The sequence below is a fragment of the Marmota flaviventris genome, chromosome X, assembly GCF_047511675.1.
Source record: "Marmota flaviventris isolate mMarFla1 chromosome X, mMarFla1.hap1, whole genome shotgun sequence".
NCBI lineage: Eukaryota > Metazoa > Chordata > Mammalia > Rodentia > Sciuridae > Marmota > Marmota flaviventris.
In genome coordinates, this window is record NC_092518.1 from 40,788,859 (window position 1) to 40,860,947 (window position 72,089).

At 37.0% G+C, this 72,089-nt stretch overlaps 1 protein-coding gene across 1 annotated transcript; it reads right to left on the bottom strand.

Moving 5' to 3' along the window:
• Positions 1 to 4,716: 4,716 nt before the first annotated feature.
• LOC114084584 (G2/mitotic-specific cyclin-B3-like) lies at positions 4,717 to 52,645 on the bottom strand. Its single transcript, XM_071606504.1, has 12 exons — positions 52,575 to 52,645; positions 48,061 to 48,172; positions 45,589 to 45,675; positions 39,722 to 39,852; positions 25,852 to 28,858; positions 24,503 to 24,598; positions 23,036 to 23,128; positions 11,944 to 12,081; positions 9,444 to 9,599; positions 8,543 to 8,692; positions 5,266 to 5,396; positions 4,717 to 5,037 (listed from the first exon to the last, which is right to left on the bottom strand). The coding sequence occupies exons 2-12, from the start codon at positions 48,154 to 48,156 to the stop codon at positions 4,968 to 4,970; spliced, it is 4,155 nt and encodes a 1,384-aa protein (XP_071462605.1). The 5' UTR covers positions 48,157 to 48,172; positions 52,575 to 52,645; the 3' UTR covers positions 4,717 to 4,967.
• Between the last annotated feature and the right edge of the window lie 19,444 nt (positions 52,646 to 72,089).

The window sequence follows — 72,089 nt, forward strand, 5'->3', positions numbered from 1 at the left end:
CTGGAAGACATCATGCTAAGTTAAATAGGCCAGACTAACAAAGTCAATGGTCAAATATTTTCTCTCATATGTGGAAGGTAGAGAGAGGAAAAAATAAAGGAATAAAAAGGTATCTCACAAAAGCAGAAGGAAGACCAACAGAGTAGAGGAAAGGGATCTAGAGGGAGGGAAGAGGGGAAGGCAAGGAGAGATATTGGGAAACTAAATCAACCAAATTATGCTATATCCATGTACAAATATACCAAAAATGAATCCCACTTTGTGTATAATTATAATGAACTAATTAAAAGAATAATGGAATGGAGCCCAGTAGAGTAGTAGGAGGCATGGGGGAGGGAAGAAAGAAGAGAAGGGGGAAGTTACAGGGAATGAAATTGATCAAATAATGTTGTGTGCATGTATGAATATGTCACAATGAATCCCACTATTATTTACAATTATAATGCATCAATAAAAACATAAAAAGATAGTTTTGCTTTTCATTGTGTATGTGTGTACAGAGATTATAATTAAGCTAGGCGAGGAAACTAGAAAAAGAGAATGAAAGTACAGAAAATGGTGGCAGAAAAAAGCAGGAAGAAGGCTGAGAAAAGTGAGGAAAATTGATGTAGAAAAGTCCCAAGATAAATAGGATGCCTTGAACAGGAGGTGAGTCAACCCAAGACAGAAAATGAAGATACTTCAAATAGGTTCAGAGGTAAATATGTTTGGGGGGAATGAAGTAAGAAATTAAAAATGACATGAGACCGATGGCTCTATCACAAAACAAAATACTTAGGAATAAATGTAGTATAAAACTTATATTTTGAAAACCACAAAGCGTTGCTGAAAAGAATTAAAGACGACCTAAACAGAAGGAAAGATAGATAGGCAATATTCTTAGATTATAAAATTTAATATGGTTAAGATGATAATACTTTTCAATGACCTACACATTTCATGAAATCCTTAACACAATCACTATTGACTTCTTTTCAGAAATTGACAAGATGATACTAAAATTCAGAAGAAAACATAAAGTACCCAGAATAGTCAAAATTATCTTGAGAGGGAGAAAAAAATAGAGGACTCACATTTCCCAATTTCAGAACTTTCTACAAAGCTAGAGTAATGCAAATTTATATACCAATTTAAAAAATCTTTCTAAAAACATGTGGTACTGGCAAAAGGATAGGTGTTAGGAGTAGTGATTTGAATTACGGTCTCTTACTGTCCTATGGCAGGAGCTGAGTACCTGTGCTAGGTACTTCTTGTGCAAAGGCACAGGTCAAGACTGCCCAGTCGCTATGGTAACACCCTACTTAAAGGAGGTTCTGTGTTAGGTACAACACTATCAGTCTTGACCCTAAGTTCAGACACTAGCTCCTGGGGGTAGAGAATTATGAGTGCAAAAAAGACAATTATAATTGACTGTCCATTACTTTGTCCTTCAGCCTGCCTGCTTTGAAGAGATTTTCTCACAGAAAACACTTTTGATGATAATATCTATATAATAAACATGCTGAGCTAGCTCTGGGTCATTGTTCTCTATATGGGTATGATGTCCCACCTGGTCTCAGCTTTCTCTCTCTCTCTTTGTCTGTCTTTTCTAATCTCCCCTGACTCCTCACCTGTCGGTTGTGGCAGACAGGCATAACACAGGTAAAAGATACAGAATTGAGAATCCAAAAATCTCATATTTATAGTTAATTTTCTACACAGATGCCAAAACAAGTAAGTGGGGGGAAATATACTTTTTTTCAACAAATGCTGCTTGGCCAAACAACTGAATATCCACATGCAAAAGAATGAAGTTGGGCCCCTTACCTCATACCACATACCAAAATCAACCCAAAATGGATTTGAAATTAAATATAAGACCAAAAAAATCTTTGAAGAAAACATTAAAAATTTCAAAGATAGTGTCTATGTTGCCATATAGAGAATGTGTGGGCTCAAGTGATCCACCCACGTCAGCCTCCTGAGTAGCTGAAACTACAGACATGTGTAACCATGTCTAGCTTCTGCATAAATTATTATAAACTTGGATTGTGTGATGGTGTCTCAGCTATGGCATCAAAATAAAAATGTCAAAAAACAGGTAAAATTGGGCCTTATCAAAATGAAAAACTTTATGTTTCAAAAAACACTATGAGGAAAGAGAAAAGATAATCTATATTATCAGGAAAATATTTATAAATCATATGTATGATCTAGAATATCTAAAGAACTCTTACCATTCAATAATAAAGAGATAAATTACCCACTTAAAATATGCCAAAAATTGGAATATACATTTCTCCAAAGAGGATACACAAAAGGCCAATGAGCATATGAAAACAGATTCAACATCATTATCCATCAGGGAAATGCAAACCAAAACCACAATAAGACTCCACTTCAGGGCTGCAGGTATAGCTCAGTTGGTAGAGTGCTTGCCTCACATGCACAAGGCCCTGGGTTCAATCCCCAGCACCACACACATAAAAAAGATCCCACTTCATACCTACTAGGATGGCTATAATCAAAATTAATAAGTGTTGGAGAGGATGTGGAGAAATTGGAACCTGAATTGTACAGTCTGTAAATTTTATCTTGATAAAACTGTTAAAAACACACACAGCTACAAAGAAAATCAGTTATATTGAACTAGAGTCATCAAAATATGGAAACAATTACTTGATAAAGAAATATATGTGCTTCTTTAATAAGACAAAAAATAACAAGATACAGTTCTAATAGCTATCTTAATTTTGAAGTAGTGATGAGTGTAAAATAAATTTTGATGCATTTGCAATAACAACAAAAATGACTGATGTTTTCCAACCTCTAAAGAACAGGGATGGAAGGCATGGTAACATACACTTATAATCTCAGCAGGTTGGGAGGCTGAGGCAGGAGGATCACAGGTTTGAAGCCAGCCTCAGCAACTTTGCAAAGCTCTAAGCAACTTAGCGAGACGCTGTCTCAAAATATAAAATTAAAATGGCTGGGGAAGTGGCTGAGTGGTGGTTAAGCACCACTGGGGTCAATCCCTGGTACTAAAAATAAATAGATAGATAGATAGATAGATAGACAGATAGATAGATAGATAGCAGGGTTGGAAAAGGGGGGGGAGTAATTCAATTAGTTAATTGTTTCCCTGATATGAAGCTCCAGAATTAAAAATCAAGTAAAAGATACCTTCTTTTTAGTGAGGATGGAGATGTTCAAGTTGGCTTATAGTCCAGTGCTTTTGGGACATTTACGCAAAATTAATTATGTTAGCAGACTGAACTACCAAATGGCTTGGTCCTATCTGAATAAACCCTTTAGTCATCCTGAAATGTAGTGAAATTTGGCAGGAGGGAAATAATTGATGCCTGGTTTCTAAGGCAAAGCAAGTTGGGAGGGGGAATGGGAAACAGATTCAAAGGGGGGAAAAAAGGCAGGGAGATACCTAAGGGCTTGTCATGCTCACACTCCTGTCCCCAATCCATCAGAAAAGGTGATGTGATCAGAATAGCACAGGAAGTCTCAGATCAGAATCGAGGAAGCATTTTCCCCATAACATCTTCATTGATTGTCCCTTCCATCAAATGTCTACCCCAGGACTGATATTCAAAATATCTGACAAGTGGTAACAAATGGCCACAGATCATTTAGGGCAGTTGCCTGCCACAATACTAAAATAGAGTTCTGGATGTCTGCTAATGTAGCAGACATTACTTGTAAGATTACAGGGAGGCCCTAGACGTGGAATTCAACAAAAGTTCTTGGACAATTGTCTCAGAAGATGCTCAACAACTCTAATAACACATGAAACAACTTCCCAGTACACATTACCCCAAAGATAGGATACAGAGAGGAAGAGAACAAAAGTTAGTAAGGTTTGATGAATGAAACATTGGGCAAGTGGTTGATACTGCATTCATCTTACTGATTTTGCAGCTAGAAATTTCTTCTCTTGGCAGATTAGAGTCAAAAAAGATTTCAATGGGGGCTGGGGTTAGAGCTCAGTGGTAGTGCACTTGCCTGACCTGTGTGGGGCACTGGGTTCTATTCTCAGCATTGCACATAAAATAAATAAAATCAAGGTCTATTAACAACTAAGAAAAAAATATTTAAAACAAAAGATTTCAATGTACCACTTCAAGCAGTATCTTTTCATGTTTACACTCTGAAGAGCTACCTTACTATGAAAATAGGGCTATATTTGGGTTAAAAGTCTTATCCCTACCTTTTCATCATTTAAGAAGCAGCAAATATTGGGCTGGGGATGTGGCTCAAGCGGTAGCGTGCTCACTTAGCATGCGTGGGGCGCTGAGTTTGATCCTCAGCACCACATAAAAGTAAAATAAAGATGCTGTGTCCACCAAAAACTAAAAAATAAATATTAAAAAAATTCTCTCTCTCTCTCTCTCTAAAAAAAAAAAAAAAAAAGCAGCAAATAAAGCAAGGAATTTGAGATTGGGACCAAAGGCTATTAGCCTGCACTATCGGCTGCCCCAGCTCTGAATATTGAGGTCTGCCTGGGGGATAAGGGACTTTCTCATTCATGTGGGCACCACTCCCCAGTTTCTTCCTTCCTATACACCCATCCCATCAGTTCACAATTCCTTTTCACATGAGGAGAAAACCTTCTAAGAGAGGAAGAAACTGATTAAGCTAGATGCTGAGACACAGCCTTTACTAGGCAGGAAAGAAAATGTCTTGGGCTCTGCATGGAGCTTCTGAGAGAAGAAGGGAGGTAAGCCATTTGAACAACAACCATTAATTTTTTATTAAGTTTCTTGTTAAATATAACAATAATTTCTTCTCTTTCATAAAAACAACTTAAATTTTTACAACATTATCAGTTTGGAAAAAGACGAACAAAGAGAAGTAAAGAATGAAGAAAAGTAACCAAAAGACAAATTCAAGCACAGAATAAATACAGCCTATTTTCTTTTCATGCTTTCTTAGCCCTTGTGGCTACTGCCAGAGTGCCAGACCCCTCAGCCTCATAATTAAGAGCCCAAAATCTCCTCCAGCTTCGACGTGTCCAAGGGTGGAATTTTGGCGACTTCAAAGAAGATCCTGCAAAAGGAAGAGTGGGTCTGCTCAGTGTAAAATAGGTCAAAGCCAAACAGACTCCATGGAACAAATAGGACTTAAGGCCCTTAGTTTTCTCTTACTTTTTAACCATAGAGTAGAAAGGAATATGAAATGTGTCTGAATTCTTTTTTCTTTTAAGTGAGACTAGTCTGGGCCTGGCATTTTAATGTGTCCCCATGAATGAACACGAGCCCAATATCAGTTACTTACTGGTGAGAATACTTGGAATACACAGTCTTGAGCCTATTGTAAGAACTGAAAGTCAGCATGAAGTTCAGCCGCCTAACCAGGGGGTGGAGCTCAGAGGACTCGTAGCCACTGTAATACTCCAAGATAGGAATCTAGAAGAAGAAGCACGAACAGTTGACTTTTACCACAAGAAGCATAACCTTCCTCCATCCCTCCTACCCTAAATCCAAACTCTCCATCTATCATTTAGGCAGGAATAATATTCAAAGATTTATACAGTACAGTCACCAACCAATAATTATAGGGTACTATCTAGAAGAAAAGTTTTCATACACAAAGTTCTAGGATGGCCATATTTACATGTACCTCTTAGATGTTAGCCCTGGTCACAGGCATTCACATAAGCTGAAAACCTCCAAAGTCATAAGGAATAAGACTGATTTTGTAATTTACTATGAGGCCCAGAGCCAATGGCCAAGTAAAACCCCAAACAAAATCTGACTCCCAACCCACCAGCCAACAGGAACATAACATTGTTTCTCATCTCTGGCTCTAATAACTGTCATTCCATATATTCATTTTCTCACTTGACTTTAAGAATCCTCTGGCCAAAGCAATATGGCAATGTTTAAGAGCAAAGGTACTGGAGACAGTACCTGTTTAAATTCCAGCTCCATTAACAGCATGGCCTAGAGAGTTCTTTAACTTCATCATGGCTCAGTTTCTCAGTCTGTCAAATGGAGATTTTTATAGTACTTTTATTACAGGATTAAATGAATGTGTAAACACAAAGAGGGAGGGAAGGAAGAAAGGAGGGGGAGGGAGAGGGAAAGGGAGTGAGGGAGAGAGAGAGAAAATAGAGTCTAACACATAGGAGATGCCCATATAATGCTAGCTAGGATTAATATTATCAAGCCCCATGTAAGATGCTGGTAATACCAAGATGAATAAGGGACCCATCTCCCTTGATGAGTTTAGTTTAGAGAAAGAGACAAACATGCAAACAGAGAGTTGCAAAATGTATGCTAAGTGCTATGATGGAAGTGAGTACAGGACACTGGAGGAACAGAGCAGCAGAACCCATGAACTCCAACTCAGAGAGTCACAGAAAACTTCACAGAGGAGGGCACATCTGCAGTGCATGCTGAAAGTCAAGCAAGAGCTCAACAGGCAGAGAAAGGAAGAGGATTTATCTGTAAGCTGGTGGTTTTCTAAAAATATCTTCAAGTATTTGACATGAACTCCTTTGTTCCACAAATAGCTTACCTGGAAGCCCATATTTGGGGTTACCAGGAAGTCAGGGTGGGGTTAAGAAACCTATCAATTTAGAACCCTTTACCATTTACATGGTCCCTTAGATACTTCTGCTAGAAACCCAGGAGTCCCCTGAGTACTATCTGGAAACCACTGCCACAGACAAAAGGTAATCACGAAAGGTGCCAATCAAGGGACTAACACAATATTTGGGCATGTTAAATAAGATTAGAAAGTTGGACTTGGGTTGTGGCTCAGTGGCACAGCACTTGCCTGGCACATATGAAGCACTGTGTTCAATCCTCAGCACATAAAAATAAATTAAAAAATAAAGGTTTTGTGTCCATCTACAACTAAAAAATATTTTTAAAAATTACATAGTGCCACTGCCACTGTCAGTTCAGGCCCTGGATTCTTCCCCTTGACTATTACAACACCCTACTCACTGGTATTCCCACCTTTATAGTCTCCCTCACTAGTATTCCTTCTATACTGCCATACAAGGATTGTTTCCAAAACACACAAACAAGAGTATGTTATTTCCCTAAAAAATCCTTCAATGCCTTAATAAGAATTGGGTCTCTTAGGCTGGAGATATAGCTCAGTGGTAGTGCATTTGCTTATCATGCCCAAGGTCCAGGGTTCAATACCCAGTACTACACACACACACGTCAAGTGGGTTCCCTGAGCATGGCATTTATGACCACAACTTACCAACCTACCATTCTGGTCTCACCTTTCACCATTCCCTTTTAACACACCCTTTGCTGTATTCACAGGGGATGTCTTATTCAGACCTAAACATATCACACTCCTTCCTTAGCACCTTCACATTTTTTCCATTATTTCTCCCTCCACCTTGAATGTCTCCTATCACAAGTTTCCACTCATCTTTCAAGACACAACTCAAAAGTCACCTCTTCTGTACTGCATTCCTTTTCTGTAGGAGAGGCAGTGTATATAAAACAGGATTATGAAGATTGTAGTCCTCAGCTGATGCTCATTGGTTTAGCCACCAAGTATGAAAACACCAAAATATTTCTAGCCTAGTTGGTACACAGTTTGCTACCCTGAAACCCCTCAATTGCCCCCTTTAAGAACTATGAACTTCAGCAGGATCCATGGATCAAAGTCTGGCTCAACAGGGGCCTCCAGGACCACAGTTCCAGAGCTATGGCTAATACCCATGCTGATTATATAGTAGATTTAGATTTTTAACCCCCTGCTAGACATTATTATTGCTTATTATTTTTCATCATGATCACTTTATTAAATACATTCTCTGTCCTCCCAAAATGTCCCCCATTTCATTATGACTTATCTGGGATTACACAATTGTTGTGCAGTTCTTTCTCAGCACTCAGAAGTTTCCCCATCAGTCGTGGCTCAGGATTTCTACATAAGAGGGACTTAGAGGTGACTGAACTGACAGTGGGTGCTTTATTTGTAAGCATAATCTCTCTATGAATTGCATGTAACACAGCAGTAAGAATTTAAAGCTCTCTAAAGCTGTCTTTATCTACAACATTTTATAATATTGAAAAAGCATCAATTATGAGTTTTACTTGTATGGGGGTAGATGGCTTTGAGGGCCTTCCTCTTTTGAAGACCACACTGCTGATATGCCTCTGAGTACCCTGTTATACACACAGTTACTTTCACTACTCTATATTCTCTGGGCCAGGGCTTTTCAAGTCCTATTCTAACAAATTCCCTCAGGGGCCAGCTTTGCTGAGGGGACTGCAAAGAACAGGGTTGGAATAGGGTCAGGGATAAGAAGTGGGCCCACCCCAACCCCTACGACAACCTGAATAACTTCTCATTACTCTGTTTTGTAATACCAGAATTTTAAGGAAGCTTTCTTTGTAATAAGGGGTACTATGACTAAGAAAAAGGAAACAAGTATTTCAAAACCCATGTCCCTAGGTTGTACAGGTATGAAATAAATCAAAACTATGGATACATGGCAGCTTTGTCACCAAGAGTTTCCCACAGCCCTAATTTTCACTCCCCCCTACCCCCAACCCCCATCACAAATATTTACACAGTGTTCAAGCTTCTTCATGTAGAGGGCCAGGAGGAAGGAGCCAGCTGCTAGTTTGGAAGCTCTCTCTTGGACATAGTCATATTCCTGCAGGGTCATCTCACAGATGAAGCGAGACAAGGTCAGTGTCTTCATGCTGGCATGGACACACTAAAGACAGCAAGAAGACTGGTTCAACAATCAATTCAGAAAACAGTACCAGGTGGAAGACCTCCTTTCCAGTTATCCTATCCCCAGTCCAAATAGCTTTCTGCTTGAGCAATGTATCTCTCCTGCCATCATGGCTCACCCTAAAGTTGTACACTTACAAAAGCACAGGGCCAGCAGTCTGTGTCTGCAAAAGCAGACTTTTTACAGGGAAATTCTGAAATTGGCAGTGCAATTTGCTACCTTTAGGATTTTAAATGAAATTATCAATTGTGGGTTCTCCCTCCTCCCCTTTCTGTGGGAGTCATCCTCCAAAGAGTCAGTCTCACAACTACAACTATGCACCTGGTTCTACCCTAGAAGATGTCCCACTCTCCCAAATAGCCCCTTCCCTTTTTTTATTTGAAAAAAACCCAATAATCTATAACACAGAGATAAAAGTGCAGAACACACACTTGTAGGATACAATGAATAATTATAAAATGGCCTCCTCTGTAACCAAAACTCAAGAAAGAAAACATTGCCCACATTCCCCCAAAATGTCTCAGGTGTCCCTTTCTGATCAAATCCCCTGATTCTATCCTCATTTCAAATCTTATAGGTACATTGGGTTAATCTGCAACTTGCCCCCCACCCCAACTCCCTCATAAAGATTACCAAACTTTAAGCCAAGAAGTTGTCAGCCAGCCACTCTGCTTATAGAGTGGCTATAACCCAGAAGTGGAGGAACAAAGATGTTCCTCCTCCCTCTTACCCTAGCATATCTGCGCAGAAAATGATAAGCAATGGGAATGTTGATGTCAAAGTTGAGGGCTTGCAGGATACTGATTTCCATGGCAAGCAGTTCATCTCGCTTGTAAATATCATCACAGATGTACAGGAAGTCATCTACACAAGGAGGGATGGGTTCCTGTGGGTGGAGAGGACAGTCAGTCACAACCAGACAGATATCCCTCTCCTCTCTGCTTATAAATGAAGGCAAAGGGGAAGAAGGGTGAAGGGTAGGAGGCAACCTATCCTTCATGTTAGTCTTTTTAAATTTTGTTTATTCGAATTTATTAGTTTTATGAAACCTTAGGGTTTGGGAGCAGAGAAGTAGCAACTTTCATTAAGGAGTTCAAAGAACTTTATAACTATGGATTGCTACAAAAATCACACAGCACAATGCTGGCTCCCTCACTCCCTTCCCAGTTCCTGTCTCCTGGCAGAGTTCTTACTACCTCCTTCTCTTCTTGCTCCCTTCCCTCTCCTCCCTTCTCTCTCACTTCCCCTCCTTCTCTGGTCATGCCCCTTTCCTGCTTACCCTCAGAGATACCCTACACCTTAGCTTCATTTGGGCCCTGGCCAACAAAGAGGAAGGGAGAGCAGAGGAGGAAAAGAGGAGGAACGGGAAAGGGAGGGGCACCTCTTAGCAAATCTTAGAGCCAAGAACACCCATCCTCTGGTGGCCAGGACAGAGAGTCCCTACTAAGTGCTATGGAGGAGGGATATCTTTTCCTCACAGAATTGAAAAGTACAAAAGGACTTTTGTGAGGAGACCTGTGGAGATGGGATGATGAGAGAAGAAAGAAAGCAGCAGTGTGAGAACCTGAACAAGTCACTTCCACTCTCTGGGTCTTAGCTTCCTTTTCTCTAATACTATAGGATTGGTCCAATCTGTGATCTGCAAACAGGGAAGGGGAGGGAGGGAGGGAGGGAAGAAGAGGAAAGAGAGACAAAGAGAGCGAGAGTTGTAGGAAGAAGGCTGGGGTAGGCAGTAACTGCCTGGTAAGAAAAAGAGTTAAGAGCCTTTCTGCCTCCTCCTGATCTTCCTATGATCAAGTTCAGGCTCCAGAGGATAGGGGATAATAGGGAGCACCCAGGACAGTAGTTCTTCTAATCCTTAGCCCCTTTGTCCAGCTTCATCCAGTACATTCTCCTCACCTCTATCTCCCCTTTCTGTGGCCTCCTTCCCTCCCTTACCCTGACAAGGCCTTAGATTTCCTATGCCTGGTTCTCACTCATCAGGACAGTAGATCACTGCTCTCAGTCCCTATGCCTTGTGATGGTGCTTCTGGCACTGTAAAAATCCACCCCAAAAGGTCCTATCTTCCTTCTGGTGGTAATACACTTTTGTAAATAGGCCTCTCTCCTCTCAGCTCTCTGGTTTTGTTTTTCTGTGGAGGAACTCAAATCAAACAGAATCTGGTGGCTCTCAGAGCAACTCTGAAGGTCTGTGCCAGGAAGTACCCCTTTTATTCCACTACCATCCCTTTTTCTTTTAGCCAAGGCCCAAACAGAAGCTAAGGTGTAAGGTATCTCTTGGGGTAAGCAGGAAAGGAGGGGGCATGACCAAAGTAGGAGGGGAAGAGATAGAGAAGGGAGGGAGCAGGTAGAAAGGGAAGTAGTGAGGATTCTGATAGGAAGTAGGAACTGGGGAGGGAGTAAGGGAGCCAGCATAAAAACAAATCCATATTTCTAAAGTTCTTTGAATTTCTTAATAAAAGTTACTTCCTCTCTGCTGCCAAACCTTAAGGTATTATATAATTAAGATGACTGCTAGCATAAATAAAGGAGAAATAACAGTTAAACAAGTTCAGTTGGCACCCAGGAAAGGAGAAAGCATCAGAGATGTAGCTAGGAGGATTACAGTCAGTCAGTCTCTCTCTCTCTCTCTCTCTCTCTCTCACACACACACACACACACACACACACACACACACAAAGACCAGAAACTCACTTCAGTGCAACTTCAAAAATGACTACTTTACTTGGAGCATTTAGACTCACTACCTTCTATATCAAGCCATTTTCTCTTAAATAGCTCCAAGCATCCTGGTTTGGAAAAATTTTGTTCTATATGCAGATCAAGACTCTAGTAGATGGGGATAGAGTTGGAAGAACAGAAAAGGCTGGAAAGCAGAGAATCATGGACCAGAAAGAAGTTTTAAAAAGAACCACCCATTTAATTAGGCACATGCATACATAACATCTTCAAAGAGGAAATGGAAGAACCTTGCTGATTCCAGGAAACCAATAGAGCACCATAGCCAATAAGCATCAGTTTTCCTGCTTTAGGAAGACAGATAAAAAATTGATGGGAAAAATTATTTGTATGCAAGTATGTAATTGGGAACACATGGATAGATACACGCACACAAGTGTATGCATAAGTTTGTGTACATATGTGTGTATGCATGCCTAACTACACATACGTGTTCATTCACTATTTTAGGTAGAAATCAGATTAGTTCTCTCTTAGGGACTCATGCTCACCTCAAATTTTGCTGCAATCAGAAAGGCAGTTGAACCAAGGAGTTGTAGCTTGTCTTTCTGGCATACTACCTTCATCAGGTAGTGATCCACCAGCTTTACTGCCAAGTACAAGGTCTCATGACAAATCTCAAAGGTCATCTGGAGGAATACACAAACAGGACAAGAATCAACACATCTTACAGATCCATAAAAATCTCCATACTGATCTAGATTCCTGGACTATCTGTAACATCATGGATAGTCCTGGCCAGTTGGGACTGTGCTAGGAATGCAGAAAACTACTTCAGTAAGGTACCTGCATAAATCTCCCATGCCTTTAAGGACCCCGGTATTATCTGCCCTCACATATTTGAATAGGTAAATAGTCTTTCAAGCCAGAGAGAGAGAGAGAGATAAGCTGTTTTGCCTTCTCTGGGGGCACCTTGAGTGGATATACACTCTCTCTCTCTCTTTGATCTCTGATACTGAGGTTCTTGCTTTCCGCATTTGTTACCAACTTGTAAACTACATGAAGAGATCACGTTTATTTAGTTGAAATACAGAGTCTATTAACTGATTTATTATTAGTTTCTTTTCTCAACTAGCTATGCTATTAGAATATATTGATTGGGAGCAAGTATCAATAGCACAATTTGGAAGAGAACTAAGAGATACGGGGAGCCAGAGTGAAATTAAATCATTAGCAGTATAACTCCCCTTCCTTTCTTTTTCTTAGTTATCATTATCTTTCCTTCACCAACTCCAAGAAATCTTCTCCTATAACCCCAGTCTCAGAATGTATGCTGGCCCATGCAGTACCTTTGTGGAAATTAGAAGAAAAAAAAGAGGTGGCTTCTTTGGGCAAATAAAGCCCTTCAGATAGAAATCAATTACATAATATCTTTATATGAATCAGCAAAGGTACACAGCAGCCCTATAGCCAGAATGCATGGCTTGGCAAGCAGTATGAATTCAATTTCACTGGCTGCTTTTGCCTTGGCTAAAGCCCTTGTATAAACACAATTTACACAACTGTACACAGAGGGCCCACCAACCATCAGTGATACTTCTTCTCCATAACTCCCAGGTTCCAAGGATTCAAGAACAACAAAAATCTTTCCTAGCATAACACCTAACTAATAGCCCCCTCCCAACATCTCCACAAGATAGCTATTCAGTTCCTGCCTTCCAAATCTTCAAATACAGACTAATCCCTCTTTGAATGGTTTTAACAGAAAATTCTCCCTTATCTTAAGTGAAATCACCCTCCCTGTAAGCTTCACTTCCTTGGGCCTTCTTTTGTACAGGCTAATCTTGTGGCCAGGAACCCAGATGACCAAAAAGCAGGCGAATGAGAAGCATTGGAGAAATGGATGTATATATTACATAAGCAAATGATTATCAGAAAATGGCTGAATACAACAATTCAGCAATACACATAGTAAGTTATGATCATGGAAATACCAAGAAGCAGTTCTAAACTGTTCCATGAATATGGCTTTGAATTTTCTCAGAAATCTGTATTGGTTTCCTATTACTGCTGTAATTAAATTGCCAACAACTCAATAACTTAAACAACACAAATTCATTATATTAGGGATCTGAATGTCAGAAGTCCAAAATAGGTCCTCTTGAACTAAAATTCAAGGTGTCAGCAGGTATGTGTTCCTTTCTGGAGGTTCTACTACAGAATCCATCGTCTTGCTTTTTCTAGCATCTAGAGGAAGCCCATATTCCTTGGTTTATGGCTCCTTCCTCATTCAAAATCAGCTAAGTCTCACATTAAATCACAATCCACTTCCCTCTCCCACATTTAAGGACTTTTGTGATTACAATGGACCCACTCACTCAGACAACCCAGGATAATTCCTCTTTCTTGAGTCTATTTTGTTTTTGTTGTTGTTGTCGTTGTTGTTTGGGGGCACTCGACCACTGAGCCACATCCCCAGCCCTATTTTGTATTTTATTTAGACAGAAGGTCTCACTGAGTCGCTTAGGGCCTCACTTTTGCTGAGGCTGGTTTTGAACTTAGATCCTCTTGCCTCAGCCTCCCAAGTTGTTGGGATTACAAGTGTGCGCCACAGCTACAGGCAATATTTCCCCTTTCTTAAATTCCGTTCATTAGTGATTTTAATTCAACTTTACTGTGTAAGGTAATGTATTCACAGGTTCTGGGGATTAGGACATGAATATTTTATTCTGTCTACCACACTGCCCAAAGAAATAAGATGGGAAGAAAAGGATGGGAAGAGTTTATGTAGATGAAAGATAATGACTATCACCATAAATATCAAGAAATCAAGGTTCAGGTAATTATAAAAAATAAAGATAAAAGAGGGTAGGAATGGAAAGCAGCAGTCATCTGAGGATAATGCTTGTGAACAAACACAGCCATTATTTACATAAATTCCTTCTAGTCCCTTACATAGGCCCTTAGCTGCCCATATATACATGTGGGTATCAGATGGTAGCATCTAAGTGTGTGGGTAATATCTGAATGAATGGTCAAAATTTAGAGACAATAAGTATTTAACTTTGCTGGTTGTGGTGGTGCATTCCTGTAATCTCTGCAGCTCAGGAAGCTGAGGCAGAGGGATTGTGAGTTCAGTGCCAGCATCAGGAATTTAGCAAGGCCCTGAGCAACTTAAGCAAGACCCTGTCTCAAAATAAAACATGAGGATGTGGCTCAATGGTCAAGCACCCTTGGGTTCAATCCCCTGTATCAAAAAAGTTTAAATTAGCTGTGTCCATTATAGTAATACCTCTTCTTGAATGTTAGGCAATATCTTTCTAATGTTATTCTACCACTTGAAACTATGTGAAAGAAGTCTAATCCTTCTTGTGACAGCTCTTCAGCTATTGAAGACGGTTATCATAACTCCCATAAATCTTCCCCATTCAAGACCAAGCAACTTGACTTCCTTTATTCTTTACATTATATGGTTTTCTGTTCCCTCAGTGTCAGGTTCCAAATGAAAGTCTTTGTGCTGGTTAGAGAAGAAGGGGTGATATTCTAGGTAATTTCAAGCAGCTCCAACAAATGTGACAAGAAGCCCTTCAACACAGTACTAATATTCTCTCCCTCACTTTACAACAGCCTCTGGCTAGAGTACTCTTCCAATTCTCAATAAATAACTATTATTCTTAGTGGAAATAGGTAAGAGAAAATGAAAAGGAAGCAATAGATAAATCAAAACTAGTAATAAAAGATACACTATGTCATGAACTAGAAGACAAATTGGTCAAAATCCATCTCAAATTCCAAAACTCAAAGAACTTCTTCTATAAAGAGGAATAAACAGAAAAACATCAACCAGACATATGAAAAGGAACAAGTAATTTTAAAAAGAGAAACATTTTTAGGAATCAGCAAGCATCTACCTAAAAAACCTTTTCATTCTCAAGAACAGAATGAAATTTTAAAAAGTAATATTCTTAACAAGATCTGAAAGGACCCTGAACCTATGAAAATAGAAATTCTGGGACCAAGGAAGACTATAGTTTATGGTGCTGGTATTGTGACTCAGTGGTAGAGCATTCGCCTAGCACGTGTGAGGCATGGGGTTTGATCCTCAGCACCACATAAAACATAAATAAGTAAAATAAAGGTATTGTGTCCATTTACAACTAAATTTTTTTAAAAGACTGGTTTATGATATAACATGGTTACTTAGTTTTAAAAAAATTTGTAACAGTAAACAGGATGTTAGATAATGCCAAAAAAACAAATCAACATTCCAAAGACTACTTTAAGAAATTCTCTTGAAACTGAGAGATAAAAGATAATAAATGAAAACTTCAGAGACATAGAGAATAGATCCTGGAGATACATACAAACTATCTCCTATGCTCTCTTCAAAAGGAAGGGCAAAGATCAGAATTCTTCCAGGCAAAATACAGAGCAACAGGGCTAGGACTGTAGCTCAGTGTTAGAGCGCTTGCCTAGCACATGTGAGGCACTAGGTTTGATCCTTAGCACCACATAAAAATAAATAAATAAAAGAAAGGTATTGTGTGTATCTACAAATAAAAATATTTTTTAAAAAAACAAAGTACAGGGTAGGACCAACGGAGGTTCAGTTAGCCTGGGGCAGTGGGCCCTGCGTGTGTTTACGTGAGCCATGTTCCTAGGGAATATGGTGGTAAACCACTTATAGACAACCTGCTTCTGGGTCAAGATTTCATAGGTGGCAAAGCAGCTCCCACTCTGCTAACTATTGAAAGTCAGCCACAGGCACAAAGTTTGTAAAAAAAAAAAAAAAAAAAAAATAGAAAAAGAAAAAATGAGAGAAAAAGAAGAAGGGTAAAATTATCAAAGAAAGTGTAGATACAAATTTCTTTCTTGGGCAAAGAAAGACTGGACCTTTAGGTTAAAAGAACTTACAATATAACAGAAAAAAATAAGAGAAAAAAGGCCCACATCTAGAAATGTCAAAATAATTATTCATAGGGAACATAATGTATTAAACATTGATGATTTGTATTTAAAAGTCTAGCTTATTTTAAAAAGCAGATAAAGAAATGAACTAAAATGTGCAAATTATTTCATCTTGCTCGAGGGGAAATTAATAAATTCTATCAAAGGGGTTGCTTAAATAAAGATCATAGCCATTTAAGAGAATTATAAAGCAGCTTAAGAGAATGTAGTGTAACTACACTTATATTGAAAGACTACTAAGATTTATTATTAAAACAGCAAGTTGCAGATCAATGAATACAGCATGATCTATTCATATAACAAAAATATTGTGAAATACATACCGATTTAAAAAGCTATATCTCTATAAGGTCATACATGAGTATATACGTATGTATTAATATATTACTCATATAATTTAAGATTTTTAAAGAAAGGACAGTTAAAACTTTATGATAAGACACACAAAAAATGAACTGGATGGATACACTCTAAATGTTTATATTATTATCCCCAGAGAGTAAGAAAAGGAGTGTTGAAGCAAAATAAATTTGGCCTAAACTAGCCTCTGTATTTGAGGGATAATTTTGGCCTAAAGCATGCTTTTGTGAATTACAACCTAGCTTGATATGCAAGCAGGTGGTAACCTAAACAAGAGTATATCCCTGTAACTAAGCAACTGAGTCTTAGCCAATCACAGAGGCTGAACTTCCAGCCAATCTGAGATTGAAAACTGACAAAACATGACCACATAAAGCAAATGCAAGTGCAGTCAATCAGGCTGCTTGTGTATGTCACTTACTTGTCTCCAGCTATAGGTATAACCTGCTTATGTAGTGGTCTGAACACCTTTGGTCTAGAATGTTCTAGGAACATTTTCATGATCAAGTAAACTGTTAAATTGAACTTGTATGATGTTCCTTTACATAGGAGGAAAGGGTGGTTGATTTTATGCATACATACAAAAATATACACGAATACATATCCATATACATATTATAAACATATATTAATTGTGCACTTTTAAAAAATGTAAGAGGCAGGGAAGCTAAGGTGGTATGAAAGAGTTGAGTGAATGCCAGTAGAAATTAAGAAAATAACAATTGTGGGTAATTATCACAATGTTCTCAGACTTCAGTATATTAAGAAAAACATAAATTGGCATATAAATTATATAATTATTAGGCCTCTGTACCCTATGGAAAATACAGTTCTTCAGTGAGTTATTCATAAAAAAACTTGTTATATCTGAAGAAAACCTCATTAGCTTTTAAAAAGCAGAAATTATAATTTGGGTCACATTGTTTATGCACAATATAACAAATCTAGACACTGATAGTAAACCAAACAAAATAAAGAAAAGGAAAGTATTTGAAACAAAAAGGTAAGCAGTGGTTTAAAGAAAACAATGACAGGTTGGAGATATAGCTCAGTTGGTAGAGTGCTTGCCTCGCATACATAAGGCCCTGGGTTCAATCCCTAGCACCACAAAAAAAAAAAAAAAAAAAAAAGAAAACAATGACAACAGAAACTAAACCTGGGTCAAAAATTAAATAAAAACTATAATTTCAGATAATTGAGAAAAATCAAAACAGGTTATCTTTCAAAACTAATGGGGTAAGGGCTGGGGATACAGCTCAGTTGGTAAAGTGCTTGCCTCACATGCATAAGGATCCTGAGCTCAATCCCAGCACCACCAAAAAAAAAAACTAATGGGGTAAGTTAGAACCATATGTAGAAGAAAATGTGTAGCAAAGTCAGAAATAACTAAAATAGACTAAGTATTTAATTTAAGAAGCTAGGGAAATGAAATACAATTTCATAAGAAAAAAATAATATTGATGATGAACTTAAAAACCAGAAAAAGTTATATATTTTTCCCCGAAATTGTTTTCTGAAAATGACTAGAGGACTGGAAAAAAATCTCTTCTAAGGAAAAGACACAACGTACATTGTACACAGCACCTGGGAGAAGGATAACATAGCACATTCATTATGAATGTGAAAAACAATCATTTCAAGGATTATGCAAGAATGCCATGAATAATCTATGATAACTGTGAAAATATCCTTGAAATAGATAGTTTAAGAAAAGAAAACCTACAAAAATGAGTCTAGGAGAGTAGGCCAATAATCATTGATGTTATCAGAAAAAATTCTCAAAGAATCACACACATAAATGGTACCATGAATTAGTGAGATCATAGGCAAGCTCTTCAAGGAAAATATAACTCTTGCATTAAATTAATATTATGGGAACTTTTCCCTAATTGTATTAACTTGCTAAAGCACTAAACACGGGCTGGGGATGTGGCTCAAGCGGTAGCGCGCTCGCCTGGCATGCGTGCGGCCCGGGTTCGATCCTCAGCACCACATACAAACAAAGATGTTTGTCCACCGAAAACTAAAAAACAATAAATATTATTTTAATAAAAAAAAAGCACTAAACACAGTTTAGAAGTGATAGTACCCTTCACCAAAAACTTACAAAAGAATCTTATTTATGAATAGAGATGCAGAAATTCCAAATAAGGTATAAGAGTAAATTAAATAAATTATTACTAAATTCAGCAAAGTGGATGAGCACACAATAAATATAAAAAAATATTAATTGCTTTCTTAATATACAAGCAATACATTTAAAAGAAAAAAGGATGATATTCATAACATTCTAAAAATGTTCAATACCCAGAAAAAACATTTTTAAGTCAGTAGGACCAATATTAAGATGATTTTTTAAATTAAAATGGTAAAAAAAAAGATCTAATAACTAAACAGATATGGCATAATTGGCTTGGAAATTTCAGTATTGTAAATATGTGAATTTTCCCTGAATTAATCCCAGTGGACTATTTTTGAAAACTTGACAAAAGTATTCTACCTGAAAGAAATAATATATAAAGAACAACAAGGGATATTTTGTAAAAGAAAAGTAAAGAGGCAATAAAATGTATTACAGAGCCATAATAATAAAAACAATATATTACTGGTGTTAGAACAGGCAATCAGAGCAACAGAATGGAATTGGAAATACCATAAATAAACTCAAGCATATAGGCTAAAGATAGCATTTCAAAGCAGTGCACAATGAAACCAATAAATGGGGTTAGGATAAATGGATAATCACTGGGTATATGTATTTAGAGGCTGACATAAAACCAAAATAAATTCCAGACTAAGGGTTTAAAGTGAAGATGAAATTATAAATGTTCTAGAAAAAATTCAGAGAAATATTTATGTAATTTTGAACTGAAAAAGACCTTTCTAAACCAAAAAGGAAAAGAACTGATATAGAATTGATTACTTAAAATGCCAATACAGGGCTGAGGCAGTAGCTCAGTGGCAGAGCACTTGCCTAGCATGTGTGAGGCACTGGGTTTGATCCTTAGCACCATATAAAAATAAAACAAATAAAATAAAGGCATTCTGTCCATCTACTACTACAATTTTTTTAAAATGCCAATACATCTGTGCATCAAACTAAAATACACAGGAAGGTATAAAACTCACAGGTAAGAGTAAATATGCAAAAAATTTCAGAATATATATATATATATATATATATATATATATATATATAAAATATGTAAACCATTCATATCTTTAATATTAAGAAACAATTAAAAATAATAGCTACCTTAATATATGTTAAGAGATAGGCAACATAGAAAAATATAAAATGGAAAATCAAATTTTCAAAATATGGGGAGGAATGAAACACAACTGTAGAGTTTTCTTATTAACATATTTTCTGCCTTTGTTTCTGTTCTTTATGATCATGTTAAACAAATATTATTTCACAATAGCTTGTTATGATCAAAAGATGGGTTTTTAAGCCTCGTGGTAAGCATAAAGCAAAAATCTATAATAGACAAACTAAAAATAATAAGCAAGGAATCAAAACATAGTACTAGAGTAATTCACTTAAGCACCAAGGAAGACTGTTAAGAGGAGGAGAAAAAAGGAACTACACAAAATTAGAAAATAAGTTACATAATGGCTGAAATTAAGACCTTATCTATCAACAATCACATCAAATTTAAATGGATTGAATTCTCCAATGAAAAGACACAGTGACTGAAAAGAGTTTAAAAAAAAGCAAGACCCACCTATATGTTGCTTACAAGAAACTCACTTCACCCCTAAGGAAACACATAGAATGAAAGTAAAAAGTAAGGAATAAAATATTCCATGCAAAATGGAATAAAAAAGAGAGTATAAGTGCCCATTCTTCCTTCAAATAAAATAGACTTTAAATGAAAAACAGTAAAAAAGAGACTAGAGGCTATTATATAATGATTGATAAAAAAATTCTAAATATATATGCACCCAAATATTGGAACAATATACAAGATAATATTAGTAGACTTAAAGTGAAAGAGAGACTTCAATACAAAAATGGTTGAGGAATCGGGCACAGTGGTGCATGCCTGTAACCCCAGCTGCTCTGGAGACTGATACAGGAGGATTGTGAGTTCAAAGCCAGCCTCAGCAACTGAGAGGCACTAAGCAACTCATTGAGTCCCTGTCTCTAAATAAAATACAAAATAGGGCTGGGGATGTGGCTCAGTGGCAGTGGTTAAGCACCCCTGGGTTCAACCCCCAGTATGAAAACAAAAAAGAAGAAAAAAATGAAGGAAAGAAGAAAGATCTCAAACTTATCATTATACCTAGGGGCTGTGGCTCTGGCTCAGTAGTACACACTTGCCTGGTGTATGTGAGGCACTGGGTTCGATTCTCAGCACCGCATATAAATAAATAAAATAAAGGTCTATCAACAACTAAAAAAATATATTAAAAAACTTATCATTGCACCTCAAGGAACTTGAAAAACAAGAGCAAACCAAACCCATAATTAAAACAAATAAATGAATTCAGCAAAGTTGTACAATACAAAATCAACATATAAAATATGAGACATTGGAATAGGCAAGTATTTTTTTGGTCGAGATCCCCAAAGCACAGAAAATGGAAGCATTAAAAAACAGGCAAATGGGATTACATCAAATTAAAAAGCTTCTATACATCAAAGGAAACAATGAACAGTGAAGAGATAACCAACAGAATGAACAAAATATTTGCAAACGATAAATCTGACAAGAGGTTAATATTCAAAATATATAAAGAGCTTCAAATCTCAATAAGAAAAAAACATTAAAAATGGACAATAGATCTAAATAGACATTTCTCAAAGACATACAAATGACCAACAGGTGCATGACAAAATGTTCAACATCAGTAATTATAAGGGAAATGCAAATCAAAACCACAATGAGACATCACTTCACTCTAGTAAGAATGGTTGTTATAAAAAAAATTAAAGATAACAAGTGTTGGTGATGAAGGGAAGAAAAAGAATCCTTGCACACCACTGGAAGGAATGTAAATTAGTACAGCTACTATGGAAAACTGTATGGGGATTCCTCCAAAAACTAAAAATAGAAAATAAAATAAAATCTCATTCCAAAAGAAATGAAATCAGCATTTCAAAGAGCAGTCTGCATTCCCATGTTTATTACAGCACTATTAACAATAGCCAAGAAATGGAAAGTTAAGTGTCCATCAAGAGATAAATGAATAAAGAAAGTGCAGTACGTATACACCATGGAATATAATTCACCCACAGAAAGAATGAAACCTGCCAGGTACAGTGGTGCACACCTATAATCCCAGCAGCACAGGAGGCTGAGGCAGGAGGATCACAAGTCCAAACCCAGCCTCAGCAACGTAGGGAGGCCCTAAACAACTCAGCAAGACCGTTTCTCAAAATAAAAAAATGCAATAACAATAGAAAAGGCCTCTTTAAATTTCAGAGTCCAATGGCAATTCACTAGAAATTTCTAACTTGGTAATGATCAGAAACTTTGGGGTTCTATTTCATCTACTTAAGATCTACTCAATTTCTACTCTTAAACTAATTTACTAGTAATGTCCATAAGAGGAGAGACATTTTCATGCTTTGTTGATGTCAAAATATACTGTATCTACCACATTTCCCTTGTTTGCCACACCAAAGCGAGCCTAAATCACTTTTCTGGCACTTAATCAAGCTTAGAAAACTCTACTACTTTTTCTTCTCAATTATATAGTAAAACTGTGCTCAGAATATACTGACTATGCCTTATATTTCCTTGCAAATTTTATAGCAATTCATTCCATACATTTGACAAATATTTATTGACTCCCTACTATGTGCCAGGTAGTATTCTGGGCTCTCCTTCCTTAGTATAAAATAATAAAGTATCCATAGTGGAATTTCCTCAATCCCTCAACAGACATCTGCCTATCATGTCTGTTGCCATATTGCCCTCTCTATCACCCATTCCACTCAAACTTGGAAGACTTTTTCAATGACCCCAAATTCAAATCACTAGATACACTTTTATAAGACTTTGAGAATGATAGAACCAACATATCATCACTGTCTCTTTTAGAAAGTCTCTCCTCATAATAGGTTCTCACAGTATTTTATTTATAACATACTTAGAGTACTTAGTATATTCTACTTTGTATTATACTTATGTGTCTGCATATTTTATCTTGCCCCCCTAAATCATAAGCTCCTTTAGAGCAGGAATTATAGTTTCTTCAGCTCTGGGGATCCAGTAAAATTTTACCATGTTTTGGCTGGTACTGTGGAACGAATAACCAAAGAAAGAGACAGAAGCTCCTTAAGGCAGCAGTTTTCAGGCTTACCTGTACCTCCACCAACCAGTCGACAAGAATGGCCCTCATATCACTGTTGATGTCAGTCTGTTTGTCCATGTATTTAATAAGTATGAAGTTTTCCTAGTATCAATGAGAAAGAAATGTTATAAACTCTCATTTTAGTTCCAAATTATAACTCAATTAACTTCTCTCTCACCAGTTCTAACTCATTATTTTCGACTGGTATCAGATAGGGGCAGCTCAAAATAATTTTTTTCTAGATAAGTTCCAGTTATGCTTGGAAAATGGACACTTATTAAAGTGTTAGAAAAAGTATTGAGTAATCCAGGATGAATAAGGACTATTATTCCACCTGTGGCTATAGATGAATGCTAAAAAGAGTCTGTCCCTTTTTGCAAGCCAGTCTAAATCATAATACCATGCTACGTAGAACAGTATGTCTCAAAATTTTATATATGCACTACTTGAGGATCTGGAAGAACTTCAGATTCTGATTTAGAAGGTCTGGGGTGGGGCTAAGTTTCTGCATTTATAACAAGATTCAAGATTCCAAGTGAAACTGATACTTCTGAGCCAAGGTTCACATGTTTAGAAAAGCAAAATTGTCTCTTACTTTCCCTAAGGTATAGATAGTTCCTGACTACCAGTGGTTAACTTAATAAATTTCAATTTGATGATGGTCACCAGGGGAAATAATCTATACTCCATAGAGATCTGTATGTCTCAGCTAGGATGCTTCAATTCATGATGGGTTTATCTGGATATAACCCCCCTCATGATTCAAGGAGTATGAGATATATTAGAAAAAGCATGGATTCTGAAGTCAGATAATTAATTGTTCTCTACCTATAGAGAAGATAAGATATTCACCTACTAAAAATTCTAGGTGGTTAATAATCTTGATCTTGTCCAGTCCCTTGAGAGAGACAGAAGAAATCTGGAATTGATAAATATTAGTAGTAAAGGAGACTGGCAGATTTCAAAAGAAAAAGAAAACTGCACCAGATTAGAGAGCTACAAAAAGCTGTGATCTAAACAAACCAAAAAAAAGTTGTATTCTTAAATTCAATGCCAGAAACATACACAGAAGAAGGAGATTTCTAAAAGCAACTACCCAGAAATAAACTACTTGATCAATTTTGTGTCTGAGAATATCTCCTTCATACCTAGAACAGCATGATTATGGTCTTCAAGGTAATCAGACTTTAGTCCCTGTCCCAGCTCTACTACAAGCTAATAGTAAGACTCTGGGCAGTTTCCTCTAAATGTAAAAGGGAGATAGTAATACCATCTATCATGAAATTAATGGGAGAATTAAACAAGATAATGTCTATAAATCTCTAAACACAGTTTCCAACTCATAGTAAGCTACCAATAGATACTACTTGCTATTATTGTTGTTTTCATCATTATTATTCCCTTCCCTGTCAACTTGTAGGCTAAAGGAGGAAATGAGGACTAGAAATCATTGCCCACCCCCAGATACCTACATACCTCTCTCTTTTTCAAGTAACTGAAGATATCCTTGGCATATATTGAATTGAAACATGGATCGCTGTGGTCCTTGTCAATATCTTCTGGTATGGTCATCTATTTAGAAATCACCAAAAGGATATATTGGAAGAAGAAGAGAAAGTCCAAGAAAATCTTAGCTCATACACATCAAGGATGACTCCTTTCTCCCCACTGACTTCTTATGCTAAGTTCCTCAAGCCTCATGTATCCTGGGCTATAACAGAGAACCTCTTGGCCCCCTAATACTCATACTGTCCAGTGATCCAGAAATGCCTAATATACGAATATCATGCCCTAGGAACAAGGTATGCTTTTTACAAGAATACTCAATTCTCTAATAAAGGCATCTTATTTTATTATTTTAGCTATATCACCTGCCTTCTTAAGTTCCTTTTATGGCCAATTATTCTTAGTAGCCTTTTCCTTCCTTCTACATATTTTCCCAGAATGTTTTGCCCATATGAGGGTTATTTCTCCTACTGGATGCTAAATCTCATCGCTTCATTCTTCTACTTTACAACATGGAGACCACCTTCCTTGGGATATGTCCCTGTGAATTCTGCTCATATTTGACTGAAGTCCACTGTAATGCTGATTAAAATTACTAAGAAAGGTAATTTCCTGAATGAAATTGGCTAAACACTATTGCAAAGTCCAAATATATAGGACAATATTCCAGATGCTTTTGGATTTAAATACTTTCTGATTGCCTAGGTCTATCACTATGACAATCAGAAGTCAAGATATTCTACAAGGCCGTGGTGGCACATGCCTGTAATCCCAGTAGCTTGGAGACTGAGGCAGGAGAATTATGAGTTCAAAGCCAGCCTCAACAATTTAACGAGGTCCTGAGCAACTTGTTGAAACCCTGTCTTAAATTTAAAATATATATGTATAAAGGGCTGGGAATATGGCTCAGTTGTTAAGTGCCCCTGTGTTCAATCCCTGGTACAAAACAAAATATTCTAGCTATAAGGCCAGCAACAAAAGAAAAATATCAAAGAGCCTAGTAACTTCAAGCTATGAAAAATAAGGTGATTCTGCATCACCTATCATTAAATAAAACTAGAAGTAAACTCCCAAAATATCCCCCTCTCCCAAAGTAGAAGGTGCTCCTATAAATTACTACATACAGTTCAATTCCTTAGGAAAGCAAATAAGAAGAAACCTCTTTGGGGCTATGGGTATAGCTCCTTGCAGAACACATTCTTTGCATATGCAAGGCTCTGTTTCAATCTCCCCAGCAGCAAATTCAACAAAAATCTCTTTTCTAGGAGCTACAAAAATACAGAGAACACATCATCGAATTTAAGAAGAAAGATAAATACCTCCTTTTCTATGCTCTCACTCTGAGATGAAAAAGGTCCTTTGGAATCAGGTTCACATTCACTGGACTGGCTGGTGGTACTGTACTGTGCATTGCACATGTTGGCAGCACTGGATTTGTCTGTACTGGATTCAAGGGTAGTGCTAGATACACACGGGTCGTTCTTAATATCAAGGGTCAAGAATGTTTTGGAAAAAGTGTCTTCCTTGTGAGTAGGATTTTCTTCCAAAGCCAAAGGATCTTTAAAGGAGAACTCCTTCCCAGTGATGGGTTTCTCATCCCAGTCTAATATCTCCTTGAAAAGGAATATCTCCTTTGTGGTAGTTTTCTCCTGCATGGCTAATGGCTCTTTCTCCACGTTGGACTTCTCCTGAATGACTAATGTCTCTTCAGGTATGGTCACCTTCTGAATGTTGAGCTTCTCCTGCAAGGCCCAGAGCTCTTTCAGGGTAGCCTCCATCTCAGCACTGGGATTCTCCTGCAAGGCCAATGGTTCCATGAAAAGGCCTCCCCCACCAACTGTGGGTTTCTGTTGCTCCTCGATGCTGGGTTTCTCGTGGAAAGCCAAAGCTTCCTTGAAGTGAGCTCCTGTGTCCATGGTATTCTGCTTCTTAATGGTGGAATTCCTCGGCAAGATCAATGGCTTCTTGAGTACAGTCTCCTTCTCAATGCTGGGATTCTCCTGTATGACCAAGGGCTCCTCCAAGAGGATCTCTTTCTCTATGTTCAGAAACTCCTGCAAGATCATTGGCTGATTAATAATGAACTTCTCATCACTAGTAATGTTCTCATGCAAAGCCAACTGCCCCTGAGCATCAAGCTTCATTAAAGATAATTGCCCCTCTATGCTTGGTACTTCCTCAGTGGAGGGCTCTTTCTCCAAATTGGAGAGCTTATTGAAAAGGGACTTCTCTTCACTGATGCTTTTTTCCTGCAAAGCCAACAGCTTCTCTGGGGAGTCTTCTTTGGTACTGGTCTTCTCTTGCAAAACCAAAGCTTTCTGAAAAAGGGACTCATCTTCATTGGTAGGCTTAAAATGCAAAGAATGTGGCTCCTGAAAGAGGAATTTCTTCTCAGTGATAAGCTTCTCCTTCAAAGTTGCTGGATCCTTACTATCTGATTTTTCTTCAGTGGTGATCTCCTGAAAGAATGATGGTTGTTTTAAGAGGGACACTTCCTGCTGAGTGGTATGCTTCTTTTTCAGTGAAGATGGCTCCTGGGAGAACTTCTCTTCAGTTGTAGGCTTCTTCTTTAAAGGCAACAGCTTCTTATAGAGTGATGACTTTTCAGATGTGGTCTTCTGCAAGACCAATGGATTCTTTACCAGGAACACCTTCCCATGAGTGGTTTCCTTCTTTTTTAAAGACAATGGTATCTTAGAAAGGACTGTCTCTTCAGTTGTAGGCTTCTTCCTAAGTGACACTGGCTTCACATAGAAGGAATTACTTTCTTTATCAATTATATCCTGCCAGTCTGACAGTTCTTTCCAGAAGGGCACTGAGTAAGTGGTACCCTTTTTTTTCTCTAAAGACACATTTTCTTCTTTAAAGGACAATAGCTCCTTAACCAGAGACTTCTCTTCAGAAGTAACCATTTGCAATACTAGTGGCTTCTTCATGTGGGACACTGTCCCTTGAGTGGTGGGCTGCTGCTTCTTTAAAGACAAAGGATTTTTGGAAAGGGTTGCTTTCTCAATGGTATGTTCCTTTGGAAAACCCACAGCTTCCTCAAGAAGTGATTCCTCCTTAGTGGGAGACTTTTGGGGAGTCAATGGCTCCTTAGTGAGTGACTTCCTCCCCAAGGTTACTGTCTGAGGCTTCAAGCAGGAGATCACCCCCTGAGTATTAAACTTCTTATTCAAAGGTGATGGCTTCTTTGTGTATGTTGTCTGCTTAATAATATGCTTCTTCTTATAAGAAACTAGCTCCATAAAAGATTTATCTTCATGGTTCCTATTCTCCTGCAATGCCCGTGGCTTCTTCAAGAATCCCACCACCTCTTGAGTCGTGTGCTTCTCCTGCAGCGTAGATGACTCCCAGGAGAGAGACTCCTGTTCAGTGGTAGGCATCTTTCTAAAGGGCGATGGCTTTGTGATGAGTGACTTCTCTCCAGAGGTGACCTTCTGCAGTACTAATGGTTTCTTCGAATATGATATCTTCCCTTGAGTAATGCATTTCCTGTTTGAAAAAGTCTCCTCAGTGGTAGGCTTCTCCTTAAAAGTTGATGACTCCTTGAAGAAGGACTCTTCTTCCAAGTCTATCTTCTCCCACAAGGTCAATGATGTCTTCGAGATGGACACCTCTCGTTCGGTGGCAGGCTTTTCTTGCAGTGTAGATGACTTCCAAAAAACAGACACCTTCTCAGAAGCAGACTTTCTCTTAAAGGACAGTGGCTCCTTAGAGAGTGACTTCTCTTCAGAGGTGACCTTCTGCAAAACTAGTGGCTTCATCACATTGGAGATCCTCCCCTTTGTGGCATGCTGCTGCTTCTTTAGGGTTAATTGCTTCTTAGTGGGAGATGACTTCTCAGTTTTAGGTTTCTTCCAAAAACTTACTGGCTCCATATCAAAAACTTTGTCATCATCATTGTTGTCCTGGGAAGTCCACAACTCCTCCCAATAAGACTTCTTCCCCTGATGTGTGCATGTCTTCTTCTTTAAGGATAATGTCTTCTCACTGATGGCAGTCTCTTCAACTTTATGCTTCTTCCCCAAAGTCACTGTCTCTATAACAAACTCATCATCACTGTCAGTCTGCTCCTGCAAGGATAGTGACTGCTTTAATAGAGGCATCTCCTCATGATTTCTGCACTTCTTCATTGACATCTTGTTGATGTTTGTCTCCTCAGTAGTTGTTTCCTCTTTTAAAACTAATGACTTATTGATGAGGGATGCCTCTTCGGTAGCTGGTGTTTTGAAGTTGGAGGATATGTCTACAATGAGTGTTTTCTCCATAATATTTGGCACTGAGGTGGTAGAAGCTGTTACTGGTGAGATTTCCAACTTATACCTGCAAAGCAAACAATGTCTGAGTAAGAAGAATATAGTTCTTGCAGTCCTCACCTACCATCTCATTTTGTTGCTACATGAATTAAGGTCTGGAAGAAGAAAGGGCTTCAATCCCGAGAGACAAAGTAGAGGGTAAAAAATAATGGGAACCATATTAAATCAAGTAAGCAGCATACTATATAGTTTCTATGCCTAGGTCCCTACACTTTTTTACAATTTCCCCCTGAAATCCATTTTATGCTGTCTCTCATATGATTTATTACTTTTATTTTATACAACGACTTTTGTTATAATACTTATCACATTGTATGAGTTATCTGCTTATGTATCAGTCTTCCTCACCAGCTGCAATTATTTGTCTTTGTCTATTAGCACCGAACATCTGGTAAAACACAGGCTCAAATTAATATTGTTTGGAGGCTAATGAGAGAGGCAGGGTTGTAATTAATTTTGGTGGGATCTAATCACATTCCCTTCACCTTGGGTTATTCAAAAGACACTTTCCCAATGAAAGTAATAAAAAGAGACCAAAATAGAAATTTGTCACATGTGTCAGTGCAAAGCTTTGTTCTGAATAGCATTTTATGACCAATTAGAGTGCCTAACCTAGTGTGACCAAATCACTGGAAGACTAGAAATCAGAATAAAAAAGAGTGATAATTAAAGGTAAATAAAATCTCTGAGCAGGGGGAATATCTGCCTCTAAAGATTAAATCTCATATAACTCCACTTATATGAAATATTCAGAATAAATACATCCATAAATATATATCAATAACAGAAAGTAGATTAATGGTTACTGAGGCTGGGATCAGGAGGAGTTGGAGAGGGGGACTGGAAAAGGAAAGGGACTCTTAATAGGGTTGGGGTATTTTTGATGGTAATAAAATACAAAATCAGATAGTGGTAATAGCTATAGAACTCCAGAAATGTAATTTAAAAACACTGTATTGTAAAAATTAATTGAGCAATTTAAATAAAATTGCCTCAAAAGTTTTACCAGACAAGACAGGTTCCAGGTCCTTCCTAATGAGAACTTTTAGAGGCAATATTCAAATAGTCTAGCTATGATAGGAACATCCATGCTTATTGGAAACAGATTGCCTGAATTCAAATCCTGGCTCCTCCACTTATGACCTGGGTTACACTGGGCAAGTTTAACTCTCTGTATTTCAGTTTTTCCACCTATAAAATGGGGATCATAATAATGTCCCCCTCATAGACTTGTTGTGACTATCTGACAAATTAATATGCTTAAAACACTTACAGAAATGATATAAATAATTTCATGCCAATAAGTGAGATAATTTAGATGAAATGGACAAATTCCTAGGAAGATGCAAACTACCAAATCCTATTAAGGAAGAAATTTAAAAATCTGAATAGACCTGTAATAAGTAAAAACACTGAATAATAATCAAAAACCTATCCTCAAAGAAAACTCCAGGAATTCAATGGTGAATTCTATAAAATATTTAAAGAATTAATACCAGTTCTTCATGAAGATACCCTAAACCACACAGATATCACAAGAAAACTAAAGATCAATACCTCTTATGACTAGAGATGTAGAAATCCACAACAAAATACTAACAAGTCAAACCCAGCAATGTATAAAGGGTTAAGAAACCTTAATCCAGTAGGACTTAACCCAGGAATACAAGCTTAGTTTAACATCCAAAATTCAATTCATGTACTATAATACACCAATGGAATTAAAAAAAAAAAATTTGATCATTATCATTACATTAAGAAAAATCATGACAAAATCCCAGCCTTTCATAATAAAAAGCACCCAACAAACTAGGATTAGGAAGGAAATTCCATAAACTAATAAAGGCATATACAAAAAAATACAAAAGATAACATCATGGTTAATGGTGATACAATATCCCCCCCCATGATGAGGAAAAAGATAAGGAGGCCCAACTCTGACACTCTTTTATTCAGCACTGTACCAAAGGTTCTAACTAGGGCAATAAGGCAAGAAAGCTGGGAGCAGTGGCACACACCTGTAATCCCAGTGACTTTGGTGGTCAGATAGGAGGATCACAAGTTCAAGGCCAGCCTTAACATTTTAATGAGACTCTAAGCAACTTAAAGAGACCCTATCACAAAATATAAATAAATAAATAGAGTTAGGGATATTCTTCATTGGTAAAGTACCCCTGGGTTAAATTCCCAGTACCATTTTTTTATACCCAGGATTGAACCCAGAGGCACTTAACCATTGAACTACATTCCCAGCCCTTTTTATTTTTTATTTAGATACAGGATCTCACTAAGTTGCTTAGGGCCTCACCAAGTTGCTGAGGCTGGCTTTGAACTTGCAATCTTCCTGCCTCAGTGTTCTGAACCAGTGGGATTATAGGTGTGCACCACCATAGCTGGCTCCAAATTTTTTTTTAATAAATGAGGCAACAAAATTCTACACAAAGACATCCCTATTGGAAATGAATAAGTAAAATTGTCTGTGTCAGCAAATGACAATGATTTTATATAGAGAAAAGCCTAAGGAACTCCTCCACACACACACACACAAAACTATTAGAATAAATAATTTAATCAATAATCTGTGTGTCACCATACTTGTAATGATCTGTCTGAAAATGAAATTAAAGGAAAAAATCCAATTATGGTAATATCAATAATAATGAAATGCTAGAAACAAATTTAATAAAACATATGTAAAACTTACACTCTGAAAACTATTTAAAATGTTGGAATAAAGATCTAGATAAATAGAAAGACATTATATGTTCATGGATTAGAAGACTTAGAATTGTTAAGATGGCAGTATTTGGAGTCTCTCTCGCTTTGTCGTCGAGCCAGAGGGGAGGAGCGGGGCCGCCGCCCGCGCCCGCAAGGTAGGCAGACCTGCGACCAACCTGCAGATCAGGCCCAGCGGTCTGCAGGCGTGGTAGGAGGGGCAGGGCAGAGCCGCCGCCCGCGCCGGCAAGGTAAGCAGACCTGTGACAGACCGGCGGATCAGGCCCAGCGGCCTGCCAGCGTGGTACACACTTCACCCCAACTGGAGTAGGGGCAGAGCAGAGCCTTCGCCTGCGCCCAGATCAGGCCCAGCGGCCCGCCTGTGTGGTGGTCAAGTGACCCCAATTGGAGTGGGGGCGGAGCGGAACTGACACCCGTGCCCGCAAGGTGGGCAGACCAGCGACCAACCTGCAGATCAGGCCTAGCGGTCCCCGGGCGTGGTAGGAGGGGCAGGGCAGAGCCTTCGCCCCCACCTGCAAGGTAGGCAGACCTGCGACAGAACGGCGGATCAGGCCCAGGGGTCCGCAGGCGTGGTAGATACCTCACACCAATTGGAGGAGGGGCAGAGCAGAACCCCCGCCCGCACCTGCAAGGGAGACTTTTCAACTATACAAGAGCAATATAAATATATAGGGGGGGGGGAAATTTCAAAAACACAACAGTTTCACCAAGAAGAAAGAAATGCAAGCAGTATGAAAAGACAAGGAAAGAAAGGACTACAAGCAATGCAGGTCAACTCAACTTTAGAAGAGGTAACAGCTGCAGCAGATGGAATGTCAGATAAAGAATTCAGGATATATATGCTTCAGATGATCTGGAGTATCAAGGAAGACATTAGACAGCAAAATCAGACAATGAAAGATCACTTCGACAAGGAATTACACAAACAAATCCAGGAAGCAAAGGATCAACTATACAGGGAGATAGAGGTTATAAAAAACAAACAAACAGAAATCCTAGAAATGCAGGAAGCAATAAACCAACTTAAAAACTCAATTGAGAATACTACCAGCGGAGTAGAACACTTAGAAGATAGAACATCAGACAATGCAGACAAAGTATTTCAACTTGAAAAGAACATAGACAGCTCAGCAAGACTGTTAAGAAACCATGAGCAGAACATCCAAGAAATATGGGATAACATTAAGAGACCAAACTTAAGAGTCATTGGGATACAGGAAGGTATAGAACTCCATACCAAAGGAATGAGCAATTTATTCAAGGAAATAATACGAGAAAACTTCCCAGACTTGAAGAATGAGACAGAATCCCAAATTCTAGAAGCCTACAGGACGCCGAATGTGCAAAATTATAAGAGATCCACACCTAGACACATTATAATGAAGATGCCCAACATACAGAATAAGGAGAGAATTTTAAAAGCTACAAGAGAAAGGAAGCAGATTACATTTAGGGGCAAGCCAATCAGGATAACAGCTGATCTTTCAACACAGACTTTGAAAGCTAGAAGATCCTGGAATAACATATTTCAAACACTGAAAGAAAATGGGTTCCAACCAAGAATTGTGTATCCAGCGAAATTAAGCTTCAGGATGGAAGATGAAATTAAAACCTTCCACGACAAACAAAAGTTAAAAGAATATGCAGCTAGAAAACCATCTCTTCAAAACATCCTTGGCAAAACATTACAGGAAGAGGAAATGGAAAATAACAATGAAAACCAACAGTGGGAGGTAGGACAGTAAAGGGGGGGGAATAATCAAACAGGAAAACAAACCATGTTTAGTAACATAAATAAACAAATATGGCTGGAACAACAACCCATATCTCAATAATAACCCTAAATGTTAATGGCTTAAACTCACCAATTAAGAGACACAGGCTAGTAGAATGGATCTCAAAACAAGACCCAACAATATGCTGCCTACAGGAGACGCATTTGATAGGAAAAGACATACATAGGCTGAAGGTGAAAGGTTGGGAAAAATCATATCACTCATATGGACTTCGGAAACAAGCAGGAGTGTCCATACTCATATCAAATAAAATAGATTTCAAGCCAAAGTTAATCAAAAGGGATAAAGAGGGACACTACATACTGCTTAAGGGAACCATACACCAACAAGACATAACAATCATAAATATATATGCCCCAAACAATGGTGCAGCTATGTTCATCAAACAAACTCTTCTCAAGTTCAAGAGTCTAATAGACCACCATACAATAATCATGGGAGACTTCAACACACCTCTCTCGCCACTGGACAGATCTTCCAAACAAAAGTTGAATAAGGAAACTATAGAACTCAATAACACAATTAATAACCTAGACTTAATTGACATATATAGAATATACCACCCAACATCAAGCAGTTACACTTTTTTCTCAGCAGCACATGGATCCTTCTCAAAAATAGATCATATATTATGTCACAGGGCAACTCTTAGACAATATAAAGGAGTAGAGATAATACCATGCATCCTATCTGATCATAATGGAATGAAACTGAAAATCAACAATAAAAGAAGGAAGGAAAAAGCATACATCACTTGGAGAATGAACAATAGGTTACTGAATGATCAATGGGTTATAGAAGACATCAAGGAGGAAATTAAAAAATTCTTAGAGATTAATGAAAACACAGACACAACATATCGGAATCTATGGGACACATTGAAAGCAGTTCTAAGAGGAAAATTCATTGCTTGGAGTTCATTCCTTAAAAAAAGAAAAAACCAACAAATAAATGATCTCATACTTCATCTCAAAATCCTAGAAAAAGAAGAGCAAAACAACAGCAAAAGAAGTAGAAGGCAAGAAATGATTAAAATCAGAGCTGAAATTAATGAAATCGAAACAAAAGAAACAATTGAAAAAATTGACAAAACTAAAAGTTGGTTCTTTGAAAAAATAAACAAAATCGACAGACCCTTAGCGATGCTAGCGAAGAGAAGAAGAGAGAGAACTCAAATTACTAGCATACGGGATGAAAAAGGCAATATCACAACAGACACTTCAGAAATACAGAAGATAATCAAAAATTATTTTGAATCCTTATACTCCAATAAATTAGAAGATAGTGAAGGCATAGATAAATTTCTTAAGTCATATGATCTGCCCAGATTGAGTCAGGAGGATACAGACAACCTAAACAGACCAATATCAATCGAGGAAATAGAAGAAACCATCAAAAGACTACCAACTAAGAAAAGCCCAGGACCGGATGGGTATACAGCAGAATTTTACAAAACCTTTGAAGAGGAACTAACACCAATACTTTTCAAGCTACTTCAGGAAATAGAAAAAGAGGGAGAACTTCCAAATTCATTCTACGAGGCCAACATCACCCTGATACCTAAACCAGACAAAGACACTTCAAAGAAAGAAAACTTCAGACCAATATCTCTAATGAACCTAGATGCAAAAATCCTCAATAAAATTCTGGCGAATCGGATACAAAAACATATCAAAAACATTGTGCACCATGATCAAGTAGGATTCATCCCTGGGATGCAAGGCTGGTTCAATATACGGAAATCAATAAATGTTATTCACCACATCAATAGACTTAAAAATAAGAACCATATGATCATCTCGATAGAGGCGGAAAAAGCATTCGACAAAGTACAGCATCCCTTTATGTTCAAAACTCTAGAAAAACTAGGGATAACAGGAACATACCTCAATATTGTAAAAGCAATCTATGCTAAGCCTCAGGCTAGCATCATTCTGAATGGAGAAAAATTGAAGGTATTCCCTCTAAAATCTGGAACAAGACAGGGATGCCCTCTTTCACCACTTCTGTTCAACATAGTTCTCGAAACGCTGGCCAGAGCAATTAGACAGACGAAAGAAATTAAAGGCATAAAAATAGGAAAAGAAGAACTTAAATTATCACTATTTGCAGATGATATGATTCTATACCTAGCAGACCCAAAAGGCTCTACAAAGAAACTATTAGAGCTAATAAATGAATTCAGCAAAGTGGCAGGATATAAAATCAACACGCATAAATCAAAGGCATTCCTGTATATCAGCGACAAATCCTCTGAAATGGAAATGAGGACAACCACTCCATTCACAATATCTTCAAAAAAAATTAAATACTTGGGAATCAACCTAACAAAAGAGGTGAAAGACTTATACAATGAAAACTACAGAACCCTAAAGAGAGAAATAGAAGAAGATCTTAGAAGATGGAAAAATATACCCTGTTCATGGATAGGCAGAACTAACATCATCAAAATGGCGATATTACCAAAAGTTCTCTATAGGTTTAATGCAATGCCAATCAAAATCCCAATGGCATTTCTTGTAGAAATAGAGAAAGCAATCATGAAATTCATATGGAAAAATAAAAGACCCAGAATAGCAAAAACAAGGCTAAGCAGGAAGTGTGAATCAGGCGGTATAGCGATACCAGACTTCAAACTATACTACACAGCAATAGTAACAAAAACAGCATGGTACTGGTACCAAAACAGGCAGGTGGACCAATGGTACAGAATAGAGGACACAGAAACCAATCCACAAAACTACAACTATCTTATATTTGATAAAGGGGCTAAAAGCATGCAATGGAGGAAGGATAGCATCTTCAACAAATGGTGCTGGGAAAACTGGAAATCCATATGCAACAAAATGAAACTGAATCCCTTTCTCTCGCCATGCACAAAAGTGAATTCAAAATGGATCAAGGAGCTTGATATCAAATCAGAGACACGCCGTCTGATAGAAGAAAAAGTTGGCTACGATCTACATACTGTGGGGTCGGGCTCCAAATTCCTCAATAGAACACCCATAGCACAAAAGTTAATAACTAGAATCAACAAATGGGACTTACTCAAACTAAAAAGTTTTTTCTCAGCTAAAGAAACAATAAGAGAGGTAAATAGAGAGCCTACATCCTGGGAACAAATCTTTACTCCTCACACTTCAGATAGAGCCCTAATATCCAGAGTATACAAAGAACTCCAAAAATTAGACAGTAAGATAACAAACAACCCAATCAACAAATGGGCCAAGGACCTGAACAGACACTTCTCAGAGGAGGACATACAATCAATCAACAAGTACATGAAAAAATGCTCACCATCTCTAGCAGTCAGAGAAATGCAAATCAAAACCACCCTAAGATACCATCTCACTCCAGTAAGATTGGCAGCCATTAGGAAGTCAAACAACAACAAGTGCTGGCGAGGATGTGGGGAAAAGGGTACACTTGTACATTGCTGGTGGGACTGCAAATTGGTGCAGCCAATTTGGAAAGAAGTATGGAGATTTCTTGGAAAGCTGGGAATGGAGCCACCATTTGACCCAGCTATTCCCCTTCTTGGTCTATTCCCTAAAGACCTAAAGAGAGCATGCTACAGGGACACTGCTACATCGATGTTCATAGCAGCTCAATTCACAATAGCAAGACTGTGGAACCAACCCAGATGCCCTTCAATAGAGGAATGGATTTAAAAAGTGTGGCATTTATACACAATGGAGTATTACTCTGCATTAAAAAATGACAAAATCATAGAATTTGCAGGGAAATGGATGGCACTAGAGCAGATTATGCTAAGTGAAGCTAGCCAATCCCTAAAAAACAAATGCCAAATGTCTTCTTTGATATAAGGAGAGTAACTAAGAACAGAGTAGGGACGAAGAGCATGAGAAGAAGATTAACATTAAACAGAGATGAGAGGTGGGAGGGAAAGGGAGAGAAAAGGGAAATTGCATGGAAATGGAAGGAGACCCTCAGGCTTATACAAAAGAACATACAAGAGGAAAGGAGGGGAAAGGGAAAAATAATACAAGGGGGAGAAATGAAGGTCAGTAGAGGGGGTAGAGAGAGAAGAGGGGAGGGGAGGGGAGGGGAGGGGGGATAGTAGAGGATAGGAAAGGTAGCAGAACACGACAGGCACTAGTATGGCAATATGTAAATCAATGGATGTGTAATTGATGTGATTCTGCAATCTGTATATGGGCTAAAAATGGGAGTTCATAACCCACTTGAAGCAAAGTGTGAAAGATGATATATCAAGAACTATGTAATGTTTTGAACAACCAACAATAAAAAAAAAAAAAAGATGGCAGTATTTGCCAAGTTGATTTACAGATATAAGGCAATTTCTACAAGAATCCTAGCTGACTTATTTGTAGAATTTGACAGGCTGAACCTAAAATTTATGTGGAATTGCTAGGCACTCAGAATGGTGAAAACAATCTTTAAAAAGAAAAAGGTTTGGAGGATGTGTTAGTCAGTTTTTCGTCATTGTGACCAAAATACCTGACAAGAACAACTTGGAGAAGGAAAAGTTTTATTTTGGGTTCACAGCTTCAGAAGTTCAGTTGATGTTAGGTGACTCTATCACTCTGGGTATGAGGTGAGGCAGAACATCATGAAAGAAGGGCATTGTAGATGAAAGCTGCTCAGCTTATGGCAGCCTGGGAGGAGAGAGAGAGAGGAAGGGGCTAAGGACATATATAGTCCAAATCTGCACCCCCAGCCTAGTTCCTCCAGCCACACCCCACCTGCCTATAGTTACCATTCAATAGCCCATTCAGCTATCAATAGATTAATCTAGTGATAAGATCAGAGCCCTAATCATATCCTAATAGCTCCATCTCTAAACCTTGTTGCACTGAGAATTATGCTTTCAACACACAAGCTTCTGGGGGGACATTTCAGATCCAAGCCATAACACAGGATTCACAATTCCCAATTTCAAAATGTACTACAAAGGTACAGTTATCCAGACAGTGTGGTACTGGCATAATGATAGGTAATGACAGACATATAGGTCAGTGGAATAAAACTGAGAGTCCAGATATAAACCCTTATATTTATATTGAATTGTTTTGACAAGTATGCCAATACAAGAGGAAAAAGATTAATCTTCTCAAGACTGGGTAAAGTAAATATCTCCATGCAAAATAATGAAGTTAGACCCCTAACCAACAACAAAGATTAACTAAAAATAAATCAAATATCCAATTAAGAGCCAGCATCAGGTCAAATATACATGTAAACCCAACCTCAGAATTACATTTCAGCAGGAAACCAAGTAGGTATAAATGCTAATTTTCTGGTTTGATTTCTTTCTGCTGGGCAATTAGCAAAGAGTTCTATGCACACAGCAAGTTAATTTTTTGGAGTTCCTAACCTTTTCTTTTTTGTTTTTTGTAGAGTACTAGGGATTGAACTCAGAGGTGTACTTTATCATTGAGCCATATCCCCAAGCCCTTTTTATATTTTATTTTGAGGCAGGGTCTTGCTAAATTGCTTAGGCCCTCACTAAGTGCTAAGACTGACCTTGGACTTGAGATTCTACTGTCTCAGCCTCTTAAGTCTCTAGATTACAGCTGTGCACCACCACACTCAGCTCCCAACCTTTATATCCTACTCACAGGAACCTATGCATAGCCCTGCATAGTCATTTACCTAATCTATTCAAATGCAGATTGGAATAAGAAATTCTAAAGAAGTAATTCCCACTAGAATAAAGAGAGAATACAGAAAGGTGTCACTCTCTACTTTCTAAGTCTTTTTCCAGTAAGAGTGGGCTGGGGATATGGCTCAGTTTTGGAGTGTTGCTTAGCATTCATAAGGCCCTGGGTTTGATCCCCAGCACCACAAAGAAAAGTTTTCTCAGAAGCAAATTATTTTTCCCATCTTAGATGGGCAATGCTCATCTCTGCTTGTCCAGCATGTAAACAGTTATCTGTAACAGTTGGAAGACACATGGATTTGGCCCATGGAGATAGTAATTCCTCTTAAGTGACAAGGGGCAAAGCTTCTGATGAGATAACTGGTGAACTATCAGTCACATGCTGAGAGTCCCTTGAAATGTTAAGTTGCCTCCACACTCCCTTGCACAGACCAGCTCAAACAGAGACTGAATTACCAAAATAGAGAAAAGATTAACATAAGGTCTTTTGGAAAATTCTCAATAACAACAATGGATCTTTCAAAAGCACACACACCATGAAAGAGGAGAGAGAAGTGGCCTGTAACTCTTCAGCATTCAGGGTAAATGTGCTAGTCACCACTGTGGCTCACTAAACATGTTCTTAGGGAAGACAAAAGGATGTCACACACTTTTCTTTACCATCAAAAACAATACCATCTGAGTCACCTCTTACCTTTTCATTTTCATCTCCTTGTGTTTAGCAGATCCGTAAACACACCTATTCTTGCTTATATTCTTGAAAACATCTTTTACAATCTCCTTATTGGCTTCCTTCTTGGACTGTGCAGGTTGACTTTGAGAAGCCTATAAAAAATGGGAGGAGCAGACCAGAAATTGAAGAGAACCACGACTTACCCAATAAGTGATTCTTATAAGAAAGTCTGGACCCACATCTCCATCCTGAACAACTGTGTGTTCCCAGGAGTGATAATCCAAATATCTTACAACCGATAACAGTGGAAGCCAGCAGGAAAAAAAATCAGTATAAAGTACTAGTATATATTAGCTAAGTAGAACCCTAAATGCTGCTATTCCATGGAATATGAGATATAATTTTGATCACCATGCCAGGCATACTGACTGGCAAATAACTGAAAAAAATTTTTGTTAATATCACATTCTACTTTGACCTGAAAAGATGTTCAAAGGAGAAAAATGGCTTTTCTGTCTGGATATGCCAAGACCAACGAATTTGGGGGGATAGATCTCTAACACAACACTACCTGTGATAAAACTATCCTGTCTCATTTAGTGACGTTTATTTAACATGGGATTCACAAGAGTTTGACCAGACTCTAATCCTGACAAACTCTATTAAACAATATGAAAAATTGTGGAATTACGAATAATGTCAGGAAAAATAAACTTAAAAATTACAGTTTTGAAATGAAATAAATGAACTTAATTTGAATAAATACTATAATCACATTAAAGGAAAAAGGAAGAGAAAATCAAAGTCAAGAAAAAAACAATTCAACTATATACCCTCAAAGTATATATTCTCAGTCAGGATGGTTTGTGGAGAATGGATATAACAAATAAATCTGAAACTTTTCAGTGGGCTATCTTTATTACAGAGGTATAAATGAAATAATGTTGAAACTCTTGGTTATATTACAGTATTGATTAAACATGTTGATATTCTTAGAAACTCAGGTTACTGTAAAAGAAGGAATATACAAATATGAATCAGGGAATACAAAAATCTGTGTATTAGAATTAGAGTTGTGAAAATTCATGAATTCTCAAAGTAAGTATGTGTCTGTATATTGGTCGTATATCTGTATATATATATATAGCTATACATGTGCTTAAATACACTTATTTGTGGGTTTGTGTGTTATTTCAGTTTTTTCACCTCTGTGACCAAAAGACCTGACAAGAATAACAAACAGAAGGAAAAGTTAATTTACGGCCCATATTTTCAGAGGTCTCCTCAGTTCCACAAAAGTTTGACTGTGTTACTCTGGGCCCAAGGTAAAGCAGAACATCATGGCAGAAAGGTGTGGAAGAGAAGAGCAGCTCAGGACATGACAATCAGGAAGCAGATAGAAAGCTCTGCTCACCAGGGACAAACTATAACCCCCAAAGGCATGCCCCCAGTGACCTACCTCCTCTACCAACACCTTTCTTGCCTATAGTTACAGCCCAATTAATCCATATCAGTAGATTAATGCACTGATTAAGTTAAAGCTCTCATGACTCAATCATTTTACCTATAAACTTCCTTGCATTGTCTCACAATGAGCTTTTAGGGGACACCATATATCCAAACCATAACATGTGTACAGAAATTTCTTACCTCTGTCTTCTGGAAGAGCAGAAAAAGCAAATATCCCAGTAACACACGTAGTACTGAGACCTTGGTATCTAATACCACTTCCATTGAGAGAAACCAGAACTCTTTGGAGAAATGGTTTGCTATAGGGCTGGGGACAGAGTTGGAGTAAGATGAGCTTGGAACATCTTGTTTATGTTAGAAAGAAAATGCTCAAAAAATATTGAAAGCATGTCACAAGGACAGAGTAATAAAATTGCAAGGACTCCTACTGGAAAAATCTAAAACAATTTGAGCACTAAAATAAAGTATAGTGAACAATGAACCACTGAAAACAACAGGAATTGATGAGCCCACACCAATAATTACAGGGGAGAAGGGAAGGCTCAAGCTTGTAGCAGAATGCCAGGGAAAGACTGGTAAATGAGGAGTGAGTGCTGGAGTAAGAAAAATCATAATAAAGATTAATTTAGGCAGAAATCATCAAGGATGGTGTCCCACCTAGGGGACATTTTGATGAAGAGCAGATTATTTGCAAGCTCTTAAGAATATGTCCTACAGACTACTTATTAGTTGCAAGAGGAAAAAAATAAACAATAATTATGCAGGGGAGAAATCAGGCAACAGCTTAACCAGGTGATCAAAATAACATTAGCAGCTGGTCACAGTAGCACATGCCTAGAATTGCAGCTACCCGGAAGTATAAGGCAGGGGAATTACAAGTTTGAGGCCAACCTCAGCAATGTAGAAAGACCCTATCTCAAATAAAAAAAGGGGGCTTGGGATGTAGCTCAATTGGTAGAGCACCCCTGGGTCCAATTCCCAATACCACAAAAATAAATAAATAAGTAAATAAATAACATTACCAATGAAAGGCCAATAGGCAGCATGTGCTTAAGATGTGATTCTACGAGGACAGTACATCACCTGCACAACATTTTAGCCAACAATGTATAACATCAATCTAATCACAAGAAAAATAATCTGACAAATACAAAATGAGGACTGCTCTTTTTTTGAAGAGGGGAGTTGGGTGTGACTGTATCTTTCATAAGTGGTAATATTATTAAAGAACAAGGCTATGGAAATGTCCCAGATAAGAGGCTAAAAACACAAAGTAATGTAATATGTGATCCTAGACTGGATCCTTTACTGGAGGGGGAAAATGTCATCAAGGATATTTATAGGCCAACTGACAAAACTGGAATATGGATGACTGATTACATAAAAGTGCTGTATCATGTAAATGTATAACTATAGTGCTATTCAATATGAATATAAATTTATCAATATGAATTGATAACTGTTCTGTGGTTGTATAAGACAATTTACCTATTCTTAGGAAATAAAGACTTAAGTCATTAGGGATAAAGGGCCTTGTTCCCCACTCTGCCTCCTACAAGGAAGTCCTAGAGTGTATAGGGTAATGTATAGGGATGTTTGTTGCACTATTTTTTTATTTCTACAACACTGTAAATTTAAATTTATTTCCAAATGAACAGTAGAAAAAAAGAGTGCCTCTGTATGATTAGATCATAATAAGCAACTACAAATCAGTAGGAAATTCTTTCTTAATACCTCAGGTTATCCACCTCTGGCTTCATTTCCCACTGACAAATACAAAATGAGGACTGCTCTTTTTTTGAAGAGGGGAGTTTTCATTTAATTTCACCTAGAGTTTTCCAAAGTACTCATATGTGCAATCAAGATTCAGAATGGGATAGTAGGTGCATTTTTGGCAGAAGAGAGGTGGAGACCCTAACCCCCAAGGTGGAACCCTTCTATCTGCCATATGTGCAGATTCAAAGCATTGTTACTTTCAGACCTAAGCTTAAGGGGACCTTTACCTATACTTCTTCATAATATGAAACGAGAGAATAGAGATGAAAATCCTATTGTCACAAAACCATTTAGGCAAATGGTTTATAGATATAGGCCCCATCTCCTTGTCTACTAGCTTAGCACCAGTTCTAACGTATCAAAAATTCTTCCCATGCTAAAAATGATAAAGGAGATGGAAAGAAAAACTCAGTTTATTAAAGAATCAAAACAGATCAATTCTAGTTGTCAGGCAAGGACCTGACTATAGCAAATGTTGAAAAGATGACAGAGATAGGGACATGGAAATCTAGTACTATTGAAAGGAAGAAGCAAATTACCAGATAGGGAATCCCTAAAACTCACAGCCCTCAAACCTAAAATTGATAAGTTCAGACATCTGTAGACTCTAGACCCTAGGAATAGCTTAGGTACATTATATTGGTGGAACTTTCTGTGGAAAGCACCAAAGATCATTCAAGGTGACCAAAACAATCTTTAGAACTTTAGCCAGGTGTGGTGGCACATGATAGAAGAGAAATGGGCTTACTGAGCTTCTGGAAAGCTACAGGCAGAGATGCTGCTTTGGGATGCCTTGTTCCCCACTTTCTGCCCCCTATAAGGAAGTCCTGCATATCTACATGGATTTCCTATTATTGGTACAATTCGTTTGTGTCTGTTATTTCTGAATGGTGAAATAAACGTCATGGGAAAAAGGACTGAGACTTGGCAAGAATGTTGGTCTCTCACATGCTTTGAGACTACTATGATCTGAATAGCTGTGCCTGCACCTCAACTCATATGTTGAAACCTAATCCCCAATGTGGTAATATTAGGAGATGGGGCCTTTTGGGCAGTGATTAAGTCATGAGAGGAGAGCTCTCATGAATGGGACTAGTATCCTTATAAAAGAGGCCTAAAGAAGCTTGATTTCCCCACTGGCTTGTGAGGACAGAGCTAGAAAACATCGATCATGAAAAATGAATACTTTATCAGATAACAAATTCACCAGCACCCTGAGTTTGGATTTCCCAGTCTCTAAAACTGTGAGCAATAAATTTTTGTTGTATAAACAACAGGTTACCCAGCTTAAGGTATTTTGTTATAGTAGCCTAAATGGACAAAGACACCTTGGACAGTTCCACTGCATTCCTCCATGGGCTCTGCAGGTAAACGAAAGTTACAAAAAAGATGGACTGCATCTGTGGCTACCTTATTTCAATCAAGTTTCTAGATGTGTGGTTAAATAAGCCATGAAAGAACCTAAATTATAGGTATATGTATGTAAGGGAGCTCTTTCTACCAACTGATAGCAAATCTGAAATTACACAGAAAGCTAACATACATGCTGAAATCTGCAGAGAAAAGACACTGCATTAGTAGAAAGGTGATCACACTGATTCTAAATAGCAGGGATCCAAAGAAAAGAACCTTGCTAAAGCTTATCCTGTCTTGCCCAGTGAGTTAAAGCATCACCTGGTAGATACAGGTATTTTGGCAGCCATAGAAGCACTCTATTATAAGAGGCAAGAATAGTTCACCAGGTTTCTCTATAGCCTGGATGAAATAGACTTCAATGTCAATAATGATAAAGTCCTCATCTGTAAAATAGAGATAATTACAGTATCTACCTCATAGAGTTATATTTAAGTAAGTGGATATAGGAAAAAAGTACTTAAATTATTGCCTAATAAGCACATAGTAAGCATTCAGTAGGCATCAGTTATTACTATTTTCTATGACCAAAGACTATCATTTGTCCTGATTTTATATTCAACTAACAATAGTCTATTAATCATTATTTTTGCTGGTACCTTAATAATACCAGAAGGTAGGTGACTTGGAGGTATACTCAAGAATTCAAATCAAAATTGAGATTCTAGATTTTCATAGTTGAAGACCAGATCTTTGAACTTTGGTTCTCAATGGTTCTGTGGATTCAGGAGGTATTTTTGATTGTCACTATGACTGGGATGATGCTGGAATATAATATCTGGGAGACAGATACGCTGGTTGAGGTCCAGCCTAAACAATAAAAAAAAATTGTCCTGCCCAAAATATCCATAGTGCTTGAATCGATAAATACTACCATAGAATACAATGATTACACCAAAATACTTATCTCCAGAGCCTAGGAAGACAGCTGAGCCACCTCTGGACCTGAGGAAAACACAATATCCCATTGTTTTCATAGTGATCCACAATTTCATATCTGCTAATCACACTATCTGCCACGCCCAGAGAATCCTACCAATTGACCCAAATGGTTTGTATCAGTAGAAGAGCCCCTGCAGTTTGTGAAATTAGGTCATTGATTCCAAATAAAACCCGCTCTTACCATTCCAAAGAGGGTCAGTGTCTAGTAACTGGAAAGATCCTTCAAGGAAGAGGTTATATAAGGCTTGTGCAAAAATCACAGCAAAGAATTGAACTAGTATACTCACATTGGTAAGATCTTCAAAAGCTGATCTCTTTTTGACCATCCCCTGAGGTGAAAATGGAGATATTTTTGCTTGGTGATTCTCCCCCTTCTGAAAAAGAAGAGGTAAATGACATATCCAATTATGAACAGTCTCTTCAGGGACTATGGGTCATCTTCAAGGCTTAGAAAAACTCCAGAATTTCCAAGTAACTAGGGATACATATGATAAGCTGCATAAACTACAGCAAAAGAAAATTTCAGTCCTCAGAGATGCTAGTAGAATCCCAGAAGATAACTGTCACTGATGATGGAGACAAGACTGTGAAGAGACAAGGTAACCTTCAGAGTAACTCTCAGAATGAGGAAATAGCTTGATGAAGCTCATTTTTCCTCTTACTCTTTTCATAATTATGGATATCCTATCCAAGATTAACCACCACCACTCCTAGTCGTTGCTTTAATATTGGTGCTTCCTGGTAACTTAGTTCAATAATCTAACAAATATTTATGTTAAAGTAGCTGATCTAAGACATTTCTAATAAGGATAATAGTGTACATACCTAAATCCTGATTCAGAATCAGCTCTTTACTAACTGCTGACCATAGACAAATCACTTAATCTCTGAGCCTCAATTTTCTTATCAGTAAAATTAGAATGATAACCTACTTGACTAAGTACTTAAGGATCAAAAAAAGAGAATACAGTTTTTTTTTTAAGTTTGTATAAAGGGCTGGGGGTGTAGCTCAATGGTAGGGTGTTTTCCTAGCGTGCATACGTTCAATCCCCAGCACCATCAAAAATATTTATATAAACTATAAATGAACATAAATAGCATTTGGGGGGTTATCAGGAATTGAATTCAGGGGCACTTGACCACTGAGCCACATCCCCAGTCCTATAAAAATATGCTGTTGGGGCTGGGGATATAGCTCAGTTGGTAGAGTGTTTGCCTCACATGTACAAGGCCTTGGGTTCAATCCCCAGCACCACAAAAAAAGTATGCTGTCCAATATGATTATAAACCTCACATGGAAAGATTTATAATTTTAAGAAGAGTTTGGTTAATCAGATTAATCTTTAATAATTGTTAGTGAATATAAGGGAGAAGAAGAAGAGTGACTATTCTAGAGCAGAGGGAGTTTTCTTCCTAGGTATCTATGCAAGAAGTCAGGGCAAGCCATACTACAGGGCTCTTCTATTCCTTAACAGCTTTTGTTTAGTTAATGTCTCCTAGGTCTTAGATTTCCTTTATGAAACTCTGAGAACAACCCTACCTTCTACCTATATGAGACAGTTCTTACAATGTGAAACAGGACCCTAGGATCTGACTCATTTGCTCTGTTCTCCAGGTATGCCAGTAACCATCAGTACATGGCATAGTAAGTGATCAGAAATTTAAAGAATTGGATTCATGATACAACAAACTATTCCAGCACAATGTAACATTCCTTGAAGATCTGAGAAAAATTACTTTTGTTTTCTAACTGATTAAGCTGAGAAATAAGTAAAGTATTAGTCTTTTATCTTATTCATGATAAATAATCTTAGTAGAAATTATTAGCAAAAAAACTAAATATTATTTTCTCACAAATTAGATGAGAAATAAAATGTCAGGCTATTATCCAATTCCTACTTAGTATTACTGGTAGAAATAATCAGTACAACAGTAGAAACTGAGCCTAATAGAACTTAGATTTGCAAAAATGTGCTCCAAGAAAGTTTGGTTTGGAGAAATAACTGCCACAAAAGAAACTTAAAATGGCAGATATCCTATAAGAAAAATGGATATAGACAAAATCTTGACCAATATAACAAATCTTTCCTGATAAATTTACATGGAATAAAACTGAACCCTCTGTGAAAATCATTTTAATAAGAAAAGTGAAAATGATTAGCAAATGTTTATGTGCACTGAGAGAAATCAATCAAGAAAATTAAATTGGCCTAATTATGTTTGCTCTAGGAAATATTCTCTTGATGACAGTTCATCAGTGTCAATATAATTCTGATTAAAATATATGTGATGATGAACATAGAACATATCAGGGTCAGAATAACAATGTCAGACTATCTTAAATGTCAAAACATCAGAGTTAAACTGTACCCACATTCTTCAAATGTGATGCTCAACCTGTTTCTATAAAAAGCATGGTAACACATTTGCTGATATAATCTTCATACTCTTTCCAGGATGTACAGCCTCCTGGCAAGTTGCTTAGAACTTCTCAGAGAAAGAGTATAGACAACTTCACTAATGAGAAATGAATATTGTTTGGTTTTGAAAATTGTGGAGTGAGGCCTTCATGTGAATCATATATTTATGAGAAAGAACTTTCTCCCCAGGTTCTAACTTGCTGGTATTATCCAACTTTTAAGGGCTTCCAACCCTCACCACTTTCTCAGATTAATCAGAAATATTCTAAAAGATTTGGGGTAAAAATAGTACTGAGCTAATACAAAGACTATGTGAGAAAAAAAATGACTTGTTCTAACCTTGTTGGAGAGGTCATGATCACAGGGCACAATTTTGCCAGACTGAAATTTCTTTGTTTCAGGTTTGGAGCTTTGTCGTAGTAGTGGCAGTGGCATCTTGTACAAGACAGGGCTGTAATCAGAAAGGGATTCTTTAAATCACCATTCACCAGAAACATCACAGAATTCTCTGGAAACTCTTTAAAAAACTCAGTCTCTCTATAGCATCGCGAGGAGAAAACATACTTTGAAGTTGCTTAGATCTGGGATTAAATCTTGGTTCGATCACAATTAAGCTTGGGTAAGCTACTTAAAACTCCCTGGGTTTCAGTGACCTCATCTATAAAATGAAAATATGCATATCTACCTCTAAAGCGTTGTTCAAATTAAATGAGATACTCTATATAAAAAGCCCAGCATAATGTCTCCCATCCTCTGGAGGCACTCAGCCTATGACTTCGCCCATCATACAGGCTTATAAATACTGGGAATAAATTATATGAGAGTTTTGAGTTGAAAACAATCAAGTCCAAAGTAGCTCATATGGTCTGGAGATAAGCTGATAGATTTAATGTTCTTTAATAAGTCATGGGGTCCTGGCCACAACAGTTAATAGAGAAGTCAAGCCGATGTCCACACACATTATGCATGACAGAGCAGACAGTATTCAGAGGCTGCATTTAATCAGAAGAAACTCTTATCCAATCCTAGACACCTGGTAGGAAAAAAAATTCAAAAGATGAGATAGCAAAAGAAGTGAAATTATTGAAAATCATTTCTCATAAGAATTTAACAGTCATTATAACCCAGAGGAGAGTCCTTTTCCCATCTCAGTATGAGACCCCACTTTATCTCCTTAAAGGTTCTTTTAGTTTGTGAGTCCTCAATAATGAGAGAGAGAGAGAGAGAGAGAGAGAGAGAGAGAGAGAGAGAGAGAGAGAGAGAGAGAGAAACAAGTAAATACATTATTATTAAAAGCAATCATTGTTTGGATACACAAGAGACCATTTCTGCTTAGATACAAATGTCCTTGCAATTCCACCCACATTCAATTTCCAAGTTCATTTAACAAAAAATAAACTTTCCTAAGAAAGACCCCCAAAGGCAATGCAACAAACTTACCACTATGTAACAGTAGCTTTAGGAAAGAGATGCAAACAGAAATAAATTGTGCAATTTACCCTTGAGGTATTTACATGCACAACTCTTAACATTAGCATAAAAATGTAGCAAATGATTTAATAAAGGCAGTTACTTCTTATGGACTGAATGCTTGTCTGCCCCCTCCAAAAAATTCATATTGATATTCTAACCACCCCCCATTTGATGGTATTAGATGGGACCTGTAGGAGGTGATTAGTTGATATGTTTATTGTTGAAGCTGTTCAGTCTGTGCATTTTGTCATGGCAGCCTGAACAAACACAGTACTATAAATAGGTAATGGAAAGTCAGGAGATGGGGAAGGCTTCATGGAGGAGATAACAGTTGATCTGGACTTAAATGACAAAGAGGTTCCCAAGTAGACTTCCAGGCAAAAAAAGCTCAAGCCCAGCAGAGCTGTTGAATATGCAGAGTTCAGTGACATCTCACTTGTCTCAGAGTACAGAGTATGTTAGGGGAGGGGGACTTAGGGATTGTAGCTCAGTGGTAGAACACCTGCCCAACATGTGCAAGACCTGAATTCAATCCTCGGTACCTTAAAAAAATAGGAAAAGAAAGAATATGTTGGGGCCTGGTTAGAATGAAATTGATATGCTAGGTGAGGGCCAAGCTAGTTAAGAAAGGAAGCAGTTAATAAGTGAAGTCAGCTAATCCCCGCAAAAAACAAATGCCAAATGTTTTCTCTGATATAAAGAGGTTAACTCATAGTGGGGTAGGGAGGGAGAGCATGGGAGGAATAGATGAATTCTAGATAGGGAAGAGGGGTGGGAGGGGAAGGGAGGGGGCAAGGGATTAGCAAGGATGGTGGAATGTGATGGACATCTTTATACAAAGTACATGTATGAAGACTTGAATTGGGTGTCAACATACTTTATATACAGAGATAGAAAACTTGTGGTATATATGTGTATTAAGAATTGTAACACCAAAAAAAACAAAGTACATGTATAAGTACATGTATAAAGGCATAAATTGGCGTGAACATACTTTATATACAGAGATATGAAAAATTATGTCCTATATGTGTAATAAGAATTGTAATGCATTCCACTGCTGTCATGTAGTTAAAAAAAATTTAAAAAAGAAAGGAAGCAGTTAAGACTATAGCTTGGGAGGAAACCTAAGAAAGGATGAAGGCTGATTTGGGTTTTGCTTTGGATGGAGAATATTAAATATTTTGTAGGTGAGGAAAGGCCAACACAAGTATGCCTTGACATTTTATTTCAGTTAAACATAATAAAACAATGAGATTAAGCAGAGCAGGTACAACTCTCCACTTTATAGCCCCAGATAAGTTACGTGGCTTATTACCCAAGACAAACTATTAAGCAGTATAAATTATTCAGCTCCTTCTAGGGCTCTTTGTAAAATACCATGAAGTCTCTCAGATCACATTAAAAACATTCCAAAAAAGCTAAAGGCTGTAGTGATGGGAAGTAAAACTGGCACAGGTTTTGGAGTCTGAGCAATATAACTTCTACATCAGCTAACTTAACATCTCTGATTCCTCATTTGCAAGACAACTATAATACCACTTAAAGAGGAGGCATACAGATCAAATATAAATCTGTATTACAAAGCACACATGGTAGGTATGTAATAAATAGAGCATCTTACTCTCCTATTGCCTTGGATCCAAATCTATTTTCCATCTCATCCCTCAAAACTCAGCCAAGCAACAATAAAGCAAAATTGGGTGCACCCACGCTTAACTACACTTTATGAAAACCACGATTATTATTCATGCCTTATACATTTTTTTTTATGGATGACCAAAAACTCATGCTCTGAAACCTTTATCTTTCCAGGGGAAAGAATAAATCTGGAATCAACAGGCTAGAAAAACCTCAGCTGATATTACAGACTGAACCTCAGAGAAAATAAGGATATTCAGATAATGGTCAAATGCTACATTCATTGTCCTGAACTCTAATAACTTGAAGATAAATACAATGACCTATAAACTAACTTCCCTGCCATTAAGGGTAAAGAGAGGAGGAGGGGAGGACTAATACCACCAAAAACATTCTTTTATAAAAGGACATTTTCCACTTGCACCACAAACACAATCCTGAGCTTTACTTGGTCAAGAAAATTAGAATCCTTTCCCCTTTTCAGACTTTCCATCTCCCCTATATACACACTGATAATTGTTAGAGACAGTGTTGGGCATCCTAGGGCTGGTGCTGAAACCTACACAAGGCAGCAGTGAAGTTGAGCAAAATAGTCTCAAGGAAGGAGTAGCAGCTTCATTTTACATGTAAAGGCAGGTTACATACAGCAAGGCACTGGAGAGAGAACACAGCAAGGTTTCAATGAAAACAGCTGAAAGGCCAAGTGCAGAGGTGCACACCTATAATCCCAGCAGCTTTGAGGCTGAGGCAGGAGGATCACAAGTTCAAAGCCAGCCTCAGCAACTTAGCAAGAACCTGTCACAAAATAAAAAATAAAAAGGGCTGGGGATATGGCTCTGTGGTTAGGCCACCCCTCCCCAGTTTAAAAAAAAAAGTCAGCTGAAAAGAGCACTGGGCTAGGAAGGATGCATAGGGTCTAGTTCTAGCTGGGTGGCACTGGGCAACGTGGGCCTCAATTTCCTCACCTAATAAAATCAGGCAATGGGACCAGAGCTTCTTCCATATTCAAAGTGTGGTCAATGGATGAGCAACATTAGCATCACCTGGGAACCTGTCAGCAATTTAAAATTTAAAACCTCAGGCCCCAAGCTAAACCTTCCAAATCCCAAATTAACAATATGCCCAGGTGATCTGCATACTACTTAAAGTTTAAGAGGTAATGGTTTAAGGGTCCACCTCAGACGTTCTAGAATTCTAAATGGACCTTAGTGGAAGGGGCAGGGGGTGGGCAGGCAAGCCAGAACTTAAGTGTGTTGGAGACAGGATAGAAAAGAGCCAGTGGAAATAAAAGGTATAACAGAGAGGGCATGTTTCTATCCTCTCTTCATGTCCTTCAACCTGTAGTTTAAAAGACATCCTTAAAGTAATATTCTCCAAGTTAAAAATGCATCTGATCCCACAAGCACTTGTGAAATGAAATTGATCCTGCACACTTTCACTTGTGCAAGATGTTTTGTAAAAAGTACTCTGGTTCAGGCATGTATACTGGTCACTCCATCTAAAAGCTGGGACCCAGACTCCCTTGCTTTGTCATCTTACCCCCTTGTCCACACTCCTTGCCCAACCTTGTAGTAGTTTTTCAGACTGCTGAGTGATGGGAGGAGACTTTTTGTTGCTGGGACGCTGCATATCCCAGCACATGTAACAAGGGGGTGGAGTGACGCCCAAGGATCCACCGGCAGGAGTCAGGAGACAAAGTCAGACACTCCAGCTGGCAGTACAATCCCAAAGGTGCCTACCTCACACCGCGACTGAGGACAGAACAGGAGAGGCGAGGGAAATATACAGAGGTCCGTGTCTTACCGGCACAAGTCCATCTCAGCCTGGCCTGTGCTCTTTCCAATTGGCCCACAGATTTTGAAAACTGTAGCCCAAGGAGGAAGCACAGTTGTGATTGGCCAGCAGGGGGCCAATCAGCGTGCACAGCTAAGATGCTCCCTCCCACTAGCAAGGAACGGGTGGGGGCCGAGTATTTTTCAATGGAACTCCGGAGCTAAAGGACTTCGTGTTGGGGTGTGGTTTCCAGTGTAATTAGTCAGTCCAGCTAGGCTTGCAGGCGGGGAGTAATGGGTTTCACCAAAGACACGTTTACATTTAAATAATCCTCTCCGAGGAAGGCGAGAGGAGAGCAGCCAGATGGTGTCGTTTCAAACAAACTAAAATATGAATATTAATAACCCCTTACAGAGTCAAACATTAACTCCTGCAGGCTTCAGAAATGGCCTTATAAAAGAAGCAAGTCAGAAGTTATTGCCCCTATTTTATAAACGGACACTCCAAGTGCAGGGAGCTAATGAAGTTAAGATTAATTCAGGAGTAGCTCTGTGGTAATTGCTGTAAACATTTTATTGCTTTAAATTCTGTCCAGAAAAGATAGGTACTTTTTAAGTTGCCAATTTACATATGATAAAATTGTAGCTTGTTAACTGCCCGATATCACAAAGCTGCATTGTGGCAGGGCAGCTACTATAACCCAGATATTCTTTTTTTTTAAAAAAATTTATACATTAATTTAGTTGTTTAAAAAATATTTAATGAGCACCTACTTTGTGCCAGGAACTAGAAGATTATATGAGGAACAGACTATAGGGTATTGATTTAACATTTGAGCTAGCACCCCCAGAGCCTATCCCATAGCGCCACAGCTACAACCCCTACTCCTACCCGACAGAAGCTGACAGAACATTTCGGGGCCTCTCTCCATCTATGGAAAGATGACCTTTATTTGTGAGCTCTGACAAATAAGCTCTTGTGTGAATCTCTGCCTGGTCTGGTTATAATGGTCTTTCGTTTCTCCCTCATCTGTCTCCTGGTTCCTCCCTTTCCTTTCACTGACAAAAGACTTGCAGAATTTATAATGCTGCCCTTCCTCTGTGGAGGCAAAAAGAAAGTGTAGATGCTAGGGATAAAATCTAGGATTTCCTGCATATGTAGCAGGCACTCTACCACTGAACTACATCCCTAACTTTATTATTAGCCCATTCTCTTTTTAATCTCTTATAGCATCCACATTAAAGATATTCATAGCATCCCAGGCCCTCTTCTTTTTAAAAATCTCCCTGGGTTATCTCATTGAGATCCATGACTTAAAACAGCATCTAAAAGTTGGCCCTAAACTTCAGGCTCACAAATCCAATGACTATTCCACATCTCCACTTGGACATGTAAGAGAAACTTCAAACACCACATGTTCACATTAGAACTCATAATTATCAATCCTCTCCCCAAACCTAATCCTTCCCCCAACGTCCCTATTTCAAAAATTGATACCACATCAAAAACTGCTACTCAGTCATAAAGAACCATTCAAATAAAAATTAATAGATAAGCGAAAGGAAATCTTGTAGAGGAAGGAGAAGGAGGGGGAGGGCAGCAGGGAAAGAGGGGACCAGCAACTGAAATACATTTCCATGCATGTATGAGTCTCTTGAAATGAACCAACTACTGTGTATAACCATAAAACACTAATAAAAAATTAAAAATTTAAAAAAGGGAAAAATTTTTTAAAAATAAAATGAAGACTGTATTAAATAATATAAGAAAAGCAAAAAAAAAAAAAAAAAAACCTATTGACTTCAACTCAAACTTGTTTCCATCCCCTTACACTCCTATTCATAAATCCTTCACCAAGTCCAGTTGATTCTACCTCAAAATACATCTTATACCCATCTATTTCTTTCCATCTCCATTACCACTGAGTCTCTCATTTGTCTGTCAACAACCTCCCAACTGCTCTCTGTGTTTCTCTAATACAAAAGCAACGTAATAACAAGAGCAACTTTTGAGAAAAAGAAAAATAGTTCCATGTCCCTCCTTTACTTCTGTGTGGCTTCCCACAGAACTTAAAACCCAAACTCCTTCTCCTGGTCTACAAGGTTCCTCCCTACTACATGAACCTCATCTCATAACACTTCCTTTCTCATTTCACTCCACTTTGGTTATAATGATCTTCTTTCAAAGTTTTTAGTATACCAAACTCCCTCTCCTTGGGCTCTTTGCATATGATGTTCCTCCTGCCTGGAATATTTTCTCTCCATTTTTTATTTTATTATTTTTTTTAAATTTTTTTAATATTTATTTTTTAGTTGTAACTGGACACGATATCTTCATTTTACTTATTTATTTTTATGTGGTGCTTAGGATTGAACCCAGGGCCTCACACATGCTAGACGAGCACTCTACCACTGAGATACAACCCCAGCCCCTCCATTTTTAAAACCACTAGCTTTTTCTCAAGGTTCTACTCTCAGCTTTAAACATTCCCTCTTCAGAGATGCCTTCCCTGACCATGTTATCTAAAAGAAGATTCTCCTCCCACTGTGTTGTGATACTCTATCTCAGTCCCTTAACTTTTTTAGAGTAATCATTACTTTTATTTATATTTTTAAATCTATCTCCTGACTCAAGAATGCAAAGTCCAAAATGGCACAGACCATATGTATTGTGCCAATGATTAGCACTAATGAGTTGCTAATTTTATTCTTAACACTATTCTAATACACTGAGCAATTCTATGAGGTATTAATATCCCTATTTTGTAGATGAAGAACATGAAGCACAGAAAAGTTTAGTAACTTGCCCAAGATCACACAGCCAGTAAGTGATTGGTTTAGGATTTAAAAACAAGCTGTCTTATTCCAGAGACCAAACACATAATAACCATGACCCCTATACCTTCATCCTTAATATATACTTGGAAAATTTTGTAAACTAAGTAAATATGTGCCTCAAAACTGTGGACCAGTGTTCCAATGGGATGCACTATAAAGGCAAAGCAAGTTTAATATAAATTCACTATAAGTCTTCTTCTCTAGTCAAGAGAGGGAAAGGTTCATCCAGCAACCAAAAGCAATACAAAAATCACCAAAAAAGTAATTTCATTTTCCTATTACTTCCTAGCTTTTTATAAAAACAAAAATGTTACTGAGTAAAAGTGGTGATTTTCCACAACTTTTTAAATTTATTTTTCCCTCAGCCTTCACACCTCCAGTTGCCTTAACCTTTCCTTTATGTAGCATCCAAAAAGAACACTGAGAAAAGAGGAGACAGCCACTTGACTCCACCATTTTCCAGTATCTCCCTCTTTCCAGGTATACAACATTCTTATAAACTTCCCTTTCTCTTCTTCCGTATATCCCTATACCAAAATCTGATTTTAAAAAAAAATCGATTAGGGCTGGAGTTGTAGCTCAGTGATAGAGCACCTGCCCCGAATGAGGCCCTGGGTTCGATCCTCAACATAATAATAAATAAATAAATAAATAAATAAATAAATAAATAAATAAATAAATAAAAATAAAGATAAAATCTATTATTATCTATTTCACTTTGACATGAAAATATATTCCAGATGGATACAAAACTTAAATGGGAAAATGAAACCTTGGAAATACTAGACAAAATATAAAATAATGCCAGGCAAAGTAGCACACATCTATAATCCCAGCCACTTGGGAGGCTAATGCAGGAGAACGGCAAGATCAAGGTCAGCCTCAGTAACTCAGCAAGACCCTGCCTGGAATTTAAAAATAAAAAGTAGTGGAGATGTAGCTCACTGGCAGAACACTCCTGGATTCAATCCCAAGTACCAAAAATTAATTAATTAATTATATTTGTATAATCTCAAGGGAAAGCCCTTTCTAAATTTACAGAATGAAGATTTCAGTATATTAAAATTTTTAAATTTCTGTTTGGTAAAAAAAATGTTTAAAAATCTAACAAGAAACTGGAAAATACATTGGCAATATAAATGACAAAAGAATAATTTTCAAAATGTACAATGAGAACTCTATGTTCAATAAGAAAAAGATGAACTAACTACCCATCAAAAGAATTGGTATGAGGGCTGGGGTTGTGGCTTAGTGGTAGACCACTTGCCTAAGTACATATGAGACACTGGGTTTGATATGCAGCACTACATAATAAATAAAGTTATTATGACCATCTACAACTAAAAATAGTAAAAAAAAGAAAGAAAGAAAGAAAAGAAAAAAGAAGTGGCACGAGACAATGTGGTGGTGTGTGCCTGTAATCCCAGTGACTCACGAGGCTGAGGCACAAGGATCTCAAGTTTGAGACCAGCCTCAGCAACTTAGCCAGGCCCTAAGTAACTTAGCAAGACCCCGTCTCAAAATAAAAAATAAAAAGGGCTGGGGATGTGGCATCATGGTTAAGTGCCTCTGTGTTCAATCCCTGGTACCAAAAAAAAAAAAAAATAGTTGGCATGAAAATTAACAATTAATTAGAGAAAAAATGCAGCAATTAATTGTTTTTGGTTTAATAACATTGAAAATGGTTTCATAGATTAATAACTTCTGTTGGTGAGGGGGTGGATAAACAGATACACTTTTGTTCATTGTTAATGGGAATAAAATCTGCCATAAACTTTGGGAGAGTTGTTAGAAACTACCTAATGAATATTAAATGTCTGTAGCCTTTTATCAAGAGATTCTAATTTTGGTAATCTTTTCTAAAAATACTTATTCCAAGAAATAAGATTTAAACATTCCCAAATTTGGAAGAGACAAACCTATTCGAGAAGTTAAATGAAACCATAAACAGGATAAAACTAAAGAAATTCACACAAAACACATCATAATAAAACATCTGAAAATTATCAACAAAGGAAAAAAAAACCTTGAAAGTAGCAAGAGAGGAATTTTTACTCCTTCCTAATGGGAATAAAAAAAATTGAATGACAATAAACCTCTCATCAGAAACCAAGTTGAAAAAAGGAAGTGACACATAATTTCTAAGAAATAAAACAAAAGTGCTGTCAACTTAGAAATCTATATCAAGGGATAATATCCTTCAGGGATGATGGAGAAAACAAGAAATTCCCAGATAAAGGAAAACTAAGAATTTGTCACCAGCAAACCTAACCTAAAAGAATAGAAAGTTCACAAAATGAAAGAAAAAGCTGATAATAGTGAAGAAACTTGAAATACCAGGAAGGATAGTGGAAAGAACAAAAGTGTGAAAAAATACAATAGACTTGCCTTCTGATCCTGAGTATTCTCCATTATGTTTAAAAGGTATGGCAAAAATTCAAATATTGTCTGAGGTGATTTCCAATGTACACAGAAGATAAATGTATAACAATAATATAAGTAGAGAAGAGCAAAGAGATGTAAATGTAGCAAAGATTTCTATACCCCTCTCAAAGTGGGAAAATGTCAACTCAAGTAGAATATTATAAGCTACACATAATATACATAAAATTTATATATTAAATATATGTAAAACAACCACTGGAATTGTTATACAAAGACAGACAATCAAAAAAAGAACTTTAGATACATCAGAATTGAATTCTGAAAAATACTCAAGCAAGTTTGGCATGGTGGTTCACACCTGCAATATCAGCAACTCAGGAGGCTGAGGCAGGAGGATCGCAAATTCAAGGCCAGCCTCAGCAACTTAGCAAGGCCCTAAGCAATTTAGTTACACCTTGTCTCAAAAAAATAAAAAATAAAAAGGACTGGGGATATAGCTCAATGGTACAGTGCCCTTGGATTCCATCTCCACTACCAAAAAAAAGTTAATTGCAAAGCATGAAAGGGGAAACATAAAAATGAAAAACAGAAGAAATAAACAGAATGGCAGGCCTAAACCATAACATATCAAAAATAACAGTGAATCATCAGAGCAATTAAAAGACAAAGATTGGGAAATTGGATTTAAAAGGCAATCCCAACAATACACCACCACCAAGAAACCCACTACAAATATATTAAGTAGGTTAAAAGTTAATATGTGGAAATATATTTTATACATACACTAATTTTAAAAAGCAAGAGTACCTATACTAATGTCTGATGAATGAATTTCAGAGAAAAATAAACTATAAGGGACCGAGAGGAACATTATATAATGATAAAAAGTGCTAATCCACCAAGAAGATATAGCAATCCTAAATATGTATGTACCAACCAACAGTAAAATATATAAACACTAATAGGACTGAAAGAAGAAATAGACAAATCCATTTTTATAGAGATTTTAATTTCCCTATTTCAATAACTGCTGAAACAACTAGATTAAAAAATCAGCTGGGCGCGGTAGCACATGCCTGTAATCCCAGTGGCCTGGGAAGCTGACAGGAGAATCATGAGTTCAAAGGCAGCCTTAGCAATTGCGAGGCACTAAGCAACTCACTGAGACCCTGTCTCTAAATAAAATACAAAATAGGGCTGAAGATGTGCCTCAGTTGGTTGAGTTCCCCTGAGTTCAATCCCCAGTACCAAAAAAAAAAAAAAAAAAAAAAAAATCAGCAAGGATATAGAAGAATCAACAACAAACAATCTAAATCACATTTACAAACACCCCTCCTAATAAGAGAAGAATGCACATTCCTTTCAAGCACCCATGGGACACTTACCAAGATAGATCATACTCTCAGTCAAAAAACAAACCTCAGCAAAAATAAAAGAACTGAAATTAGCTGGGCATGGTGGCCACACACCTGTAATCCCAGCAGCTCTATAGGCTGAGACCAGGAGGATTGAAAGTTCAAAGTCAAATTGCAGAATCACATCGGTTACACACTCACATTTTTACATAATGGCATATTAGTGACTGTTGTATTCTGCTATTCTACAATTTTTATTTGGGGTAAAAATGGGAGTTCATAACCCAATTGAGTTAAATGTATGAAAGATGATATATCATGAGCTTTGTAATGTTTTGAACAACCAATAAAAAATATTTTAAAAAAATAAATAAATATTCCTAAATCAAAAAAAAAGTTAAGGGAATACCATTAATTACTTTTACCAATGAATTTGGCAATTTAGATGAAAAGAAAAAAAAATCGTTGAGATACAATTACCGATAATGATACTAAAAGGAGTTGACAGTTTGAATATCTTTGTTACCTATTGAAGGAATTGAATTTGCTTTATCCATTCATCTGTTGATGGTCACCTAGACTGGTTCCATACTTTGGCTATGGTAATTTGTGTATTTCATCTTAATTTTCAAAAGATATTGTGGTAGATATATAACTCTGGGTTGATCATTTTGTTCTTTCAGAACTTAATTTTATTGCATTGGCTTCTGTTACATTGTGTTTGAAAAGAAATAAATGATCTTTCTTATTATTAAAAAAAAAAAGAAAGAAAGTTCAAAGTCAGCCTTGGCAACTTAGAGACCCTGTTTTCAATATAAAAAATAAATAAATAAAAATGGCTGGGGAACATTCTACTATCATGTATAACTAATTAGAACAAATTTTAAAATTAAAAAATTGTGGATGTGACTTGGTGGTTAAGTGGCCCCTGGGTTCAATCCCCAGTACCCCCCAAAAAAAAAAAAAAAACCTGAAGTCATAACTGACCATAATAGACTCAAACTAGAAATCAGTTTAAAAAAATAACAGGAAAATCTCCAAAAAAACTGGAAACTAAACAATACCACCTCATGAATAAAAAATGAAGTGTTAATGCAAATAAAAAATTACACTGAATGAAGAAAAATGCAATGTATCAAAATTTGTGTGAAACAGCTAAAGTAGTGCAGAAAGGGAAATTTACAGCACATTTATATTGGAAAAGAGGAAAAATCTAAAAGTCAATACTCTAAGCTTCCACTTCAGACTATAAAACCAAGAACAAAATAAAACCATGCAAGCATGATGTAGAAAATAATAAAGCAAAAAGCAGAAATCAATGAAATTGAAAACAAAAAAACTAATAATGAAAACCAATGATATAAAAAGCTGTTACTTTGACAGCAATGGAAAGCAAGCGATAAGCAAGTCAGTGAGACCCTGTCTCTAAATAAAATGCAAAATAGGGCTGGGGATGTGGCTCAGTAGTTGAGTGCCCCTGAATTCAATCCCCTGTATACCCCCTCTAAAAAGGCAGTGACTTTCAAAAGATCAAAATCTGACAAATCTCTAGCAAGAGGTGTAGCTCCAGGAGTAGGCATTTAAGATAAATTAATTTACTATAAAATAGAGATAAAATTTTATAAACAGAGATATCCAAAAGGTGTTTCATTTAAAGTATCTCTTCTTATTAAAAGATAATAATTATTTAGATTCTGAGATTTACAGGAATTATTCCAAATATAGCCCAGAAAGAATTATAGAAGGAAAAGAAGATGCTTCAACAGAAAAGAAACACACTTCGGAGAGTCATAAGAGGAAAAAAGAAATTATCTTTTGGTAAAAGAAAAGAATCATTATATGTTTAAGACTTTTATGGTAAAAAAAAGATTTCCCTTAATAAAGGAATCTTTATATGATTATCTAGACAGTGAGATAAAAGTCCAAACTAATTAAAAGTCAGACTTATATGTAGCTGGATTGACTATAAATATATAAGTGATCAGTTTTTATATGTTTCAGATCTTTCCCCCCCCTATTTTATTATACTGATATGAACCAAGATTTTGTCCATATTTTGACATGATAAAAAAACCATTGACATGTTGAGTTATTTTCATTAAATAAGGTCATTGATTACCTAGTAATTCTTACTGTTTAAGACAAGGACCAATTTTTAGTGAATCCAATTCACACATCCTTGATTAAACAATAATTGTTCCAATTTTGAAACTTCCATTTTAAGAATAAGATTTAATTGATTTCAATAATTACTGCTAATTCTTCCATTTGTTATTGTTAAACCATAAAGTTAAAAACTTTATTGGAAATTTGTTTATATCATTTGAGATTCTCTGACTGAACCTATTGTAAGACTTGTATGTCACTTCCTACTCTGGGAAATAAACTTAATTATAATTTTTAAAGACAATTAAGAGACATCTATTTAAAGGACACTATTATAAAGTACAGGGATATTTTGAGACCTTCTCTCAGGAAGAGATTAAAGGTTTCTTTTAAATTGTCCATTTACATACAACATCAAGATGAATCAGCTTAGTCTATATACTGGGAAATTACAAGGATTAATAAAAGGTTATCTTATTTTCATTTATTGTTAAATCTGGCCTCAATCACTCATGAGACAAGGCCTTTAAAAATTGCCTACTGGAAAGTAAGATCAACATGAACCTCTCAGACTTGATATAGACTAAAACAAATTCAGAGAGATTTTTTTAAAAGGCCCAAATACATGTATTGTAGTGTTTCAAAATTTATGTCAAATGTCTGACCTCACCAAAAAAGATATTATACTAGTACTCAGCTAAATTTTAAGGTAAAAGACCACCCAAAAAACAGTTTTGGGGATATTTATCTTAACAATTGTCCCATAGCACAATATAGGGACAAACCTGATAATCTGTCTGGACCACAAAACAGATTAATACCCAACAAATAAACTAAATATTAAAAAAATAATTTTAGTAAGCCTTTTCAAAAATCCTACTGTTTTCATGGAGAGACTCTAAAAGACAGTACATAGCACCCTAAATTTATAGAGGGCCACCCAATTTCAAAGGATTACAGAAATTGGCATAATCCTAGCCAAATTTAACTGTTACCCCACAATTTGTACACAGATCAACTAGAAGAAATAAAAACATTCAAACAGAAATAGATTAAAATGCAATCCTAGCCCCAAGAAAAATAAGCTACCTGGGTAAAAATACTCCTCTTATTTATTTATTTATCTTTTAAGCTATAAAAAAGCTTTAGAAGCCTTTAAACTTTGAAACAGGGCCTTATCTCGAGCCCTTGTTAACAGTTTATCACTGAGAAGTACATCTCTGAAAATGATTGCCCCTGAAATATTGGACAGACAGCTTATGGCAATCAGTTCAACAGCCAGTAGTTTGTCCCAATGGAAAGCTTGAAACGTGACAGGCCCATTCTCTGCCTTAACTAAAAACAAGACAATGCCTACATCACACTTTGATGTTTTTAAAATTGGTGAAGTCATAAATTAAACATAATTAATAGAGCAAATTTTGCTACATTAAATAAAGTTATTAAGGATATTCAAACAACTGTTTCTTTATATGCAAATATTGTTTTGACATAGATCCCTCAAAATGTCATTGGTAGCTCAATGTCATATAAAATTCTAAACTAGATAATTGCCTCAAACCATACTGTTGTTGACTCATTCTTACCCATTAATATTTGATACTAACTCCCCATACTTAGGTCAACACTAAGTGTGATAACAATAATAATAGTTTTTCATAGATTGGTAAATAAAATACTCTTCATTCTTCTATTTCATTCCTTGGTAATGGTTAAAATAAAACAACAAAATATCTTCTCTAGGCTTATTTAACATGTGTACTTCCTATTTTGGATAGATATCTATATTTTTCTCATGCCCCTAGTAAAGACCACCACTGCTAATTTAAAAACTCTGTCTCTCTAGCCTCATCTCAAATTAAGATAATTATTTAAATTAATCTGAAGCTAATTTCAAAGTACAAATTTTCTATACAACTTATTATATTTTCCATTTTTGGTAATTCTATTAAAGTCAAAATCAAGTCATATAATTAATAAAGACTAAGTTTATATTTGCCATAGTCCCTTTAAGTGACCTTTGCAAAGTTTTATGACCAGTTAAAGATAATAGATCCTTTCTTATTATTTAAATATGTCTACTATTATCTATAACTTAAAACTAATGATATTATGACTTATGCCAGCCTTTTATTCAATTTATTAAAAAGAGAAAAGGTAAAAACAGGACCCTATATGCACACACTAGATCTTACAAATATTTCAAAAATTTTCTTAAATTGTAATATTGAGAGTCTTACTACTGCTGAACATGATTAAGTAAATTAAATCAGATTTCAAAGGAGAGTTTACACCTGTCATTGTGAAAATGACTGAAAAACCTGGCACAGGAAGGTAAATTTCCAGCTGCAGAGTTTACAGCCATGTAGCTTCACGAGCTTGTCAGGTAAGTAAAATTTATGAAGAGAATTCTGTGGACCCGTCTCTCAGGTCCAACTTTAATATGCCTTTCAGTGTGGACTGGAAAGACCACTCATGAAACCAGATTAATTGTACTGACTATAATGGTCAGTTATATCTATATGTTGATCCTATGGTAAGCAGGCTGACTGGGAGTATATTTTGAGAAAAGACAGCATATGAGAAACCTAAACCAGCCAATCATGCATGTCCTTAGAAATTAAGACTATATATCTGGACAATTGTCAAAATAGAAAGATTGCTGAAATAGAATTTTCCTATACAGGCCCATTATTTACATAAAATATCCACCAATGTATTATTGCCCTAATTATTCTACAACAGAAATTGGCACCTTTCCTAAGTGGATGGATTGTGCAAATGTCTTGCCAGTATAACATAAGGTATCTAGAAATAGTGGGTATATTTTAGACTGGTCTCCTAGAATTGACAAAAATCAATTATGTTAATGTTTTGAACAACCAATAATAAAAAAAAATCAATTATGCAAGGGTGCTGCTGTGACCCCTGGAGGATTTATTAGTAACATCTTGACCTTCAGCAAAGGTGGGCATCCAAAAAGATGTTTGGTGTTTGATTGTAGCCTCAGAATTTTTATATTTTACTGACAAGCCTTTACTTAGTAGGCAGAAATTGTAAGGAAGGTTCTTGTTATGGCCTGTGAGCCTGAGTTCAATCCCCTTATGTTTTAATTACTAGAGATGTTAAAGTCAAAAGAAAAGATGATAAATATCTGTAGCCTATAATAAACTTAATGTAACTAATTGTATCACCAGATATAATAGAGGGAAGAGAACATTGATACTTCACCAGCTCTCTTTTGTCTTATTGCCAGCTAATATCTCAGAGCCATTGTATGCTGATGCTGGTTCTCAAGTCTTACAACAAATACATGCCCATCTGTCTAGACCTAAGCGAGCTTTTGGACTTGGAATACTCTGAGTGGCTGGCTTAGTTTCATTTATTGCTTCCATGGTCACAGCTTCAGTGGCCATATCTCAAAATTTGAGATTTTCTTAATAATTTGGCTCAGAACATTTCCAAAGCTCTTCATAATCAGATCAATATTGATGAAAGTATTGAAACTAAGCTAAATGCTTTAGAATCTACTGTCATAAATATTGGTAATGAGTTTTCTGCTTTAAAGTTCAAGAAAAGTCTCAAATGTCATGCCGATTATAAGTATGTGTGTGTTACTGATGTCAAATACAATGCTTCCCAATGGGATTGAGAGAAAGTTAGAAACCATTTATTAGGTATTTGGCAGAACAATAATAACAGGTCAGATCTTTTGGAGTAACATCATCATATTCAAGATATACAAAAAAGTAAGATTGATTTTTCGGATTCTACCTCTTTAGCTGATCAAATACTTCGAGAGTTAAATGGTTTGAATCCTGGAAACATACTAAAACATTCTGCATGATATATTATTGGACTGTTCTTTTTACTATTAATCCTCTCTTGAATTGTAATCATGGGGGGGGGGGCGTGCCTTCAGAACAAGAATTCAGGAACTCTACTTTTTTCAAAGAATGAAGGGGGAATATATTGGGAGCCACTCTGGAAATACATGCCCTTTAGTCCTGAGCAAGAGATACTGAACAATTAATTATTGCACTCCACAATAACTTGGACTTTACCCCCACTCATAGCTCTAGGAGTAAGCATTACCCAGTGGGGTTGAGTTAGACTTTGGGGATAGAATGTTCCATGGAACCTCCCCTTGTATGTCCCCTATATAAAAATAAAGAATTCCAGTGGCTCTGTCTCTTTCCAGGACCCCTAAGTTCACAGACCCATCCTCAGATTTTGAAAAATTACTTCTGTGTGTTTTCATGCTTTCTTTGCTGTTTTCTCAAGTTATTGGAATAGTCAGATTTTGTGAACCCAGCATTAGGTTGCCAGCTAGGATAGATGGCAATACCTGCCTCTAAATGAAATACAAAAATAGGTCTGAAAATGTGGCTCAGTGGGTCATGTGCCCCTGAGTTCAAATCCCAGTACCTCCCCCCCAAAATGGCACAGATGCGAGGGATGGTGGCACATGCCTGTAATCCCAGAGACTCAGGAGGCATAGGCAGGAGTATTGCAAGTTCAAAGCCAGCTTCAGCAATTTAGCACGGACCAAAGCAACTTAGTGAGACCCTGTCTCAAAATAAAAAATATAAAAATGGTCTGGGGACATGGCTCAGTGGGTGAGTACCCCTGGATTCAATTCCTGGTACCGAAAGAAAGAGAGAGAGAGAGAGAGAGAGAGAGAGAGAGAGAGAGAGAGAGAGAGAGAACAGATGATTAAGTTAGAGAGATTTGCTGTGCAACATAGTACCTCTAGTTAACAGTATGGTATCGTGTGCTTCAACATTTAAGAAACTATATCTCATGTTAAGTGTTCTTGCCAAAAAACAACAATAGCAGAAACAAAAGGACACAAGGAGGGCTGAGGCTGTAGCTCATTTGTAGAGCACCTGCCTCACATGTGTGAGGCACTGGGTTTGATCCTCAGCACCATATAAAAATAAATAAAAATATTGTGTCCAACTACAACTAAAAAAATTATTTTAAAAAAAGGACACAAGGAAACTTTGGGAAGTGTTGGATTACATCTATGACCTTGATTGTGGTGATGATATCATGGAAATTTACATATGCCCAAATTCATTAAATTGTGCATATTAGTCAGGGACAGTGGCACAGTCTTGTAATCCCAGGGACTCCAGAAGCTGAGGCAGAAGGATCTTAATTTCAAAGCCAGCCTCAGCAAATTACAGAGGCCCTAAGCAACTTAGCAAGACCCTCTCTCAAGAATAATGGGGGTGGGGGTGGCGTGGATGAAGATGTAGTTATTATAGATTATAGATTATAGAAAGCAGTTAAGTACCCCAGAGCTCTATTCCCAGCACCAAAAAATGGGCATATTAAATATGAATAGTTGTTTGTATATCAATTAGACTTCTATAAAACTATTTTAAAAAGAAATGAAATTGGATATCACTATAGACTCTATTGACATCCAAAGAATAATAGAGATACTTATATACCTTATAGACTCAGAAATTTGGCAAATGAAACAGACCAATTCCTTGGAAAACACAAACTGTCACCACACATTCAATAGGAAATAGATAATTTGAATAGCCTCAAAGTTTTAAAGAAAATTAAAATTTAATTTTAAAATCCCCCCCAAATAATCCCCAGGCCTAAATGACTGTACTTTCAAATTAAACAAACATGTAAAGAACAAATAACACCAATTCTACACCTATCTCTTAAAAAAAAAAAAAAAAACAGAACAGGAAGGATCACACCAAATCATTAATGAGAACCTTCTTATTTTGGTATCAAAACCATATATACTGCAGACAAATATCCCTCATGAATACAGGAGCGAAAACCTTAGTTATCTACTAACAAACAGATTTTAGCTATATATATATAAATAATGTATAGAGAATATATATAGAGAGAATATATATGTGTATATACACATATATATTCTAAGGAATATGCACACACGAAAAGAAAACCATTAGACCTAAGAAACAACTCAAGGTGCAGAACATAAGATCAATAACAAAAATCAATTGAATCTCTATGCACTGGTCAGGAACAATCTGAAAATGAATTAAGAAAACAATTCCATTTACAATGGCATCAACCAGAATAAAATCCTTAGAAACAAATTCGACAAATAGTGGTACAGCATGTGTACACTGGAAAGCACAAACCATCACTGAGAGAAATTAAAGACCTAAATAAATGGACAGACATCCCACATTCATCAGATTATATCACATTAAGAAAGCAATACTCCTCGGATTGATTTACAGAATCAACCGAATCCCTACCAAAATCTGTGCAGAAAAGAGTTAATTTATCAGACCTCAAAATACTATCATTTGAAAATTCTGCCTGCAAATTTGGCCCTTGGCTAGCATCTAGGAACTTGGATTTGGATCTTAAGACTAGCTCATTTTGCCTTATGGCTTATCACAAACACCAGGTTGCACAATTCTAAATACACTAAAAATCATTGAATTGTATTCATTAAATGGGCATATTATAGCATATGTTAATTATATTTCAATGAAGTAATTATAGATTATAGAACTAGCAGTAGCTAATAAAATATATCAGTTCATTTAAAGAGAAAAAAAAAGAGGCAGGCACTGTGGCACTCACCTGTAATCCACGTGACTCTGGAAGCTGAGGCACAAGGATTGCAAGTTCCAGGCCAGCCCCAGCAACTTAGCCAGACCCTAAGCAACTTAGCAAGACCCCATCTCAGAATAAAAAAATAAAAAGAGCTAAGTATGTTGCTCAGTGGTAAAGCACCCCTAGGTTCAATCACTGGTACCAAAAAAATAAAATAAAATAAAAGATTGTTGTAGAGTGGCAAGGAAAGAGTAGATTCAGTTAGGAAGTTATTACAGTAATTCAGGCCATTTGTATTAGGGTGATTCAAATGCTTTTAGCTTTGTCCAAATACTTCTATCTGGTTCAGGGCATAACAATTCTTCAACAACCACTATCACCAGTAATTTTCTATTATGTAAATATCCTCAAGCACTTATTTATATGAACCTTGTTCTATCTTTCACAGGGTAAATTTAAATGAATAAAACACAGTCATTTTCCACAAATAGTTCTGTATTTGGAAATACTCATAATGAAAGAATTACAACCCAAGGCAGAATGTGATAAGTGAATTTACTTATAAATTCACAAGGGGAATATAAAACTGCTAAGCATTTTAGGACATAAGTTGTTAAGCCCACTACTAATGTCAACACCATCACTAGTATTATAATCATCTCTCTCTCTCTCTCTCTCTCTCTCTCTCTCTGGTACTGGGAATTGAACCTAGGGGTGCTTAACTACTGAGCAACATCCCCAGATCATTTATATATAATATATAATATAAAATATATTAATTTTATATATTATATATCATATTTATATGATATATAATATATATGATATTTATCTATATATCTACATATCTATATATAATATATATGATGTCTATCTATAAATGTATATAGATATATCTATATATAGATATATATCTATATTATATATGATATCTATAATATGATATCTATCTATATATGTATATATATCTATATATATGTGTGTATATATATGTATATATCTATATCTATATATGTATATATGTATACATATCTATATCTATATATATGTATATGGATGTGTGTGTGTATGTGTGTGTATCATTAGAGACAGGGTCTCGCTGAGTTGCTAAGTGCCTCCCTAAATTGCTGAGGCTGGCTTTGAACTCGCAATCCCCCTGCCTCAGCCTCCCAAGCCGCTGGGATTACAGGCGAGCGTCACCGCGCCCAGCTGTTGTAATCATCTTAATACCACTAAGAGTAATTAACTCGGTGATTAAGTACAAGAGCCACTACTGAGTCCTATACAGAGTTCAATAGTCGCTGCCTTCCTGGAAAGTATAAACATCTTTATGACAGAAATACTCAAGAAACCTATCAATAAATCTCACACACACACACACACACATACACACACACACACACACAGGACTGAGAGTGATTCTATCAAGGGGCAATCACCAATTTCCCTTTTAATTTGAGGAACCGCTTCTCAAAACCGCCTTTTTAAAGGGAGCGATCTTGTACTGTGAGGAGACCGAGGTTTTCTGACAGCCGCGACCCCTAGTGAATACACAAAATAACTACCCTGATTCACCATTTTGATGTAAGAGCAAGTACAGGAGATCTAAGCCTGTCGTCCCCACAGTGCAACTGCAAGTCAAAGTCCACGATGAAGCTCATCTTCACCCTACTTAATGTCCCTAAAATCAGGGGAATCTTTAGGGAGAACACTCACAAGTGCCATTGGGGAACCCGAAAGGCTTCACTTCCAGATCCCCTTTTAGGTTTCCAAAAAGTTTAAAACATTCATTCAGTGATAAAAAAACGATCTAAAGGCAAAAAAATAAAGGCTTTATAACCAATTCATACTATATGTAAGTACTTTTAAAAGGTTATTTTGTCAGATGTTCCGGAAAAGTTTGTTGGTTTGACAGGAAAAAGAAAAAAAAAAAAAGTTCCCATTAGCCTGCAAGTTCCCTCAGCCAGTTTTCTCCCCACATCTCCAATCCTGACACAAAATATGCTTATTTACTTATAAATATATAAAGAAAAAAGGCTCTTGTAATGGCTCGAAAATCAAGTTGTCCCTTTACCAAGCCCCAGATGGGATTAGAATAAAAGCTAAGAATCGGAAAAGAGTTCTCCACAAATCCTAAATGAAAACAGGACAAATGAAAAGTAAAACAAAACTAAATAAAACAAAGATGAGAGGCGGAGGGAGAGGGGACTAACCGCCTCAGTTTAACCGCCTAAGAGCCACCGTCTCAGAACCGCTTCCGGACAACTGCCACCAGAAAAAAACCACCTCAGACAAACTGATCCCAGAGGCGATTGGGCTCACCACATCATTCTCACCAGTAGGGGGAGACAATGAATCAGTGCTTGGTTTCGTGGGACTTAAGAACCACCAGATGGGGTCAGAAGATCAGAGTAGGTAGCCTTTATATTTTTCTTTTTCTCAAGGAATTTCTCCTTTAGATCTCTATATACTGGAAGAAAGAAGAGGTGTATTGATCCCAGCGCTCACACACGCAATCCCCCCCCCACGCCTCCAAGACAATGGAAGTGTCCAGTGCCTCACCTACCTAGACCACCCGGGCTAGGCTTCTGCGGTCCATCTACCCATTTATAAAATCGAGATTAAAATAATACTACTACCATAGATAGGAAGAATGAATTCTGGTCTTATGTTGCACAATAGAGTGACTATAGTTAGTAATGATTTTGTACATATTAAAAGAGCTAGAAGAGAGTTTTTTGTTTTCTTTTGAAGACAGGATTTTGTAATATTCCCGCCACAAAGAAATGATTGATGTTTGAGGAGTTGGACGTGCTGATTACCCTGATTTGATTGTTGCACGATGTACACTTGCATTGAAACATCACACCACCCCATAAATATGTACAATTATTACATGTCAAAAATAAGAATTAAAATAGTACCCGTTTCTCAGGGCTCCGTGGTGCACGCCTGTAATCCCAGCGGCTCAGGAGGCTGAAGCCAGAGGATCTAAATTCAAAGCCAGCCTCAGCAACAGCGAGGCGCTGAGAAACTCAGTGAGAACTTCTCTAAATAAAATACAAAACAGGGCTGGGGATGTGGCTCAGTGGTTGAGTGCCCCTAAGTTTAATCGCTGGTACCTCAACAACAACAACAAAATAGTACCCATTTCATAACACTGTATGAGAAATTAAAGAAGGGATGTGAAATACAGTGCCTTGCAAATAGCTGGGCCTCACTTCAGACCTACAGAATTAGAAACTCTGATATGGGGCCCAAATATCTTGATTTAGCAAGCTCTCTAGGTGATTCTGATGCACTCTAAAGTGTGACATTTATTGCTCTGGGAAGAAGCCTGTCCACTCAGATAACCAAGTTTTCTTTTGTCATTGTTACAGATCCCATGTGTCCATGGATTCTGAATTATGTTTCCTGACTGAATTTTCAAAACTATTATTTGTTTCTTGAGCCCAGCTGTGTGCCCAGTATTGTGGCAGATACAATGGAAAGAGACAGAGAACCTACCCTACAGGCTTGCAACGTAGGTGATCCAGGAATAGGAAAAGTTAATTAACTCTACAAGGCCAGATCTAGTAAATGTCAGATGAATTATCCTGACAATAAGCAAATGTTCTAGGAAATCAGAGGAGGGAGATTTCACAATTATAAGAGGGAGGAGCCTGACCAGAAATGGCCATGGCCAAGCCAAGCCTGCCTCTCCAAAAATAACTGTAAGTCATTTTCTACAACAAAGCAACAGAACAGACCTTAGCTACCTAATTAAGCTCCTGCCCATAAAGGAACTCCCAACATACCTAACAATCTATTTACCTTTAGCAGCTGCCCCTTGAAATTATATATATATATATATATATATATATATATATATATATATATATATATATGTTTATAGTTTTTTAAAGTCCTTTATTTTCTCCCTCCACTCTTTCAATCGCTTATAGGGAAAGACAGATATACACAATACAGACATCAATACTTGACAGAAGTAATTATGCAGCACCATGGCTGTGATGTTCAAAAAGCCATCTAATTTTTCACTTGAGTATGGTTATGTGAAGCTTCTCTGAATGACATTATACAATCTCATGAAAGCAATTCAGGAGAAAAAGAAATGGCATTCCCAATTGTATTGGTCCACAATGAAGGATGTCTGATAATCATTGGCATCACTGCCTATGTTCCAGATAGTCACAGTGTCATCACATAAACTAAATTAGGT

Bases quoted from the DNA above. Each gene is read 5' to 3' on its own strand.
- LOC114084584 (XM_071606504.1), bottom strand. From the start codon at position 48,156: ATGCCACTGCCACTACTACGACAAAGCTCCAAACCTGAAACAAAGAAA. The intron at 45,676-48,060 runs GTTAGAACAAGT...CTTCTTTTTCAG, and splicing joins ATCATGACCTCTCCAACAAG to AAGGGGGAGAATCACCAAGC. The intron at 23,129-24,502 runs GTATGTAGGTAT...CATTGATACTAG, and splicing joins GTTACTTGAAAAAGAGAGAG to GAAAACTTCATACTTATTAA.